Raw genomic sequence first — 72,089 nt, forward strand, 5'->3', positions numbered from 1 at the left:
ACCCGGGTCTGCCTTCCCCTGATTCAGAATCGCCAAACATCACTTTGGTCTGACTGACCCTCTCCCTAGTAATCCGGAGGAAAATTACCCCCCTTTCTTCTAATCCGTGCGCACGAGGTGGCAGAGGGACCCTAGGCGCGAATGTACCCGACCTCCTGGAGCCCTCGCTGGGATCCGGGAGGCAAATGGACCCTCATCGAGACTTCCAGGCAAGCTCGGTCATCTGGTCGCCCCATGGGAAAGCATTGTTCGCGACCAGATGGCCGAAGGGACGTGCGCGACCAGATGGCCGAAGGGACTTGCGCGACCAGATGGCCGAGGGGACAGGCGCGACCAGATGGCCGAGGGGAAAGGGGAAAGGGAAGGGGAAGCCTCCCCGGGCCCTCCGGACCCCGCCCCGGGCACCCTGCCCCGCGGAGCCCGGGGCAGGGGGGGGGCGCCCTCCCCGGGGCCCCCAGGGGCCCGGCCGGAGCTCCTGAACACAGACGAGCGAGGGGAGGCTCCCTGGCCACAACGGAACCCCGTCCCGGGCCTTTGGCAGTGCCGCAGGCTGGGGGACGGGGCCCGGGGTCGAAGACCCCGACCCGGGGCCCGGGTGGGCCCCTGGACCCAGCCGGGGCCCCCGGGACCGCAAGCGCAGGGGCAGCCTCCCCGGGCCCTCTGGACCCCGCCCCGGGCACCCTGCCGTGCGGCACGACCCAGGACAGAGGCCGGGGCGGGGAGGCCGCCCTCCCCGGGGCCCCCAGGGGCCCGGCTGGAGCTCCTGAACCCAGACGAGCGAGGGAAGGCTCCCCGGACGCAACGGAACCCCGTCCCGGGCCTTTGGCAGTGCCGCAGGCCGGGGGACGGGGCCCGGGGCCAGAGACCCCAACCCGGGGCCCAGCCGGGCCCCTGGACCCAGCCGGGGCCCCCGGGACTGCAGGCGCAGGGGGAGCCTCCCCGGGCCCTCCGGACCCTGCCCCGGGCACCCTGCCACACGGCAGGACCCAGGACGGAGCCCGGGGCGGGGAGGCCGCCCTCCCCGGGGCCCCCAGGGGCCCGGCCGGAGCTCCTGAACCCAGACGAGCAAGGGGAGGCTCCCCGGCCACAACGGAACCCCGTCCCGGGCCTTTGGCAGTGCCGCAGGCCGGAGGAGGGTGCCCGGGGCCAGAGACCCCAACCCGGGGCCCGGCCAGGCCCCTGGACACAGCCAGGGCCCCCAGGTCCACAGGCGCAGCAGAAGCCTCCCCGGGCCCTCCGGACCCCATCCCGGGCACCCTGCCACGCGGCAGGACCCAGGACGGAGCCTGGGATGGGCAGGCCGCCCTCCCCGGGGCCCTCAGGGGCCCGGCCGGAGCTCCTGAACCCAGCCGAGCGAGGGGATGCTCCCCGGCCACAACGGAACCCTGTCCCGGGCCTTTGGGAGTGCCGCAGGCCGGGGGACGGGGCCCGGGGCCGGAGCCCCTGACCTGGGGCCCGGCCAGGCCCCTGGACCCAGCCGGGGCTCCAAGGACCACAGGCCCAGGGGAAGCCTCCCTGGACCCCTTGTCCCGGGCACCCTGCCACGCGGCAGCCCAAAGAGTTGCGGGGGCAGCTAGCAGCACAGGCTCACTCTTTGAAGTGTTCACTTATGACAACAGTTACTCCCCTGAGGTTGTTGGTGTGGGGCGGGCCTAGGCAGCTTGATTATAGGTGCATTTGAGTATGCTGCCCAGCTGGAGTTACTCAGTCATCTAGTTGTGGGATTGTTCTGCCCCCTGTAAGTGAAACACAGACGCAGAATGACTCTACGTGCAGTGGATGATGGCGAGAACCCTCCTAGCAGTGTCCGGAAACCTAGAAACCCTGCCAGTGGGTTCAGTGTGATGCAGAATAGGGCTTTTACTAGGTTGCTAATTTCATTAGAGGAGAGATCCTCGCGCCTCGGGATAACAACAGTGCGAGCCTTCAACGGACGGCAAAGCGGGGTATGGGAGGAGGTGTGCACCTAAGGAGCCGCGTGTGAAGAGACCTCTTGCCCGGTGGACGCCCGAACCGCTGCCATGGATGCCAAACAAAACCTGCTGTTGGTCTACCAGGCCGTGCAGGCGCTGTACCATGACCCCAAACCCAGTGGGGGAGCTTCAAAAATCGGTGAGAGCTGGGAGTTGGGACCTGGGTACAAGGGTTTTAAATGAAAGGACACTGTTCTGTAGAGTTTTTACGAGCATGTCACATCCCATATGTTGGCAGATCATTGAGTTAAGTGAGAACCATGTGAAACTGGGCAAGCGATTAGGGGCTGTTTTGGGTGTGAAGTAGCACGCGTCGGCATCTTGGATAGATTTAGTCGGGGGGTTCGGGAAGTTTGTCAGGATAGGCCCTAAAGAGCTAACTCTAGGGAAAATAAAGTTGAGGTCGCAGGCAAGGCACATGGATCAGGAGGCTGCGGCTCTTAAGCCAATCATATTACTTTATTTTAAGATATGGACTTGAATCAGCCAATGAATTAACATCAGTTCTGAAGGGGCAGCAGTCACAAGGCAGTGTAGGAGGAGAGTTGCATCTCTTACAAATAGTTTATTTTTTCCTGTTGTTTCGGTTTTCATAGTTGGTCAGAAAGGCATCTTATAATGCCATTGATAATGGACAAAAATTGACATGATCTAGAAATCGCGTATGATGATTCTTCCTAAAAGACTGCGTGGTTTGAAAATCTTGAGATTCTCTGCATGACTGATTCAGAAATGCCATATTTATTATAGCTTAATTTAGAGTAGTGGTGAACGCGGCAACAAATTAACAGAGACAGCCAAGGTTCAGATCTTAGAGCCAGTGCAAGAGCCGGGCCCTGATAAAATTTGCTATGTTAAATCATATAACAAACACCAGCCAGAAGCCTGACTAAACAGTACTGTGTAAATATTGTGTTGTATTTTCTCCTATAAGTAACTGCAAATTAAATAATTGATCTAACTACACACTTAGTTGAGAAACATAGTTGATTTCTTAGATAACCATTGTTTACATGCAAACACGTTTTAATCGCTGGTCAAAGAATGTTCCACTTCTATCAGTGCATTGTAGGGTTAGAGCTATCATACTAGAAAAGATAAGTGTGAGAAACAATTATCACACAGATCTCTGTAGTAAGTGCATTAACCTACAGGTCTATTCTTGTGCCGAGAATCTGTAGTCATTATCTCTCATATGCATTCCCCATATGCATTCCCCATTGAGCTGTCTTATTGGGATTGGAATTTGTGTCCTTCAGGATACGCTTGACATTTCTGAATAAGGTGCATTCGCTCACCACAGTTTTCTGAGATCACAATTAGGCACTCCTTAAAAAAGTGGCCCGATTTCCCGGATCGTGCCATGTTAAAGAACATTAGATTTTTCAGCACCCAGGCTAATGTGCTGCATAGCTAAATGCATATAAGGTCCCAAAGGCGAGACCGATGGCATTGCAAATGCTTGTTTATGCTACTATGCCATCTGTGACAACTGGTTGCAGATTGTACCAGTTGTACTTTGTCTAATGAAGAAAGAAGAAAAGCTTTCTCATAAAAAATGTTCCTTCTTTGTTAATGGGCCCATTTGATAGCAAGCTTCACCCCGATTAGCATGGCAAGCACAGGCAAATAGCCTGCTATAGATTCGGTCAAATTCTGAATTTGGACTCCCTGGTAGCTGAAAGCAGGAGCAGCCCCTTATACACGTCTTTCCGGCGGATTTCAAGTCACCTATGCCCTAGTGCCTTTTCAAGGAACTAAAAAAACAGCACAAAAACCAATAACAGGCATGTGCCCAAATATCAGCACCCTCTGGGCTCTGAACAAGCTAAAGCAGAAAGAACTGACACACAAAGTACCTTGGAGGGCTTCCCGTCCAGGAGGTCAAACTGTGCATCTAGCACCAAAACCTGCAATCTTATCCGTTTTGTTGTGCACTCCACACAATTTTCTTTGCTTAGATTGTCGCACAAAGCAAAACCAAAGGAAATGATGGACGGAGTGTTGAACATTGCAAGCACTCACCCCCAGTCAACTGATCTGAGTTTAATCCATCACCGTTCTTTAGCCCACTCTGCCACCCCAGTTCAGACATAGCCATATGCAAATCAGTCTGACCCTGTGCCTCATGGGAACAGTCCAGCCCAAACTGCCAAGCCATGTCTTCCCTGGACCGGAAACAAGCTTCCTAAGACCGGTTTCTGGCATTTCAGCCGTCTTCAGCCAGGATTTGCTTGAATCCAGTGGCAAAGTGAGCAAGGGACTCACGTCTGAGCATACCCTGCCAACTTATGGCGAACAAAGCAAAACCAAAGGAAATGATGGACAGAGTGTTCAACATTGCAAGCACTCACCCCCAGTCAACTGATCTGCGTTTAATCCATCACCGTTCTTTAGCCCACTCTGCAACCCCAGTTCAGTCATAGCCATATGCAAATCAGTCTGACCCTGTGCCTCATGGGGACAGTCCAGCCCAAACTGCCAAGCCATGTCTTCCCTGGACCGGAAATCAGCTTCCTAAGACCGGTTTCTGGCATTTCAGCCGTCTTCAGCCAGGCTTGCTTGAATCCAGTGGCAAAGTGAGCAAGGGACTCACGTCTGAGCATACCCTGCCAACTTATGGCGAACAAAGCAAAACCAAAGGAAATGATGGACGGAGTGTTGAACATTGCAAGCACTCACCCCCAGTCAACTGATCTGGGTTTAATCCATCACCGTTCTTTAGCCCACTCTGCCACCCCAGTTCAGACATAGCCATATGCAAATCAGTCTGACCCTGTGCCTCATGGGAACAGTCCAGCCCAAACTGCCAAGCCATGTCTTCCCTGGACCGGAAACAAGCTTCCTAAGACCGGTTCCTGGCATTTCAGCCAATATGCATATGGCCATGTCTAAACTGGGGTGGTGTAGTGGGCAAAAGAACGATGGATTTAACCCAGATCTCTTGACTGGGGGAGAATGTCTGCATTGTCAGCATTCCGTCCATCATTTGTTTGTTGTAACGTTTTTTGCCCTAAGTGGGATGGGTATTCCCAGACGTGGGACCCGTGCTCTCTACGCCACTGGAGTCAAGCTATCATGGCTGATGACGGCTGATAGCCAGAATCTGGTCCTAGGATGCTTGATTCCGGTCCAGGGAAGACATGGCTTGGCAGTTCGGGCTGGACTGTTCCCATGAGGCACAGGGTCAAGACTGATTTGCATATGGCCATGTCTAAACTGGGGTGGTGTAGTGGGCAAAAGAACAATGGATTTAACCCAGATCTCTTGACTGGGGGAGAATGTCTGCATTGTCAGCATTCCGTCCATCATTTGTTTGTTGTAACGCTTTTCGCCCTAAGTGGGATGGGAATTCCCAGACGTGGGACCCGTGCTCACTACGCCACTGGAGTCAAGCTATCCTGGCTGATGACGGCTGATAGCCAGAAAGCGGTCCTAGGATGCTTAATTCCGGTCCAAGGAAGACATGGCTTGGCAGTTCGGGATGGACTGTTCCCATGAGGCACAGGGTCAAGACTGATTTGCATATGGCCATGTCTAAACTGGGGTGGTGTAGTGGGCAAAAGAACAATGGATTTAACCCAGATCTTTTGACTGGGGGAGAATGTCTGCATTGTCAGCATTCCGTCCATCATTTGTTTGTTGTAACGCTTTTCGCCCTAAGTGGGATGGGTATTCCCAGACGTGGGACCCGTGCTCACTACGCCCCTGGAGTCAAGCTATCCTGGCTGATGACGGCTGATAGCCAGAAACCGGTCCTAGGATGCTTGATTCCGGTACAGGGAAGACATGGCTTGGCAGTTCGGGATGGACTGTTCCCATGAGGCACAGGGTCAAGACTGATTTGCATATGGCCATGTCTAAACTGGGGTGGTGTAGTGGGCAAAAGAACGATGGATTTAACCCAGATCTCTTGACTGGGGGAGAATGTCTGCATTGTCAGCATTCCGTCCATCATTTGTTTGTTGTAACGCTTTTCGCCCTAAGTGGGATGGGTATTCCCAGACGTGGGACCCGTGCTCACTACGCCACTGGAGTCAAGCTATCCTGGCTGATGACGGCTGATAGCCAGAAACCGGTCCTAGGATGCTTGATTCAGGTCCAGGAAATACATGGCTTGGCAGTTCGGGCTGGACTGTTCCCATAAGGCACAGGGTCAAGACTGATTTGCATATGGCCATGTCTAAACTGGGGTGGTGTAGTGGGCAAAAGAACGATGGATTTAACCCAGATCTCTTGACCGGGGGAGAATGTCTGAATTGTCAGCATTCCGTCCATCATTTGTTTGTTGTAACGCTTTTCGCCCTAAGTGGGATGGGTATTCCCAGACGAGGGACCCGTGCTCACTACGCCTTTGGAGTCAAGCTATCCTGGCTGATGATGGCGATAGCCAGAAACCGGTCCTAGGATGCTTGATTCCGGTCCAGGGAAGACATGGCTTGGCAGTTCGGGCTGGACTGTTCCCATGAGGCACAGGGTCAAGACTGATTTGCATATGGCCATGTCTCAACTGGGGTGGTGTAGTGGGCAAAAGAACGATGGATTTAACCCAGATCTCTTGACTGGGGGAGAATGTCTGCATTGTCAGCATTCCGTCCATCATTTGTTTGTTGTAACGCTTTTCGCCCTAAGTGTGATGGTTATTCCCAGACGTGGGACCCGTGCTCACTACGCCACTGGAGTCAAGCTATCCTGGCTGATGACGGCTGATAGCCAGAAACCGGTCCTAGGATGCTTGATTTCGGTCCAGGGAAGACATGGCTTGGCAGTTCGGGCTGGACTGTTCTCATGAGGCACAGGGTCAACACTGATTTGCATATGGCCATGTCTAAACTGGGGTGGTGTAGTGGGCAAAAGAACGATGGATTTAACCCAGTTCTCTTGACTGGAGGAGAATGTCTGCATTGTCAGCATTCCGTCCATCATTTGTTTGTTGTAACGCTTTTCGCCCTAAGTGGGATGGGTATTCCCAGACGTGGGACCCGTGCTGACTACGCCACTGGAGTCAAGCTATCCTGGCTGATGACGGCTGATAGCCAGAAACCGGTCCAAGGATGCTTGATTCCGGTCCAGGGAAGACATGGCTTGGCAGTTCGGGCTGGACTGTTCCCATGAGGCACAGGGTCAAGACTGATTTGCATATGGCCATGTCTAAACTGGGGTGGTGTAGTGGGCAAAAGAACAATGGATTTAACCCAGATCTCTTGACTGGGGGAGAATGTCTGCATTGTCAGCATTCCGTCCATCATTTGTTTGTTGTAACGCTTTTCGCCCTAAGTGGGATGGGAATTCCCAGACGTGGGACCCGTGCTCACTACGCCACTGGAGTCAAGCTATCCTGGCTGATGACGGCTGATAGCCAGAAAGCGGTCCTAGGATGCTTAATTCCGGTCCAAGGAAGACATGGCTTGGCAGTTCGGGATGGACTGTTCCCATGAGGCACAGGGTCAAGACTGATTTGCATATGGCCATGTCTAAACTGGGGTGGTGTAGTGGGCAAAAGAACAATGGATTTAACCCAGATCTTTTGACTGGGGGAGAATGTCTGCATTGTCAGCATTCCGTCCATCATTTGTTTGTTGTAACGCTTTTCGCCCTAAGTGGGATGGGTATTCCCAGACGTGGGACCCGTGCTCACTACGCCCCTGGAGTCAAGCTATCCTGGCTGATGACGGCTGATAGCCAGAAACCGGTCCTAGGATGCTTGATTCCGGTACAGGGAAGACATGGCTTGGCAGTTCGGGATGGACTGTTCCCATGAGGCACAGGGTCAAGACTGATTTGCATATGGCCATGTCTAAACTGGGGTGGTGTAGTGGGCAAAAGAACAATGGATTTAACCCAGATCTCTTGACTGGGGGAGAATGTCTGCATTGTCAGCATTCCGTCCATCATTTGTTTGTTGTAACGCTTTTCGCCCTAAGTGGGATGGGTATTCCCAGACGTGGGACCCGTGCTCACTACGCCACTGGAGTCAAGCTATCCTGGCTGATGACGGCTGATAGCCAGAAACCGGTCCTAGGATGCTTGATTCAGGTCCAGGAAATACATGGCTTGGCAGTTCGGGCTGGACTGTTCCCATAAGGCACAGGGTCAAGACTGATTTGCATATGGCCATGTCTAAACTGGGGTGGTGTAGTGGGCAAAAGAACGATGGATTTAACCCAGATCTCTTGACCGGGGGAGAATGTCTGCATTGTCAGCATTCCGTCCATCATTTGTTTGTTGTAACGCTTTTCGCCCTAAGTGGGATGGGTATTCCCAGACGAGGGACCCGTGCTCACTACGCCTTTGGAGTCAAGCTATCCTGGCTGATGATGGCGATAGCCAGAAACCGGTCCTAGGATGCTTGATTCCGGTCCAGGGAAGACATGGCTTGGCAGTTCGGGCTGGACTGTTCCCATGAGGCACAGGGTCAAGACTGATTTGCATATGGCCATGTCTCAACTGGGGTGGTGTAGTGGGCAAAAGAACGATGGATTTAACCCAGATCTCTTGACTGGGGGAGAATGTCTGCATTGTCAGCATTCCGTCCATCATTTGTTTGTTGTAACGCTTTTCGCCCTAAGTGTGATGGTTATTCCCAGACGTGGGACCCGTGCTCACTACGCCACTGGAGTCAAGCTATCCTGGCTGATGACGGCTGATAGCCAGAAACCGGTCCTAGGATGCTTGATTTCGGTCCAGGGAAGACATGGCTTGGCAGTTCGGGCTGGACTGTTCTCATGAGGCACAGGGTCAACACTGATTTGCATATGGCCATGTCTAAACTGGGGTGGTGTAGTGGGCAAAAGAACGATGGATTTAACCCAGTTCTCTTGACTGGAGGAGAATGTCTGCATTGTCAGCATTCCGTCCATCATTTGTTTGTTGTAACGCTTTTCGCCCTAAGTGGGATGGGTATTCCCAGACGTGGGACCCGTGCTGACTACGCCACTGGAGTCAAGCTATCCTGGCTGATGACGGCTGATAGCCAGAAACCGGTCCAAGGATGCTTGATTCCGGTCCAGGGAAGACATGGCTTGGCAGTTCGGGCTGGACTGTTCCCATGAGGCACAGGGTCAAGACTGATTTGCATATGGCCATGTCTAAACTGGGGTGGTGTAGTGGGCAAAAGAACGATGAATTTAACCCAGATCTCTTGACTGGGGGAGAATGTCTGCATTGTCAGCATTCCGTCCATCATTTGTTTGTTATAACGCTTTTCGCCCTAAGTGGGATGGGTATTCCCAGACGTGGGACCCGTGCTCACTACGCCACTGGAGTCAAGCTATCCTGGCTGATGACGGCTGATAGCCAGAAACCGGTCCTAGGATGCTTGATTCCGGTCTAGGGAAGACATGGCTTGGCAGTTCGGGCTGGACTGTTCCCATGAGGCACAGGGTCAAGACTGATTTGCATATGGCCATGTCTAAACTGGGGTGGTGTAGTGGGCAAAAGAACCATGCATTTAACCCAGATCTCTTGACTGAGGGAGAATGTCTACATTGTCAGCATTCCGTCCATCATTTGTTTGTTGTAACGCTTTTCGCCCTAAGTGGGATGGGTATTCCCAGACGTGTGACCCGTGCTCACTAAGCCACTGGAGTCAAGCTATCCTGGCTGATGACGGCTGATAGCCTGAAACCGGTCCTAGGATGCTTGATTACGGTCCAGGGAAGACATGGCTTGGCAGTTCGGGCTGGACTGTTCCCATGAGGCACAGGGTCAAGACTGATTTGCATATGGCCATGTCTAAACTGGGGTGGTGTAGTGGACAAAAGAACGATGGATTTAACCCAGATTTCTTGACTGGGGTAGAATGTCTGCATTGTCAGCATTCCGTCCATCATTTGTTTGTTGTAACGCTTTTCGCCCTAAGTGGGATGGGTATTCCCAGACGTGGGACCCGTGCTGACTACGCCACTGGAGTCAAGCTATCCTGGCTGATGACGGCTGATAGCCAGAAACCGGTCCAAGGATGCTTAATTCCGGTCCAGGGAAGACATGGCTTGGCAGTTCGGGCTGGACTGTTCCCATGAGGCACAGGGTCAAGACTGATTTGCATATGGCCATGTCTAAACTGGGGTGGTGTAGTGGGCAAAAGAACAATGGATTTAACCCAGATCTCTTGACTGGGGGAGAATGTCTGCATTGTCAGCATTCCGTCCATCATTTGTTTGTTGTAACGCTTTTCGCCCTAAGTGGGATGGGTATTCCCAGACGTGGGACCCGTGCTCACTACGCCACTGGAGTCAAGCTATCCTGGCTGATGACGGCTGATAGCCAGAAACCGGTCCTAGGATGCTTGATTCCGGTCCAGGGAAGACATGGCTTGGCAGTTCAGGCTGGACTGTTCCCATGAGGCACAGGGTCAAGACTGATTTGCATATGGCCATGTCTAAACTGGGGTGGTGTAGTGGGCAAAAGAACGATGGATTTAACCCAGATCTCTTGACTGGGGGAGAATGTCTGCATTGTCAGCATTCCGTCCATCATTTGTTTGTTGTAACGCTTTTCGCCCTAAGTGGGATGGGTATTCCCAGACATGGGACCCGTGCTCACTACGCCACTGGAGTCAAGCTATCCTGGCTGATGACGGCTGATAGCCAGAAACCGGTCCTAGGATGCTTGATTCCGGTCTAGGGAAGACATGGCTTGGCAGTTCGGGATGGACTGTTCCCATGAGGTACAGGGTCAAGACTGATTTGCATATGGCCATGTCTAAACTGGGTTGGTGTAGTGGGCAAAAGAACGATGGATTTAACCCAGATCTCTTGACTGAGGGAGAATGTCTACATTGTCAGCATTCCGTCCATCATTTGTTTGTTGTAACGCTTTTCGCCCTAAGTGGGATGGGTATTCCCAGACATGTGACCCGTGCTCACTAAGCCACTGGAGTCAAGCTATCCTGGCTGATGACGGCTGATAGCCAGAAACCGGTCCTAGGAGGCTTGATTCCGGTCCAGGGAAGACATGGCTTGGCAGTTCGGGCTGGACTGTTCCCATGAGGCACAGGGTCAAGACTGTTTTGCATATGGCCATGTCTAAACTGGGGTGGTGTAGTGGGCAAAAGAACGGTGGATTTAACCCAGATCTCTTGACTGGGGGAGAATGTCTGCATTGTCAGCATTCCGTCCATCATTTGTTTGTTGTATCGCTTTTCGCCCTAAGTGGGATGGGTATTCCCAGACGTGGGACCCGTGCTCACTACGCCACTGGAGTCAAGCTATCCTGGCTGATGACGGCTGATAGCCAGAAACCGGTCCTAGGATGCTAGATTCCGGTCTAGGGAAGACATGGCTTGGCAGTTCGGGCTGGACTGTTCCCATGAGGCACAGGGTCAAGACTGATTTGCATATGGCCATGTTTAAACTGGGTTGGTGTAGTGGGCAAAAGAACGATGGATTTAACCCAGATTTCTTGACTGGGGTAGAATGTCTGCATTGTCAGCATTCCGTCCATCATTTGTTTGTTGTAACGCTTTTCCCCCTAAGTGGGATGGGTATTCCCAGACGTGGGACCCGTGCTCACTATGCCACTGGAGTCAAGCTATCCTGGCTGATGATGGCTGATAGCCAGAAACCGGTCCTAGGATGCTTGATTCCGGTCCAGGGAAGACATGGCTTGGCAGTTCGGGCTGGACTGTTCTCATGAGGCACAGGGTCAAGACTGTTTTGCATATGGCCATGTCTAAACTGGGGTGGTGTAGTGGGCAAAAGAACGGTGGATTTAACCCAGATCTCTTGACTGGGGGAGAATGTCTGCATTGTCAGCATTCCGTCCATCATTTGTTTGTTGTAACGCTTTTCGCCCTAAGTGGGATGGGTATTCCCAGACATGGGACCCGTGCTCACTACGCCACTGGAGTCAAGCTATTCTGGCTGATGACGGCTGATAGCCAGAAACCGGTCCTAGGAAGCTTGATTCCGGTCCAGGGAAGACATGGCTTGGCAGTTCGGGCTGGACTGTTCCCATGAGGCACAGAGTCAAGACTGATTTGCATATGGCCATGTCTAAACTGGGGTGGTGTAGTGGGCAAAAGAACGATGGATTTAACCCAGATCTCTTGACTGGGGGAGAATGTCTGCATTGTCAGCATTCCGTCCATCATTTGTTTGTTGTATCGCTTTTCGCCCTAAGTGGGATGGGTATTCCCAGACGTGGGACCCGTGCTCACTACGCCACTGGAGTCAAGCTATCCTGGCTGATGACGGCTGATAGCCAGAAACCGGTCCTAGGATGCTAGATTCCGGTCTAGGGAAGACATGGCTTGGCAGTTCGGGCTGGACTGTTCCCATGAGGCACAGGGTCAAGACTGATTTGCATATGGCCATGTCTAAGCTGGGGTGGTGTAGTGGGCAAAAGAACGATGGATTTAACCCAGATCTCTTGACTGGGGGAGAATGTCTGCATTGTCAGCATTCCGTCCATCATTTGTTTGTTGTAACGCTTTTCGCCCTAAGTGGGATGGGTATTCCCAGACGTGGGACCCGTGCTCACTATGCCACTGGAGTCAAGCTATCCTGGCTGATGACGGCTGATAGCCAGAAACCGGTCCTAGGATGCTTGATTCCGGTCTAGGGAAGACATGGCTTGGCAGTTCGGGCTGGACCGTTCCCATGAGGCACAGGGTCAAGACTGATTTGCATATGGCCATGTCTAAACTGGGGTGGTGTAGTGGGCAAAAGAACGATGGATTTAACCCAGATCTCTTGACTGGGGGAGAATGTCTGCATTGTCAGCATTCCGTCCATCATTTGTTTGTTGTAACGCTTTTCGCCCTAAGTTGGATGGGTATTCCCAGACGTGGGACCCGTGCTCACTACGCCACTGGAGTCAAGCTATCCTGGCTGATGACGGCTGATAGCCAGAAACCGGTCCTAGGATGCTTGATTCCGGTCCAGGGAAGACATGGCTTGGCAGTTCGGGCTGGACTGTTCTCATGAGGCACAGGGTCAAGACTGATTTGCATATGGCCATGTCTAAACTGGGGTGGTGTAGTGGGCAAAAGAACGGTGGATTTAACCCAGATCTCTTGACTGGGGGAGAATGTCTGCATTCTCAGCATTCCGTCCATCATTTGTTTGTTGTAACGCTTTTCGCCCTAAGTGGGATGGGTATTCCCAGACGTGGGACCCGTGCTCACTACGCCACTGGAGTCAAGTTATCCTGGCTGATGACGGCTGATAGCCAGAAACCGGTTCTAGGAAGCTTGATTCCGGTCCAGGGAAGACATGGCTTGGCAGTTCGGGCTTGACTGTTCTCATGAGGCACAGAGTCAAGACTGATTTGCATATGGCCATGTCTAAACTGGGGTGGTGTAGTGGGCAAAAGAATGATGGATTTAACCCAGATCTCTTGACTGGGGGAGAATGTCTGCATTGTCAGCATTCCGTCCATCATTTGTTTGTTGTAACGCTTTTCGCCCTAAGTGGGATGGGTATTCCCAGACGTGGGACCCGTGCTCACTACGCCACTGAAGTCAAGCTATCCTGGCTGATGACGGCTGATAGCCAGAAACCGGTCCTAGGATGCTAGATTCCGGTCTAGGGAAGACATGGCTTGGCAGTTCGGGCTGGACTGTTCCCATGAGGCACAGGGTCAAGACTGATTTGCATATGGCCATGTCTAAACTGGGGTGGTGTAGTGGGCAAAAGAACGATGGATTTAACCCAGATCTCTTGACTGGGGGAGAATGTCTGCATTGTCAGCATTCCGTCCATCATTTGTTTGTTGTAATAGATTGTCGCACAGCACTCAAGTGCTGTCTGCACAAGGGTAGGCTAACAGTAGTTTGGCTAAACATTTTCTGTTTTGATGACGTTTAAGAGTTTTAGGGAAGGCCAAAGGTCCCTGCGTCTACTCTCTTTACTTTAAAGAAGCTTCTCAAAGCAAATTCAACAAGAGTTGTCTAATGCTTAGCCCTCTGTAAAAATGCTTTAAACACTGTGTTAATTCGTGACTGCATACTCATGTCATCAGACTCAAAAAAGCATCAAACCAGTTATGCAGAGTTTTTTATTTTTAAGAGGCTGATTGCAAGGAGCAAAAACATGGACAGATACTAGTTGGGTGTTGCTATAAAGAGGTCAGCTGCAAAGTCTACATATTTCTGGAGATTATTGTGGAAGCGGAGGAATCACATAAAAGTTCTAGTAGGGCAAAAAGTTAGGACAAAAGGAAGAATGATTTATCGGCTTATACTTTAACCCTTTCGCTGCGGCGGGGACTCCTCCGCAGCGCTGGGGTGGGTTTGGGGGCAGCGCGGTGGCGCTGTGCTCATGACGGAGCCACTCTGTCATGAGCCACGTTTGAGCTGTGCTCATGACGGAGTGGTTCCGTCATGACTCCGCCCACTGCGCTAATCGCCCGCACAGGCGGGGAATCAGCGCAGCGTGGGAGGAGCGGCCGCCAACGGCCGCGGCATGACGGAACTACTCCGTCATGAGCACATGGCGACCGTGGCTCATGACGGAGTGGTTCCGTCATGAGCAGGGGAGGGGTTAAGCCTTAATAGAAGGATTGCAATAGTTCAGGTTTAAGGTAATCGTTGCGGATAATATATTGTCAATGTATTGTCATTGCAGATGTTCAGTTAGAGGCAGAACTACTATTCACAATGTCTTTCAAACTGTCGCTTGAAGTCCTAAGTGTTATACCAGGTCACAGGGAAAACACCTGGCTGCCTCCTGGGATATTTAGCGGTGATGCATGTAGAAGTGTCCATCAGAAAGGTCAGGTCTCCCAAAGACCAGTGTAAAATAGCCTGCAGACGAAGATTCACCTCTTTCTCCAGTCCAAAGCCCGTGGTCTGTCATAGGGCTGCACCAATGATGCGCTGGATCAGGTAAGGACCAGCCAGCCATGCTAGATGTGCAAGCACCGCCCTTTCTGCTTCCTGCTTGTGGACGTTCTGTGGTGTAGCGTTCTAGTCGTTAACACCACGTGATATCTGGTGCATGCTGGGAGCGGCGGCGGCCATGTTCTGCGCTGTGGGTACAGCAGTGCAGAAGTGACCCCGGCGCTCTCCCGCGGTTATAAATCAAGAGGACATTACACACCGTGTCTTCCTTCCAGACCTAAACCCAGCACTACAAACTGGCGACGAGGCTGGTTGAATCCTCGCGCACCACTGCGCGACTCGAGCGCTCGCGGTACGACGGTCAGTGGCGCCCGGCGCATCTTCACAGCGGGAGAGTGTGGCAGCGGGTCGGGGGGCATGAGGAGGGCCGCATTGGAAAGCCGGTGCAGCTGAGAAGGAGTCCCAGCCCCCCTGTGCACTAGACAGCGCTGGGTGGATCAACTCCACAGGGGATCACTAGTGCACTGAGGAGCCGGGCACAGCTGCCTGAGCCTGCACGTCTGCACCACGTAGAAGCACCTTAGAACAGAGGAGCAGAGCACAGCTGCCACACCATGCGGGCCCAACCCCCGTGAAAGCACCCTTGACCTGAGGAGCAGAGCACAGCTGCCACAGTCTGCAGGCCTGCACCAAGTGGAAGTGTCCTGGAATTGCGGAGCAGAGCACAGCTGCCAGAGCCCTGCGGGCCTACGCCACGTGCTCCAGCCTAGGGGCACGTCCCAAGTAAGTGCCGGGAGTGCCTGCTTGCTTCCCCAAAGGGGGAACCCTCCCACTGGGACCCCCCTTGCGCTCCTTCACCCTGCTGCCACAAGCAGTCCATGCAGACGTGCCTCAGCAGGACTGTCAGAAGGATTGCACACAGGGTCCATCAGGACTCGTGGTCCGACTGATCACACTCCCAAGATACCTCCACGAGCACTGCGGGAGTAGAAGAGAGGCGTGTGCACACACACTAGCCCACTGAGCACAATGGTCAAGCCTACACGCTGCAACAAGACACGTGCACCGAGCGGTCTCTGCATCCCCGCTCAGCTCGCTGCCACCCAAGTGTTACCAGCCCACACCAGGTGGATTGTGGTCTCATAGCCCAGTCAAGATGTGTGCACAGAAATTTGCACTCACAAATCCAGTCCCCTTTCTGCCAAAACCGGGTGAACCTGCCATGAAATGGGAGGGCTGGAAGGGGTATTTTCTAAATTACTTATCAGCCCTGGCGGACGAAGGAGAGGAAGCATTTTCCAGCAAGCGCAGGAAGAAAATCCTTTTGCACAATCTGGGGCCAGAAGGTCTCAGAGTGTATGAGCACATGGTAAAGAAGACTAGACTCCCCAACGACGATGATGTCTTTCAACATGCATTGGATGACTTGGATAGTCATTACCAACCAGTGGTGTGTACAGCCATAGACCGCTATAATTTCTTCCAACGGAAGCAGACAGACATGGAGTCTGTGGAAGATTACGTGGCAGCGCTTAAAAGGTTGGCAGTCACGTGTAAGTTCGGACACCTCCACGATGACCTGGTACGTGACCAGATAGTAATGCACACTGTCAATACTAACATTCAGGAAAAGCTGTGGGTTAGCGGTGATGCCCCCCTAAATTAGATCATTGCAATGGCCAAGAAAGATGAACTTTCTAAACGGTGTGCGGAGGCTGCGAAAAAGGACTGTACCAGTAAAGCCACAGTGTGCAAGGTGACTAACAGCAAATCCCACGACAGCAAACCTCCACCCAGCAGTGTGACCAAGTTTAACAGGAATCCACTACCCAGAGCAGCTGGAACCCACAAGGCACCCAATGACCACAAGAATACATGTTACAGATGTGGCAGTCATACATACACAGCCAATGACAGACGATATCCAGTCTTTCGTGTAAAATGCTCTTATTGTGGGGTGATGGGTCACTTTGGAAAAGTATGTAGACGCAAACCTAGCAACGCCTCTGTAAAGTGCATCCTGCAGGATTCTGACGTTGAAGGGGTGGAGGGTGAAGCTGATGAGGACTGTGTTCTTTGCATTAATGACCAAGTCTTGGGTTAGGGTATTGATTGTAACAGCACCAAGAAACCCTCTTGCTTACTGTCCATAGGGGGTGTACAAGTATCCATGGTAGCAGACTCAGGGTCACCGTATACCATCATCCAGTGTAGTATCTGGGAGAGGGACTTTGTACACATCTAAGGCACTCACCTACACCCCACAGACATTCACCTCATCACCTTCACGGAAGAGAGAATTCCCATGGTAGGCTTCCGCCCACTAAGTTTTGAGTTCAAGGGTAGGACCTCGGAAGGAAAACTGTACATGGCGGAGAAAGGGCCCTCTGTACTAGGCTGGGCAGACCAAGGGGCATTGGGGATACAACTAAATCCAGGTGGTGCCACACAGGTACTCATGACTGACAACCCACAGGCAAGCGAAGACGAAGCATGGAAAAATTACTTCCCTGCAGTTTTTGGAGGCACCATAGGCAAGCTCACCAAGTTCACACACAGAATTTGCCTTAAGGAAGGAGCCACACCAGTATGCCATAAAGTGAGGAACATTCCATTCAACTGCAGGGAGGCTGTGCAAACGGAACTACAGCGCCTCGAAGAAAACAGGGTGATCGGGCCAGTCGATAGTGCGGAATGGTTGACGCCCTTGGCAGTCGCACGCAAGCCCAACGGGAAAGTGCGCCTCTGCATCGACCTGCGGGAACTCAACAAAAACATCATAGTGGATAAATCCCCACTGCCCAAAATCAATGAAATGTTGGCCCAGACCAAGGGGATCAAATGGTTCTCGACCATCGACCTCACAGCGGCCTACCATCAACTTTTCGCAGCACCCCTCCTGTAGGAAACTCACATCATGCATCACACCGTTCGGCTGCTACAGGTTCCGGCGGATGTCCTTTGGCCTAGCATCGGCCGCAGCGGTGTTTCAGAAGCTGATGCACAAGCTGTTCAAAATTATCAGCGGAGTGCAGTACTTCCAGGATGACATCCTGATCATGGGCAAGACCAAACAAGATCAAGACGCGAAGCTTTCTACAGTATTACGCATCCTGTCACGTAACGGCCTCACCACAGAGTGGAACAAGTGCAAATTTGGCCTCCATGCCATCACCTACTTTGTACATGAGATAAGCGATAAATGCATCTCTCCCAAGAGTGCCAATGTGGAAGCAATCAAGTCAGCACCTACGCCTCAAAACAAGGAAGAAGTACGTTCTTTCTTCGGATTGGCCGAATTCTATAGTAAGTTTGTACAACACTTCGCCACCAAGACACACCATCTACACCAGATCCTCAAAGAAAAGAATACATTCGTATGGTCCAATGAAGCCAATGAAGATTTTTTGAGAGTCAAGAATGACATTTGTAATGCCGCGCCCCTACATAGCTCGACCAATCTGCCCTCTCCATCCTTACCACAGACGCCAGCGACAAAGGACTGGAAGCAGTTCTGTCACAAAGGTCCACGGATGGTGCCATGACTATCATCAGCTTCGCATCTTGTTCTCTGGCCCCCAACGAGGAGAAGTTCAGTGTCGTCGAGAAGGAGATGCTGGCGGCCATCTGGGCGATGGAAAAATTCCGACAGTTCCTCTGGGGTTCCAGGTTACTCCTCAGGACAGACCACAAGCCGCTTGTTAAAGTCCTTACGTCTAGCGGACATGCCAGCGCAACCCCGCGCATAGCAAAAATTACCCTCAGGCTATTGGACTTCGTGTATGATGTTGAATACATACCTGGGAATAAGAACAAAGTGGCTGACTACCTCAGCAGATCGGCAGCGATGGAATGTGCACCCGCGCATACAGAATGGGACGAGTACACGATCGCCTTCACCAATGATCAGGTAGAGGTCATAAGCGCACAGGACTGGAAAGAAGCGTATGACAAAGACACCCTTCTTGAGAACGTGAAAAGATGTGTCACGCAGGGATGGCCAGAGAAGAAGCACTTAGACGCTGACCTCCGGAAATTCTAGGAAGTGCGGGAGGAGTTATCCATTAGCGAAAACGCCGTATTCCTCTTGCGAGGAGACAAAGTGATACCTCCACAACAATTAGTAGAATGCCTGCACACGATCTTGCACGAGGGCCACTTAGGAATCGTGAAGATGAAAAATCGTGTCAAACAATCTTATTGGTGGCCCGCAGTCGACAGCCAAGTAGAGAAGCATGTACGGACTTGCGAGCAATGCAATAATGCGGACAAGGCACAAACTATGTTACGTCCTCCATTGGGGAAGTTCACCACCCCTACCAGCCCATGGGAAGAACTGTTGGTCGACATTCTGGGACCCATCCTCAACACGTGGGGTGTCCCCAAGTACGCCATCATGTTGATAGACCGATACTCCAAGTGGCCAGAAGTAGAACTGTTTGAAAACGTGGACACGGACAGGATTGTAGCTTTCCTCACAGCCACATTCTTGAGAGAGGGCATCCTGAAAATAATTACGAGCGATAATGACCCACAGTTCACCTCCGAGAAATGGACTGCATTCATGAAAAAGAATGGCATTGTGACCAAACACACCCCGGTGTACCATCTTGCCGGAAATGGTCTAGCAGAGAGGTATAACCGGGTGATTATGGGGTCTGTGCAAGCAGCCATCAGCGCGGGAAAGAATTGGGAGACAGAAATTAGACACACCGTATGGGCGTATCGTATAACTCCCACAGCTACAGGTTATAGCCCGTTCAAGGTTCTACGGGGCAGAGACCTGTTCACACGAGACAACACTGCGTGGATGAACCTGACGCTACAAAGTAAGTGGTCCCAGTGGTAGTCCGGAGCAATTTGGAGAAAGCCCAGAAAATTTACACTGAACACTACAATAAGAAACACAGGGTGAGCAACGTCTCGCTAGAAAAGGGGGAATGGGTTCGAGTAAAGCTGGCACAACTGCGAAGAAAAGGCGACAGCAAGTTCAGCGAACATCTACAGGTCAAAGAAGCCTACACGCGGTCAGCCCTATTAAGTGATGGAAAAGTATGGTCCTACAGCAGGATGGCCAAGTGCAATAAAGTGATGGGATGGGGCAAGAGAGATGCTCCACCAAGCACCAGCAACACTAGCTGGGAGTCAGATAATGAGGAGTACGACCCAGAGACAGAGACACAGAGAAGAGGCACAACAAGAGACAACGAAGACATAAGCAGCAACACACAAGAACAGAGGAGCTCAGAAATCACACGACAACACAGGCCACAAGAAGACCAAGGTACAAGCGAACAAGACACATTGCAACAAGCTACCACAGCTCCTAACAGTAACCAGCAAGGTAGTCCAAGGGAATCCAGAGCATACCCGAGAAAGAAGCACACAACACAAGCACTCACTACACACACCCGCATAGGCAGGGCAGTAGTGTTACCCAAACGATACAGAGAATAGGATGTAACTGTGTGGTATGCTGTGTTTGTCTTCCCTTATTGCACCACTTAGTATCAGATGTATTTTAACTTGTTATAGCACTAGTGCCCTGGACACCTTCGGCACAACGCATTGTTACAGTTCTTGTTATGTGTTATTAAAGGAGGGAGATATGTGGTGTAGCGTTCTAGTCGCCAACACCACGTCATGCCTGGTGTATGCTGGGAGCGGCGGCGGCCATGTTCTGCGCTGTGAGTGCGGCAGTGCAGAAGTGACCCCGGCGCTCTCCCGCGTTAATGAATCAAGAGGACATTACACACTGTGGGGCAGATTTATGTGGGACTTGCGCCCCTTTTACGCCGCCGTTGCATCACTTTTGTGACGCAGCGGCGGCGTAAACCCTGAGCCACGTTGCGCCCTATTTACATCGTGACGCATCTATGAAGATGCGTCACGGTATAAAGCCCTGCGCCACACGAAACCTGCGTCAGGTTTCATGTGGGTGTTTCTACGCAGGGGGGGCGTTCCGTCGCAGGAACGCCCCTGAAAAGTGACTCACCTGAAGGGGGCTCGAGTCTGGCTCTTTTTCCAACGCCGTGAGGGCAACGGCAGTCTTCACCCGGACATAGAAGGGCCCCGAACGCAGGGAGAACTCACCTGACAACAGTCTCCCAGGCCTACCGTGAGGGCAACGGCTCTACCAACTACAACTCCCAGGTCCTCCTGAGCGGCGCAGGAGGTGACGTCAGTGGCAGGCATCACCTGCCTACATCTTCGCTGCACGCCTCCCGCAGCGCGGGACGCACCTGAAGGGGGCTCGAGTCTGGCTCTTTTTCCAACGCCGTGAGGGCAACGGCAGTCTTCACCCGGACATAGAAGGGCCCCGAACGCAGGGAGAACTCACCTGATAACAGTCTCCCAGGCCTGCCGTGAGGGCAACGGCTCTACCAACTACAACTCCCAGGTCCTCCTGAGCGGCGCAGCAGGTGACGTCAGTGGCAGGCGTCACCTGCCTACATCTTCGCTGCACGCCTCCCGCAGCGCGGGACGCACCTGAAGGGGGCTCGAGTCTGGCTCTTTTTCCAACGCCGTGAGGGCAACGGCAGTCTTCACCCGGACATAGAAGGGCCCCGAACGCAGGGAGAACTCACCTGACAACAGTCTCCCAGGCCTGCCGTGAGGGCAACGGCTCTACCAACTACAACTCCCAGGTCCTCCAGAGCGGCGCAGCAGGTGACGTCAGTGGCAGGTGTCACCTGCCTACATCTTCGCTGCACGCCTCCCGCAGCGCGGGACGCACCTGAAGGGGGCTCGAGTCTGGCTCTTTTTCCAACGCCGTGAGGGCAACGGCAGTCTTCACCCGGACATAGAAGGGCCCCGAACGCAGGGAGAACTCACCTGACAACAGTCTCCCAGGCCTGCCGTGAGGGCAACGGCTCTACCAACTACAACTCCCAGGTCCTCCTGAGCGGCGCAGCAGGTGACGTCAGTGGCAGGCGTCACCTGCCTACATCTTCGCTGCACGCCTCCGGCAGCGCGGGACGCACCTGAAGGGGGCTCGAGTCTGGCTCTTTTTCCAACGCCGTGAGGGCAACGGCAGTCTTCACCCGGACATAGAAGGGCCCAGAACGCAGGGAGAACTCACCTGACAACAGTCTCCCAGGCCTGCCGTGAGGGCAACGGCTCTACCAACTACAACTCCCAGGTCCTCCTGAGCGGCGCAGCAGGTGACGTCAGTGGCAGGCGTCACCTGCCTACATCTTCGCTGGACGCCTCCCGCAGCGCGGGACGCACCTGAAGGGGGCTCGAGTCTGGCTCTTTTTCCAACGCCGTGAGGGCAACGGCAGTCTTCACCCGGACATAGAAGGGCCCCGAACGCAGGGAGAACTCACCTGACAACAGTCTCCCAGGCCTGCCGTGAGGGCAACGGCTCTACCAACTACAACTCCCAGGTCCTCCTGAGCGGCGCAGCAGGTGACGTCAGTGGCAGGCGTCACCTGCCTACATCTTCACTGCACGCCTCCCGCAGCGCGGGACGCACCTGAAGGGGGCTCGAGTCTGGTGCTTTTTCCAACGCCGTGAGGGCAACGGCAGTCTTCACCCGGACATAGAAGGGCCCCGAACGCAGGGAGAACTCACCTGACAACAGTCTCCCAGGCCTGCCGTGAGGGCAACGGCTCTACCAACTACAACTCCCAGGTCCTCCTGAGCGGCGCAGCAGGTGACGTCAGTGGCAGGCGTCACCTGCCTACATCTTCGCTGGACGCCTCCCGCAGCGCGGGACGCACCTGAAGGGGGCTCGAGTCTGGCTCTTTTTCCAACGCCGTGAGGGCAACGGCAGTCTTCACCCGGACATAGAAGGGCCCCGAACGCAGGGAGAACTCACCTGACAACAGTCTCCCAGGCCTGCCGTGAGGGCAACGGCTCTACCAACTACAACTCCCAGGTCCTCCTGAGCGGCGCAGCAGGTGACGTCAGTGGCAGGCGTCACCTGCCTACATCTTCACTGCACGCCTCCCGCAGCGCGGGACGCACCTGAAGGGGGCTCGAGTCTGGTGCTTTTTCCAACGCCGTGAGGGCAACGGCAGTCTTCACCCGGACATAGAAGGGCCCCGAACGCAGGGAGAACTCACCTGACAACAGTCTCCCAGGCCTGCCGTGAGGGCAACGGCTCTACCAACTACAACTCCCAGGTCCTCCTGAGCGGCGCAGCAGGTGACGTCAGTGGCAGGCGTCACCTGCCTACATCTTCGCTGCACGCCTCCCGCAGCGCGGGACGCGCGAGGGCAGCAACCGGGCGAAGCCCGGGCCAAGGGCGGGCCCGTCCTTGCCCGTCATCGCCAGAAAGAGGCAGGGCTGGGCCATCCCCCTAACTTCGAAACTGTGACTGTGAACAAATGCCAAGTGAAGCCTGCTCATTCTACTGTGAGTAAGCTTTGATTTGAAAGTACTGTGCAAGTAGATCAGACCCAGTAGCAAGTACCCAAGATTTGAGGCTCAGTAATGCTCACTTGGGGCCACGTGGCTGTAGTATGACGCAGTGGTAAGGCGGTTGGACTGATACCATTTAGCCACCGAGGCCTCAACTAAAACAGTTTTGCGCGCGTGGCCGGAGTGACTTGGAAGGGTCAAAGATATTGAGGAAAGGAGCTGGTGATCTCTGGGGGTGCAGAAGACCTATACGGGTGGTACGGGCAATCTGGTGGGGAATTTTGCGGAGTGAGTGGTGGGAGTACAAGCTGTCTGCTTGGTGACCTAAGGATAACTTAGCGGCAGTATGGCAGGCATAGCTAGAACACGCTCAACCAAATCAAAATTAAGGTTACCCACTCAGTTAAAGCCGCCCGCAATGGAAGACGGTATATTGCCCCCACAGGTTCATCCCACGGCAATTGACCGTATGTTGCAAAAAGCTATAGAGGCGGTCTCTAGTGAAATTAAACGCACTGAGAGACGTCTATCTCTCACCCCATTATTAGATACATCGACCCCAATACAAGTGATAACCAGCGATAGTGTGGAATCTCCCCCTCCCCAAACCTTAGAGCTGAGCGCTTTGGCTTTCCCATGTGCCCAGCAGATATCGGAGAGGGATAGGGGGGACCATGCTAGGGGTATACCATCAGAGGCATGCAGGAAACGCAAAGCCGGCCCAACGAAAAGCAGACCAAAGAGACTAAAGAGTGGTAATGCCCCGCTTACAACGAAAACTAAAACTGGGACAGGGAGGGTGGATGAGTCTAAACAATACTCAATCCCACCACTCTGGATGACGCAAATAGTGGCTGACTTACAATCAAAACTGGAAACTTTTATAGTTAGCCAGATCAAACCACTTGCTAGCAGATTGGATAAGATAATTAATGAAATAAAAAGTAGGGACAGGTCATACAAATCAGCATCAGACACCGTTTTAATCCCTAGTGCTAGTGGCCTCAATTGCGCCTCTGCGGATGAGGGACAATCTAGTAACTCAGAGGAGAGACAAGTACAAGCCACACAGACATTAGCACGAGAGGCCCACACAATGCACCAGACCAAGCCCATAAGTCAAAAGGGGAAGGCTCAGCTAAAGGGAGTGCCAGGGCAAGATTTAAATGTTATACCAAGGGACCATTTAAGTCACTTAAACACAGCTCAAATAAATCTTGCAACCCATCAACCAATGAGTGCGTCCAAGCCAGCATCTACAGTTTCCCTCCCAACGATAAATTTACCACCAGAGGCATGTTCACTAGTAGTGATTCTTGCAGGGGTCCCAGAACTTAAAGGCGACCAGAAGGAGTCCCATCAGGAACTGAAAAATAAGGTTATATATTGGTTGAGTTGTCACAAACCCTTGCCACAGGGGAAAGATGGAGAGATCCTTTTAGTTAGAAGGGTGAACTGGATCGGTAACAGGCATAAAGATATTCCAGGAAACTGCATCATTATTAATTTCAGAGACAGCAGCGTAGTTAAATATATTCTTAGAGAGGATACAATAAAACATAGTAGGATCATAAAACCTCTGCCCTTGGACTATTTTTATCCCCGTCAATATGCCCCAAACATGGAAAGACATTATGAGGGTGGTCAAAGGGAGTTAACCCACATAAATCCTCATGTAATTCAGGGACGTCAGGGAGAAAGGCTGGGGTGGTGGGAAGCAGACCTGGCTAGATGGGAAAATAGGTTTATTCCCCTCATGTCCCTAGAGGACAATGACTGACTAACCCGCTCTTTTGCCATAATGTCACACCAATGTTATGAAGGGAAGTTTAATAATCCGGGGGACGAGGTAGACGAACTGAGCATAGTACAGGCTGCTCCCCCTGCAGTTAAGTGCCAAATGAATAACACAGAACAGTTAGTTTTGGCATCGGAAATAAGAGAGGTTGAGCCAGTTGATCAGCCAATTGTCCCCAGCGGTGACACACCATGCCCCAATAGATTGGAAAGTGAGATAGAGGAAGGCGGTACACCTCAGGGTCATGAGGGATTAAGAGAGGAGTCAAGGGCGACAGGAGGTCTAGGTGGGGCACAAGATACCAACCAAAGATCGGGCCAGGTAAGGAAGCTAGAGGGCGGTCTAAATATCATCTCCTGGAACACAGCTGGTTTGGCAAGTAAGTTCCACAACCAGGAGTGGAGGGAATATATCACAAAATTTGAGGTTATAGGCCTCCAGGAAACCTGGGTAACTGAAAATAGCTCCTTTCACATACAGGGTTTTAAATGTTTTTTTATCCCAGCCCTAAAATCCAGTTCTGGCAGAGCCATGGGGGGTCTATCTATATATGTGGATTTAAGGGTGCAAGGCAAATGGACAAATATATCAAGCTCATCCCGCAATGTACAGGCCGTAAGGTTTGAGGGGATGGGACTTGGCTTGATATTATACAACATATATAATTTGGGTGATGGCAGCAAGGAAGATGATATCTTGGGAACATTAGATTCTATATTGAGTAAGGATCACCCACACGCAAATGGAGCAATGCACCCACATCACATAATTATGGGTGATTTAAATACACATTAATGCCCCTTTTTGATTCCAATAAGTTCAGACTGTTTACGCTGACCCTCGCAAAAAGGGCCGCACTTTGCCCACACAACAGAGGGTAGAGAACTGGATAAACTCCTGCTTAGTCATAATATGGAACACACAATGGACATGATGGCTATGGAAAGTGACGGCTCTCTCCCTCCGACCTTTAAAGGGAGAGGGTGTTCGTCAATCATTGACTATTTTCTAGTCTCTAGGTCCCTTAAGCGCTTGATTATAGCGGTTGGAATTGAGTGGAATCCATTCAGTGATCACAACCCTCTAATAATGAAATTGCAGTACCAGGTCTCATCCAGGACACGTATAGCGGGTGGGGGCATAGAGAGGGCGACAGATCAAGGAAGGCGGCTCAAGTGGGTTAAGACTGAGAGCGCAGCATTCTATAGAGCCCTGATTGAGCAAGGGAAACAGCCAATTGAAGAATGTCTTGACCTAGCAACGGATGGACCACAACTATTAAGTGCATTTAGGAGGATCACCAGTTTGGTTGATGGGCTTCTGACAATACGAACTGTAAAAAGAATCCCAAATCAACCAAAATGGTTCGATAGCGATTGCTCATGGGCCCTCAGAGAGATAAAAAGCTGTTTAAAACAGAAGCCCATGAACACAGACAGGGTCACTCAGTGTAGAGCAAAATACAAGGCCCCTGTCAAAAGAAGGAAATTAGTTCTCCACGGGGAAGTGTGGGCCGACTTAAGGGAGGCAGCAGAAAGTAGGGATCTCTCAAAATTTTGGAGCATAATTAATAAACCCTGCTTCCATGATAGTCGCACATTAGAAGTTGGTACAAATATCCTCCCGGAGCAGTGGGTCTCACGCTTTAAGAGCCTGTACAATCATGGGAAGACGATTGTCACCCCCGAGGATGATGTTACTCCGCAGGAACAGTCGGTTGAGTTTACCCTAGCCGAAATATCTAAGGGAATTGAGGGCCTAACAAAAAATAAGGCACCAGGCCCCGACGGGGTCCCCCCTGACCTGTTCATTAGCAATGTGGAGTTATGGGCCCCATTAATGACCAGGGTAATAAATGCAGCAATTTTGTTCGGTCTGCCGCGATCCTGGTCAACTGCCACTATCGTTACTATTTTTAAGAAGGGTAACAGGGACAATCCCCAGTGCTACCGGCCCATCTCCTTGATTGATGTCTCCGCTAAGATCCTGGGAAGGGTAATCCTTAATAGATTAATTGAATGGACCGAGGACAATAATATTGTTTCGGACATTCAATATGGATTTAGATCAGGGAGGTCAACCAGTGATCAATGTTTGAATCTATACATGCTAGTCGCCAAGTATACCATGACAAGTAATGAATCTATCCATTTAGGATTCATGGACTTGGCGGCTGCCTTTGATCACGTAAATAGGGAGAAACTGTGGCAAATGATGAGCCAACTGGGTATTGACCAGGGACTGATTACAATTCTCAGGGAGTTACATAGAGACACTACAGCCAGGGTACGCTACAATACCGAAGGGGGCCTCACTGAAGCTTTTGTGTGCTCTAGTGGGGTAAGACAGGGGTGCATTCTTGCGCCCTTCTTATTTTCCCTTTATATTAATAACCTAGAGCAGACCCTTATTGCTTTAAACACTGATTGCCCGAGAATCGGTATGCGTCAAATTCCAGTTTTGCTTTATGCTGACGACGCAGTTTTGCTAGCACGTACCCCGAAAAGCTTACAGATCTTAATTGATGGTTTTGTGAAGTTCATGGGAACTTTAGATCTCTCTGTAAACTTTGGTAAATCATTTGTGATGACGGCAGGAAAAAAATTGCGGTCTAAATCCACATACAGAATTGGGACTTACACATTGGAAAGTGTGCAACTCTTCTCCTATCTAGGGATATTGTTCGATGAGAGATTAAAATTCACATCCCTGGTAGAAGAGAGATGCGGAAAGCTAATATCCTCAATTGGTGCAGTGACTAGCTATGGGCGAAGATTAGGAAGATGGTCCCCAGAACAAGTAATGCATCTGTATAGTTCCATCTGTTGTTCTAAAGTCCTGTATGGAGCAGAAGTCTGGGGCTTTGTAAATATAAAACAACTACAGCGGGAGGAAAATAAAATTTTTCGGTCCATACTAAAAATCCCCCAGAGTACCCCAGCTGCCATCGCCCACAGAGAGCTAGGGAGGCCATATATTGAAGACATGGTTAAGTACAGACCTATTTTAGCGTGGCTCAATATTTGGATAAACCCAGAAGCCAAGATAAGCAGGCTAATATTGAGTGATTGCCTAGGAAGAGAAAAATGTATGAATATACCCTGGTTTAAGTATGTTAAAGCCTCCTTGGAGAAGTTGGGTCATATAGAATTTTTCACCAATCCATCAGTAATTAGAGCTCAGGATAAACCCATGTTAAAAAGCTTGTTCATGGCCCAAAGAAATACAACTAGAACGATGGAAGAAGGGACCAAAGGGTCAGTGAACTCGCACAGCCTCATTAAGACCACTGTGGGAATGGAACCCTACCTTTACCTAATGTATAATGCACAGGACAGATTTTTAGGTCTCGCCTGAGACAGCGCTTTAGCGCTGCTCTGGCGAGACTTATAGTAAGCGAGTTTTGGAAGTGCAAACAGTGGCTTTTCAGGCCTCCGAATACAGTGCATGTGCCCCAGGCGCGCGCACCATTTGGCAGCCTGAAAAGCACTGCCTGATCACTTGCTTTGATGTCCTCAGTGAGCCGTGCGGACACTGAGGACATCAAAGTGCACACCATTTGCCACCCCCTTGTTTTTTCCTTTGATCCCTATCTTTCCCTTCCTCAATCTCACCCTCTCCCTGCCTTTTACAACTGCGGCCCGCCCCCACTCCCCCACTCCCCCCTCCCACTCCCTCCTCGTTTAATGTCACTGTCATTGTCATCGTATTTTGGAGTGAATTCACAGTTTGAGTCCGCTCGCGCTACGGTGGTTCAGCACATTAGATAGAGGCGAGCAGTTCTGGGCTGCCGGTAAATTGCGTTTGGCTCTAACTAACCAAAACCTTTAAAGTAAACATGTTGTTCCTGACTAGATTTCACATGCTTTACTTAATCTTGCATTACCTATGTGTTTGTTTTTTCAAGGATTTTGTTACTTATTTTTCACGCACCTATCACTCTTGTCTCCCCTCCCTTATAACCTAGTTCCAGGTTCTCCAGCGCCACAACGTCATATAAATGGCAATAGTGCTATGCAAATATAATCACTCCTCTGCAAATGAACAGACTAAAGTAAAAAAACATTAGATTTCAATGCTAAAAACTCTAACTTTCACAAATGTGAGACTGCTGCACGCCGCACACTGCTGCACGCCGCACACTGCTGCACGCCACACACTGCTGCACGCCACACACTGCTGCACGCCACACACTGCTGCACGCCACACACTGCTGCACGCCTCACACTGCTGCACGCCGCACACTGCTGCACGCCTCACACTGCTGCACGCCGCACACTGCTGCACGCCGCACACTGCTGCACGCCACACACTGCTGCACGCCACTGCACGCCACACACTGCTGCACGCCACACACTGCTGCACGCCACACACTGCTGCACGCCACACACTGCTGCACGCCTCACACTGCTGCACGCCGCACACTGCTGCACGCCGCACACTGCTGCACGCCACACACTGCTACATGCCGCACACTGCTGCACGCCACTGCACGCCACACACTGCTGCATGCCACACACTGCTGCACGCCACACACTGCTGCACGCCACACACTGCTGCACGCCTCACACTGCTGCACGCCACACACTGCTGCACGCCTCACACTGCTGCACGCCGCACACTGCTGCACGCCGCACACTGCTGCACGCCACACACTGCTGCATGCCGCACACTGCTGCATGCCACACACTGCTGCACGCCACACACTGCTGCATGCCTCACACTGCTGCACGCCGCACACTGCTGCACGCCACACACTGCTGCACGCCACACACTGCTGCACGCCACACACTGCTGCACGCCTCACGCTGCTGCACGCCTCACGCTGCTGCACGCCGCACACTGCTTGTGAGAAGTTGGCCTGGTATATGATGCTCACTAGTTAAAGTGATCACCTTGTACCATGCCAAGCAACCCTTATGGTGTGGTTGTAAGTCAACCTTTTCGGACTAGCTGCCCTAGTGGTAGCGTAGGCTAAGCAGTCTTTGAGGCTAAACTCGTGAAGCGTGTTAAGCCAGCTGTTTTACCAAATGCAACCCCCTTTTATACCAATGAAAGGACACCACACAGATATATATTCAAAATATATATGTATTTATTTATCAAAGTTACCCCTAGTCTCTTTATGAGCACAGGAGCACAAATCGTCAAACAAGATTATCACAGAATACACAGAAGTTGCACTTTATATGGGTAGGCCCTGGTGGCCACTCAAACCATATACTAAAATAGTGGTATAAGTACCACGAACAGAAAAGGGAAAAGGCCTAGGGCCTCTAGAATCGCTGGGCCTACAAGGAGCTAACGTCAGTTAGTGACCAGGAGGTCCACGGGTGGCGTGTGCAGAGCAAATAGTCACACGCGGGCTCCCATAGGTTTCAATGGGTGCGTAAAAAGTACAAAGTTACTGCAAAAGGAATCTTCCGGATGACCTAGGAACTTAAGATTTGGAACACAGGCACTAGAGATGTATTACTACACATGGGCACCGGAGTACCAGCTTTACCTCACCCACAGGAAGCGGGTGCATAGGTGTAGGAGAGTAGGGTCTGCTATCCTATGGTCACCCCAAATTTTTGCTTTTTGCTTCACTGGTTTTTGACATATTGAGGCTGTGGGCCTGCCAATCAGACCCCCAGCCTGCTGTTCTCTCTACTAAATTAAAACTATGCACCCTAGGTGCATAACCAATTGGAAGTGGATCACCCTGTCAGCCCCTGTACCAGTGTACACTAGGTACCCAGGGCATTGGTGTACCCAAGGCCTGCCAGGGGCTGCAGCATGTATTATGCCACCCCAGGCTTGGCCTAACAATCTGACACAACTGGCTGATCACTCAGCTGGGGTAAGTTGGTGTAATCACCTCTTACTTAGGTGTAGTATACCTATACCTAACCTTAAATGGGACACCTGGTAACCTCTAAGTCACTCCTATGGCAGGCCTTAACAATCCTGAAGGCAGAGTGCTTGGTTCCATGTGAGATGGTGCTCTGGCATGAGCTGAGCCTGTCTGCAGTGGTCGGAACAACTTCCTTCTACTGTTTCCAGATATCGTCATACCATATACTCTTAAGTGCATTATGAACCTCGCGGTTAAATGCTATCTTTGGTTTGGCTTTATCAAAACATGTCGAGTAAGGTGTCATACGAATTGGAATACTAACCCCTCGCCAATTCTGGCGACGGGGTTAGCATTCCACCCTTCTAGAGGGACACGACATGTACAGTACCTGAAACCCGGGTAAAATCAGACATAGCCTCAGCTCCACAAAATGGATGCTGCCACCACAGACACAAGTCTGCCCTCCTGCTGCTGGGAGTCCTTCCAGCTTGGGAGGTGTGGACAAAGGGTTTCCTGCCAGGGGAGGTGCATGCACCACCCCAGACAGGATTTTGTGTATTGGTCAGGTAGGGCTTGAAAGAAACCAGACATGCCTGTGGCTCACAAGGAGCCTCGGTGCATATGCCAGTTCAAACCGGTCCTGGGGCACACCAGTCCCGGGCCTGGGGCGAGCTGGACAAAGGATTGGGGGTGTAACCACCCCCCTTCCTGGTCCCACCCATAGGGAGGGACCTAGCAGGTAGTCCGGCCCCTAGAATCCGAATAAAGGTAGGAGCTGTGTCCTAAGACTTCAGACATCCTGGAATCAACTTGAAACTAAGAAGAAGACGGGAACTTCGACATTCTGCTGCACAGAAGACTGAAGAAAATCTCCCCTGTGGTCAGGGAGTGACCACCTTGCTAACGCAAGCACCATCCAGCGAATCACCGTCTGCTTTGCCGCCGCCTCCCGCCGGAGCCCGAGCCCAGAGACTGACAAGACCTGGACCTCCAGACCTCTCACCGCCCGATCCACAGTCCCTGAAAAGAGGAGACCCGTGGAGGCACCGAGACACGTGGAGCCAGCCATCTTGGAACGACTACGACAAGCTGACCAGTGCAACAACCGAGGCTCCCTCCAAGTTGTGCTTTGGGTCCTGAGAAGCCCAACCCTCGAGCAGCATCTGCACCAAAGGTGAGCCCTCCAGCATCTCCACGATCTGCGTGGGGCCCTTCTGCATTTTGCCACTCGACGCGCCTAACCGGTTGCTGGCCCGCTGGCTAGTGGCCATCTTGGCGACGAAATCTACGACAAACACCGCTGGTCTGGTTGCTCCAGACTGGCCCTTGCTCCCCTCCAAAGGAGCAATCCCTCTGACCTTGCTGGTCAGAACCAACAGCTTAAACTCCTTGCCTACAACAATTGCTTTTGCCAAGGCTTGTTTGCTTCGATCAAGTCGCCGACACCGCCGACAGCGAGAGCCTGCGTGGGACAGCTCGTGACTCGACTCCTGGACGTCGTCGACCTTCAGGGACCACGTGGCTGCAGAGTCAAGCTACACCTTCCTTCCTGTTTGCACCCGACATCGCCTGGTACCCACCTGGTGCCACGCTGGTCACTGGCTAGTGACTGTGAACACTGTCCCCTCTGCTTACAGGTCTTCAACATCTCCGATCCACTCTTGGATCCACTGCATCTCTTCCCGACCGACCGCCTGCAGCATCTTTGTCCCAGGCTCAACGGAACAGATAGAAGAAACCCGACGCACTTTGAGGCCTATGCACCCGCTTCCTGTGGGTGAGGTAAAGCTGGTACTCCGGTGCCCATGTGTAGTAATACATCTCTAGTGCCTGTGTTCCAAATCTTAAGTTCCTAGGTCATCCAGAAGATTCCTTTTGCAGTAACTTTGTACTTTTTACGCACCCATTGAAACCTATGGGAGCACGCGTGTGACTATTTGCTCTGCACACGCCACCCGTGGACCTCCTGGTCACTAACTGACGTTAGCTCCTTGTAGGCCCAGCGATTCTAGAGGCCCTAGGCCTTTTCCCTTTTCTGTTCGTGGTACTTATACCACTATTTTAGTATATGGTTCGAGTGGCCACCAGGGCCTATCCATATAAAGTGCAACTTCTGTGTATTCTGTGATAATCTTGTTTGACGATTTGTGCTCCTGTGCTCATAAAGAGACTAGGGGTTACTTTGAGAAATAAATACATATATATTTTGAATATATATCTGTGTGGTGTCCTTTCATTGGTATAAAAGGGGGTTACTATTGGTAAAACAGCTTGCTTAACACGCATCACGAGTTTAGCCTCAAAGACTGCTTAGCCTACGCTACCACTAGGGCAGCTAGTCCAAAAAGGTTGACTTACAACCACACCATAAGGGTTGCTTGGCATGGTACAAGGTGGTCACTAGAACTAGTGAACAGCATATACCAGGCCAACTTCTCACATTGGTGAGCAGCGGTTGGATTTGAGCTTGCTGTGTTTTACCATTGTAATCTCTTGGTTACCAATTGAAAGATCACATAGGTACCTGTAGGTACATATAAAACAAGATTAAATATACTTAAGTTCTACTGAACTTAGTTGTTGTAGAGCAAAGGGAGTAGCACACCCTGACTACAACTACTAGATAGGTTTAGTAGGTAAACCCAAGTGTAGGTAGATTGCAACACATCCACCCACACTTAAGAGCAATGGCCGGGGCAGAGGGGTCCACTGTACCCATCTCTGTTGAGAGTGACCCCCAGAGGGCACCATCCAGCTTTGCTACCCTTAATCAGAATGAGCTCAGGCATTTGGCAACTCTTAGAGGCCTTAAACAGCCCAAGAACCCAAACTCTGCTGAGCTCAGAGAGCTCTTACAGAATGATGAGAATCAGAGAGCACTCAAGAAAGCTTCCCAGTTAGCCCCCTTAGGGACAGGAACAGGAGGCCCCCCTTCTAAAGATGCCACTGAAGTACCCCTTCCCAATAGTCACCCCTTAGATGGGATGCCTACCACAGAGGATGAGAGTGAAAAGGATACTGACAGTAGTGAGGATGAAGGGAGAACTAGCCCAGTGCCAAGTATTATACTTGGCCCAGCTAAACCAAGGCTATTGGGGACTGACAGTGGGTTCAACCCACTGGATCTCCCCAGTGGACTTAACACAGGGCTTGGAAGGCAAAGGAATCGCTCAGGTGACTCCAATGCTTCCCATGGCTCTAGAGGCTCTCAAGGTCACTCCAGGAGAAGGATGACCACCCCTCAGAGGAGGGAACATGAGGCCAAGATGCAAGAGGCCCAGCTGAGGATCAGGAAGCAGGAGCTAGAAGTAGCCCTGATGGAAGAGAAACTTAGCAAGGCTAGACAGCATAAAGAGAGTGGGTCTATACCCACTGGTGGCAGCATTGTCCCTAAGGACAAAGATAGGGTTTTCGACAATAGAAACCTGTCTAAGGTTGTGCCCCCCTACAAAAGTGGGGATGACATCCACAAGTGGATAACTGCTCTTGAGAGAGCCTGCAAAGTACAGCAGGTTCCTGAAGATCAGTGGGCAGCAATCCTCTGGCTCTCCTTTGAAGGAAGAGGCAGAGACAGACTCCTCACTGTTAGAGAAGAGGATGTCAGAAACTACAGAGTCCTGAAGAGTGTTCTAGTTGATGGGTTAGGCTTAACCACTGAGCAGTACAGGTTAATGTTCAGAGACACCCAAAAGACACAGACTCAGGACTGGTCTGAATACATTGAATGTGCCACTAAGGCTTTGGAGGGTTGGTTGCTGGGAAGTAAGGTATCTGATTTTACAGGATTGTATAATTTGATGATGAGAGAACAGATTTTAAATAACTGTCAAAACCAGCAACTGCATCAACACTTGGTTGACTCTGATCTGACCTCTCCCCAAGAATTGGGAAAGAAGGCAGACAAATGGGTCAGAACCAGGGTTAAGCAAAAGAACCAGAACCAGGGCCAAGGGGGTGATCAGAAGAAAACAGACCAAAAGGGTGGAGATCAGAAACCTAAAGACCAGAAGTCTTCAACAGGGCCCCAAACTACTGCTAAGGAGGGTGGGTCCCAACAGTCCAAGAAGAAGAAAGAAGGTCAGAAGAAACCCTGGTGCAATCATTGTAAAAATACAACTCACTGGACTAGTGATTGCAAAAAGGGTGGAGCCCCCAACACTGTTGCCCCTAAGGCACCTGCTCCCAGTACTACTGTTAGCAGTGTTGGTCCCCAGACAAAGGGTGTAGTGGGAATCACTATGGGAACTGAAGGAGATTCTGACTTAGACAGAACCCTGACACAGGCAGTCTTGATCTGTGATGGGGACATTGATTTGTCCCTGACTGTGAGCCCCAGTAACCTGGGCAAGTACAGACAGACTCCTTTAATTAATGACAAAGTGGCTCAAGCCTACAGGGACACATGTGCCAGTGTCACTATGGTGACACCAGGCTTTGTGGATCCTGGACAGTACATACCAGGTGAGAACTACCTGGTGACCAATGCCAGCAATGCCACTACTTCACACAGTGTGGCAGTTGTTAACTTCTCATGGGGAGGGGTAACTGGCCTCAAAAGGGTTGTGGTTAGTGCAGACCTCCCAGTAGAATGTTTGTTGGGCAATGACCTAGAGAGTTCTCTATGGTCAGAAGTGGAGTACAGGACTCATGCAGAGATGTTAGGTATATCATCACATGTCCTTGCTGTGACGAGGTCACAGGCCAAAAAGTGCCTCACTGAACCACAGGTCTTGGATCCTGGAACAATGGACCAAGCACCTACCAAGAAGAAGAACAGGAGGGTCAAGGCTGTGCCTTCCCCCCTGCCTCAGAGTGATGATCAGCCTTCCCAGGAAGCTGATCTAGAGGACCCTGAAGGAACTGTCCCTGAAGAGCTTGAACCTGATCAGGTTGAGTTTCTGGGGACAGGGGGACCTTCAAGGGCTGACTTGAGGCAGGCTCAGTTATCCTGTCCCTCTCTTGAACCCCTCAGACAGCTGGCTGCTGCTGAGGCTGCTGGGAATGCTCAAGGTACCCATAAAGTGTATTGGGATGAAGGGCTCCTTTATTCAGAGGCTAGAGACCCCAAGCCTGGTGCAACCAGGAGGTTGGTTATACCTCTGCAATTTAGGGGCTTCCTTCTTACCTTGGCCCATGATATTCCTTTAGCAGGACACTTAGGCCAGAACAAGACTTGGGACAGGCTTGTCCCTCACTTTCACTGGCCCCATATGAATGAAGATACAAAGGAGTTTTGTCGCTCCTGTGTTACCTGCCAAGCCAGTGGCAAATCAGGTGGCACAACAAAGGCCCCCCTGATACCACTACCTGTGGTGGGGGTTCCCTTTGAAAGAGTGGGAATAGACATAGTGGGTCCCATGGATCCTCCCACTGCATCTGGGCACAGATTTATACTGGTGGTAGTGGATCATGCCACCAGGTATCCAGAGGCAATTCCCCTTAGGACCACTACAGCTCCTGTTGTGGCCAGGGCCCTGCTGGGAGTATTCTCCAGAGTGGGGTTTCCTAAGGAGGTAGTATCTGACAGAGGTACCAACTTTATGTCAGGATACTTGACAGCTATGTGGAAGGAATGTGGTGTCAACTACAAGTTCACCACCCCTTATCACCCACAATGCAATGGGCTTGTTGAGAGATTCAACAAGACCCTAAAGGGTATGATCAAAGGATTACCTGAAAAGCTCAGGCGAAGATGGGATATCCTTCTACCCTGCCTTCTGTTTGCTTACAGAGAGGTCCCACAAAAAGGAGTTGGCTACAGCCCCTTTGAATTGTTGTTTGGGCACCCTGTGAGAGGCCCACTGTGTTTGGTGAAGGAAGGATGGGAGTTACCTCTCAAAAAGCCTAAGCTAGACATAGTGGACTATGTACTTGGTCTCCGCTCCAGGATGGCTGAGTATATGGAGAAGGCATCTAAAAACCTTGAGGCAAGCCAGGCCTTACAGAAAGCTTGGCATGACCAAAAGGCTGTCTTGGTTGAGTATCAGCCAGGACAGAAGGTATGGGTGTTGGAGCCAGTGGCCCCAGCAGCACTCCAAGACAAATGGTCTGGACCCCATACAATCCTGGAAAAGAAGGGAGAGGTCACCTACTTGGTCGACCTAGGAACTCCCAGGAGTCCCCACAGGGTACTCCATGTTAACAGGCTTAAAGCATATGTTGACAGGGCAGACATGGGCTTGCTCATGGCTACAGATGAGGGACAGGAGGAAGAGAGTGACCCTCTCCCAGACCTGTTGTCTCAGAACCCTGAAGATGGCTCAGTTGAAGGAGTGACCCTTGGAGGCAACCTCACTGCCCATCAGCAGACTGAATGTAGACAGGTTCTACAATCATTTTCACATATGTTTTCCTTGATACCTAGTCAAACTGACTGGTGTACCCATGTTGTGGACACTGGTGACAGTCTGCCTGTAAAGAACAAACTTTACAGACAACCTGACCACGTCAGGGACTGTATAAAGGCTGAGGTACATAAAATGCTGGAATTAGGTGTCATTGAACCCTCAGAGAGCCCCTGGGCTAGCCCAGTGGTTCTGGTCCCCAAACCTCACACCAAAGATGGCAAGAGAGAGATGAGGTTCTGTGTGGACTACAGAGGACTCAATGCTGTCACCAGGACAGATGCACACCCTATTCCAAGGGCAGATGAGCTCATAGACAAACTAGCTTCTGCAAAGTTTTTGAGCACATTTGACTTGACAGCTGGCTATTGGCAAATCAGGTTAGCTGAGGAGTCTAAGGCCAAAACAGCATTCTCAACCCCAGGTGGGCATTATCAGTTTGTGGTGATGCCCTTTGGTCTGAAGAATGCACCTGCCACCTTCCAAAGGCTGGTGAACCAAGTCCTTACTGGGTTGGATGACTTTTGCGCAGCATATCTTGATGACATTGCTGTCTTTAGTTCCACCTGGGAGGATCACCTGATCCACCTGAAGAAGGCTCTTGAGGCTCTGCAAAGGGCAGGCCTCACTATCAAGGCTACTAAGTGCCAGATAGGGCAGAGTAAGGTTGTGTATTTGGGCCACCTTGTAGGTGGGGGCCAAGTTCAACCACTGGAGAGTAAGATACAGTCCATCAAGGATTGGTCCCCTCCAACCACCCAGACTCAAGTTCGAGCTTTCTTGGGCTTGACTGGGTATTACAGGAAGTTTGTTAAGAACTATGGGTCCATTGTGACTCCTCTTAATGATCTGACATCCAAGAAGATGCCCAAAAAGGTTCAGTGGACAGTAAGCTGTCAAAAGGCATTTGATGACCTGAAGGAGGCCATGTGCTCTGCACCTATCCTGAAAAGTCCTGACTACTCCAAAGAGTTTATTGTCCAAACAGATGCTTCTGAGTTGGGTGTGGGAGCTGTGCTGTCACAACTTAATGTAGATGGTCAAGACCAACCCATTGCTTTTATTAGCAGAAGGTTGACCCCCAGAGAGAAGAATTGGTCAGCTATTGAGAGGGAGGCCTTTGCTGTGGTGTGGGCCCTGAAGAAGCTGAGGCCATACTTGTTTGGCACTCACTTCAAGATTCAGACCGACCATAAGCCCCTCTTGTGGCTAAATCAGATGAAGGGTGAAAACCCCAAACTGCTTAGGTGGTCCATTTCCCTACAGGGGATGGACTTTACAGTGGAGCACCGGCCAGGTACTGACCATGGGAATGCAGATGGTCTCTCCAGGTACTTCCACTTAGGACATGAAGACGAGACTGGTCAAGGCTAGTTTAATGTCCCAGCGTTTGGGGGGGGGTTGTGTAGGAGAGTAGGGTCTGCTATCCTATGGTCACCCCAAATTTTTGCTTTTTGCTTCACTGGTTTTTGACATATTGAGGCTGTGGGCCTGCCAATCAGACCCCCAGCCTGCTGTTCTCTCTACTAAATTAAAACTATGCACCCTAGGTGCATAACCAATTGGAAGTGGATCACCCTGTCAGCCCCTGTACCAGTGTACACTAGGTACCCAGGGCATTGGTGTACCCAAGGCCTGCCAGGGGCTGCAGCATGTATTATGCCACCCCAGGCTTGGCCTAACAATCTGACACAACTGGCTGATCACTCAGCTGGGGTAAGTTGGTGTAATCACCTCTTACTTAGGTGTAGTATACCTATACCTAACCTTAAATGGGACACCTGGTAACCTCTAAGTCACTCCTATGGCAGGCCTTAACAATCCTGAAGGCAGAGTGCTTGGTTCCATGTGAGATGGTGCTCTGGCATGAGCTGAGCCTGTCTGCAGTGGTCGGAACAACTTCCTTCTACTGTTTCCAGATATCGTCATACCATATACTCTTAAGTGCATTATGAACCTCGCGGTTAAATGCTATCTTTGGTTTGGCTTTATCAAAACATGTCGAGTAAGGTGTCATACGAATTGGAATACTAACCCCTCGCCAATTCTGGCGACGGGGTTAGCATTCCACCCTTCTAGAGGGACACGACATGTACAGTACCTGAAACCCGGGTAAAATCAGACATAGCCTCAGCTCCACAAAATGGATGCTGCCACCACAGACACAAGTCTGCCCTCCTGCTGCTGGGAGTCCTTCCAGCTTGGGAGGTGTGGACAAAGGGTTTCCTGCCAGGGGAGGTGCATGCACCACCCCAGACAGGATTTTGTGTATTGGTCAGGTAGGGCTTGAAAGAAACCAGACATGCCTGTGGCTCACAAGGAGCCTCGGTGCATATGCCAGTTCAAACCGGTCCTGGGGCACACCAGTCCCGGGCCTGGGGCGAGCTGGACAAAGGATTGGGGGTGTAACCACCCCCCTTCCTGGTCCCACCCATAGGGAGGGACCTAGCAGGTAGTCCGGCCCCTAGAATCCGAATAAAGGTAGGAGCTGTGTCCTAAGACTTCAGACATCCTGGAATCAACTTGAAACTAAGAAGAAGACGGGAACTTCGACATTCTGCTGCACAGAAGACTGAAGAAAATCTCCCCTGTGGTCAGGGAGTGACCACCTTGCTAACGCAAGCACCATCCAGCGAATCACCGTCTGCTTTGCCGCCGCCTCCCGCCGGAGCCCGAGCCCAGAGACTGACAAGACCTGGACCTCCAGACCTCTCACCGCCCGATCCACAGTCCCTGAAAAGAGGAGACCCGTGGAGGCACCGAGACACGTGGAGCCAGCCATCTTGGAACGACTACGACAAGCTGACCAGTGCAACAACCGAGGCTCCCTCCAAGTTGTGCTTTGGGTCCTGAGAAGCCCAACCCTCGAGCAGCATCTGCACCAAAGGTGAGCCCTCCAGCATCTCCACGATCTGCGTGGGGCCCTTCTGCATTTTGCCACTCGACGCGCCTAACCGGTTGCTGGCCCGCTGGCTAGTGGCCATCTTGGCGACGAAATCTACGACAAACACCGCTGGTCTGGTTGCTCCAGACTGGCCCTTGCTCCCCTCCAAAGGAGCAATCCCTCTGACCTTGCTGGTCAGAACCAACAGCTTAAACTCCTTGCCTACAACAATTGCTTTTGCCAAGGCTTGTTTGCTTCGATCAAGTCGCCGACACCGCCGACAGCGAGAGCCTGCGTGGGACAGCTCGTGACTCGACTCCTGGACGTCGTCGACCTTCAGGGACCACGTGGCTGCAGAGTCAAGCTACACCTTCCTTCCTGTTTGCACCCGACATCGCCTGGTACCCACCTGGTGCCACGCTGGTCACTGGCTAGTGACTGTGAACACTGTCCCCTCTGCTTACAGGTCTTCAACATCTCCGATCCACTCTTGGATCCACTGCATCTCTTCCCGACCGACCGCCTGCAGCATCTTTGTCCCAGGCTCAACGGAACAGATAGAAGAAACCCGACGCACTTTGAGGCCTATGCACCCGCTTCCTGTGGGTGAGGTAAAGCTGGTACTCCGGTGCCCATGTGTAGTAATACATCTCTAGTGCCTGTGTTCCAAATCTTAAGTTCCTAGGTCATCCAGAAGATTCCTTTTGCAGTAACTTTGTACTTTTTACGCACCCATTGAAACCTATGGGAGCACGCGTGTGACTATTTGCTCTGCACACGCCACCCGTGGACCTCCTGGTCACTAACTGACGTTAGCTCCTTGTAGGCCCAGCGATTCTAGAGGCCCTAGGCCTTTTCCCTTTTCTGTTCGTGGTACTTATACCACTATTTTAGTATATGGTTCGAGTGGCCACCAGGGCCTATCCATATAAAGTGCAACTTCTGTGTATTCTGTGATAATCTTGTTTGACGATTTGTGCTCCTGTGCTCATAAAGAGACTAGGGGTTACTTTGAGAAATAAATACATATATATTTTGAATATATATCTGTGTGGTGTCCTTTCATTGGTATAAAAGGGGGTTACTATTGGTAAAACAGCTTGCTTAACACGCATCACGAGTTTAGCCTCAAAGACTGCTTAGCCTACGCTACCACTAGGGCAGCTAGTCCAAAAAGGTTGACTTACAACCACACCATAAGGGTTGCTTGGCATGGTACAAGGTGGTCACTAGAACTAGTGAACAGCATATACCAGGCCAACTTCTCACAATAGGCCTCAAAGTGCGTCGGGTTTCTTCTATCTGTTCCGTTGAGCCTGGGACAAAGATGCTGCAGGCGGTCGGTCGGGAAGAGATGCAGTGGATCCAAGAGTGGATCGGAGATGTTGAAGACCTGTAAGCAGAGGGGACAGTGTTCACAGTCACTAGCCAGTGACCAGCGTGGCACCAGGTGGGTACCAGGCGATGTCGGGTGCAAACAGGTGATGAGGGGTAGCTTGTCTCCGCAGCCACGTGGTCCCTGAAGGTCGACGACGTCCAGGAGTCGGCTCACGAGCTGTCCCACGCAGGCTCTCGCTGTCGGCGGTGTCGGCGACTTGATCGAAGCAAACAAGCCTTGGCAAAAGCAATTGCAGGAGGATTCGGAAATCAGCTGTTGGTTCTGACCAGCAAGGTCAGAGGGATTGCTCCTTTGGAGGGGAGCAAGGGCCAGTCTGGAGCAACCAGACCAGCGGTGTTTGTCGTAGATTTCGTCGCCAAGATGGCCACTAGCCAGCGGGCCAGCAACCGGTTAGGCGCGTCGAGTGGCAAAATGCAGAAGGGCCCCACGCAGATCGTGGAGATGCTGGAGGGCTCACCTTTGGTGCAGATGCTGCTCGAGGGTTGGGCTTCTCAGGACCCAAAGCACAACTTGGAGGGGGCCTCGGTTGTTGCACTGGTCAGCTTGTCGTAGTCGTTCCAAGATGGCTGGCTCCACGTGTCTCGGTGCCTCCACGGGTCTCCTCTTTGCAGGGACTGTGGATCGGGCGGTGAGAGGTCTGGAGGTCCAGGTCTCGTCAGTCTCTGGGCTCGGGCTCCGGCGGGAGGCGGCGGCAAAGCAGACGTTGATTCGCTGGATGGTGCTTGCGTTAGCAAGGTGGTCACTCCCTGACCACAGGGGAGATTTTCTTCAGTCTTCTGTGCAGCAGAATGTCGAAGTTCCCGTCTTCTTCTTAGTTTCAAGTTGATTCCAGGATGTCTGAAGTCTTAGGACACAGCTCCTACCTTTATTCGGATTCTAGGGGCCGGACTACCTGCTAGGTCCCTCCCTAGGGGTGGGACCAGGAAGGGGGGTGGTTACACCCCCAATCCTTTGTCCAGCTCGCCCCAGGCCCGGGACTGGTGTGCCCCAGGACCGGTTTGAACTGGCATATGCACCGAGGCTCCTTGTGAGCCACAGGCATGTCTGGTTTCTTTCAAGCCCTACCTGACCAATACACAAAATCCTGTCTGGGGTGGTGCATGCACCTCCCCTGGCAGGAAACCCTTTGTCCACACCTCCCAAGCTGGAAGGACTCCCAGCAGCAGGAGGGCAGACTTGTGTCTGTGGTGGCAGCATCCATTTTGTGGAGCTGAGGCTATGTCTGATTTTACCCGGGTTTCAGGTACTGTACATGTCGTGTCCCTCTAGAAGGGTGGAATGCTAACCCCGTCGCCAGAATTGGCGAGGGGTTAGTATTCCAATTCGTATGACACCTTACTCGACATGTTTTGATAAAGCCAAACCAAAGATAGCATTTAACCGCGAGGTTCATAATGCACTTAAGAGTATATGGTATGACGATATCTGGAAACAGTAGAAGGAAGTTGTTCCGACCACTGCAGACAGGCTCAGCTCATGCCAGAGCACCATCTCACATGGAACCAAGCACTCTGCCTTCAGGATTGTTAAGGCCTGCCATAGGAGTGACTTATAGGTTACCAGGTGTCCCATTTAAGGTTAGGTATAGGTATACTACACCTAAGTAAGAGGTGATTACACCAACTTACCCCAGCTGAGTGATCAGCCAGTTGTGTCAGATTGTTAGGCCAAGCCTGGGGTGGCATAATACATGCTGCAGCCCCTGGCAGGCCTTGGGTACACCAATGCCCTGGGTACCTAGTGTACACTGGTACAGGGGCTGACAGGGTGATCCAACCAATTGGGTATGTACCTAGGGTACATGGAGTCCATTTTACAGAGAGAGCAGATAGCCTGAGAGCCTGAATGGCAGGATCTCAGGCCAACTAAGTCGAAAAACCAGCTAGACACTAGGCAAAAATTTGGGGGTAACCATAGTCAGATATCCACCTTCCTACACAACCCCCCCCCAAACGAAGGGAGATAAGGCTGACCTTGACCAGGTAAGCCTATATTGCCCAAGTGGCCATATAAGGAGGAACCAGCACTGGCATGGTTACCCCCTGTCTCATGGTCCACTAAGCAATCCCTCACCCTAAGGGTATCAGAGGGTCTCCACCATAGGGAATCTCTACCTGTGGTGTGTCTTGGCAAAGTAAAAGGCTGGTGTTGAGATGGAGTACTGAAGTGAGTGTCCTCAAAGTGAGGCCTCAGCTTCCTCCAATCATCCTCCACCATGGATGCCTTTCTTTCTTTAACTGAGTTGCACTGTGCTCTCAGGGTCAGCCTCTGGCTACCTAAAGCTGGAGGCTGGGTCCCTTTTGTGGGCTTACTGGAGGGACAGGTCAGGTTTGGGGCCCTAAGGTCCCATGTTTGCCTGTGCCCAACAGAATCCCCCTGGGGGAGGTCCCTAACTACCTGTAAAGGAGATCCCTCAGGAATGTTTTTACCCATCACCTGACTAGGGCTACTAGCCAGGCAATCCTCATTCTTTTGATGGGGGGGTTCTTGTGGACAGGGGCCCTCTGGGGGTCCACTGGCCTCCCTGACCTCTGCAGCCCTGGGCTGACTGAGGCAGGGTAGAGAGAGGCAGGCTACCTGCACCAGACTGGATCCCACCTTGGAAGGGGCCACTGACATCAGAGGCTCTGCCAGGCCAGGCCTGGCTACCTCTGGGGCAGTTCCTTCACAAGGGGTGAGGTCAGATCCCTGAGGAGGCTGACCTTTTCCTAATGTCTGGGGAGAGGGAGACTTTTCTTCCTCCCCACTACTCTCAGTTTGTGTGGAGTGATCCATTGTTTCAGGCTTCACTACACCTATGTCAGTCTGAGTATAGGCTGAGACCATTACAGCCTTGCCAACCTTTTCAGGGGGGCACTCAGTTTGTGTTTGAGCTGTGACTGTCACAGCTCTGCCAGTCCCTACAGGGAAGTCTGTCTGTGCCTGGGCTGTGGCTACCACTGCCCTTCCAACCTTTTCAGGGAGGAAATCTATTTGGACAGGGGTTGTGAATGGCACAACCCCCCTACCCTTTTGTGAAAGGCCTACCATTTTAGAATGGGTGTCTTGTTCAACTCCAGCCCAAGCTGAGAGTTCTAAGTCATTCCCCAGTAAGCAGTCTACAGGCAAGGTTGGGGACACTGCTACCCTTTTAGGGCCAGTGACCCCTCCCCAGCTGAGACATACCTCTGCCATGGGATGACTGTTCTGTTTGCCATCAATGTTAGTCACCTGGTAGGAGAAACCGGGCAAAAGCTGCTCAGAGGGAACTAGCCAATGGGCCACCATTGTGATGCTAGCCCCAGTGTCTCTGTAGGCCTCAGCTTTTGTACCATTGATGTAGGGCTCCTGTCTGTACCTACCCAAAGTGTTGGGACAGGCAGTGAAGTTGGCAAACCCCATGCCACCATCACAGACAAGAGTGGTTGCTGTAGGGGAATTGGCTAAGCCAGGGTCCCCCTGTGTTCCCCAAGTAAACCCACCCAGATTTCTGGGGGCACTCCCACCACCTGGGGGATTACTGCTGACAGTAATAGGTGGTGTGACAGGAGTAATTGGAGGAACAGTTTTGTTTTTAGCCCTTGGGCAACCGCTGTCAGTTTTCCAATGCCCAGGAGTTTTACACTCATGGCAGTAGGGCTTTTTAGCTGTGGTAGAGGAGGGAGCTTGGGACCCACCACCCTGTGTGGAGTTTTGGGGCCCTGAGGAAGGTTTCTCTTTTTCTTTATCCCCACCCTTCTCTTGAGGCTTGGTGGTATCTTTCTTTTGGTCACCACCCTGGTTTTTAGGCCTGATCCTGGTCCTGACCCATTTATCTGCCCTCTTTCCCAATTCTTGGGGAGAGGTCAAATCTGAGTCTACCAGGTGTTGATGGAGAAGCTGGTTTTGACAATTACTTAAAATCTGCTCTCTCATCATCAAATTGTACAATCCTGTATAATCAGACACCTTACTTCCCAGCAACCAACCCTCCAAAGCCTTAGTGGCACATTCCACATATTCAGACCAGTCCTGAGTCTGTGTCTTCTGGGTGTCTCTGAACATTAACCTGTACTGTTCAGTGGTTAAGCCTAACCCATCAACTAGGACACTCTTCAGGACTCTGTAATTTCTGACATCCTCTTCTCTAACAGTGAGGAGTCTATCTCTGCCTCTCCCCTCAAAGGAGAGCCATAAGATTGCTGCCCACTGGTCTTCAGGAACCTGCTGCACTTTGCAGGCTCTCTCAAGAGCAGTCATCCATTTGTGGATGTCATCCCCACTTTTGTAGGGGGGCACAATCTTGGACAGGTTCCTATTGTCAAAGACCCTATCTTTGTCCCTAGGGACATTGCTGCCACCAGTGGGTATAGACCCACTCTCTCTATGCTGCCTAGCCTTGCTCAGTTTTTCTTCCATCAGGGCTACTTCTAGCTCCTGCTTCCTGATCCTCAGCTGGGCTTCCTGCATTCTGGCCTCATGTTCCCTCCTCTGAGGGGTGGTCAGTCTCCTTCTGGAGTGACCTTGAGAGCCTCTAGAGCCATGGGAAGCATTGGAGTCACCTGAGCGATTCCTTTGCCTTCCAAGTCCTGTGTTAAGTCCACTGGGGAGATCCAATGGGGTGAACCCACTGTCAGTCCCCAATAGCCTTAGTTTAGCTGGGCCAAGTATAACACTTGGCACTGGGCTAGTTCTCCCTTCATCCCCACTCACATCTGTATCCCCATCACTTTCTTCCTCTGTGGTAGGCATCCCATCTAAGGGGTGACTATTGAAAGGGGGTACCTCTGTGGCATCTTCAGAAGGGGGGCCTCCTGTTCCTGACCCTAAGGGGGCTAACTGGGAAGCTTTCCTGAGTTCTCTCTGATTCTCATCATTTTGTAAGAGTTCTCTGAGCTCAGCAGAGGTAGGGTTCTTGGGCTGTTTAAGGCCTCTAAGAGTTGCCAAATGCCTGAGCTCATTCTGGTTAAGGGTAGCAAAGCTGGATGTTGCCCTCTGGGGGTCACTCTCAACAGAGATGGGTACAGTGGACCCCTCTGCCCCGGCCATTGCTCTTAAGTGTGGGTGGATGTGTTGCAATCTACCTACACTTGTGTTTACCTACTAAACCTATCTAGTAGTTGTAGTCAGGGTGTGCTACTCCCTTTGCTCTACAACAACTAAGTTCAGTAGAACTTATGTATATCTAATCTTGTTTTATATGTACCTACAGGTAACTATGTGATCTTTCAATTGGTAACCAAGAGATTACAATGGTAAAACACAGCAAGCTCAAATCCCACCGCTGCTCACCAATGTGAGAAGTTGGCCTGGTATATGATGCTCACTAGTTAAAGTGATCACCTTGTACCATGCCAAGCAACCCTTATGGTGTGGTTGTAAGTCAACCTTTTCGGACTAGCTGCCCTAGTGGTAGCGTAGGCTAAGCAGTCTTTGAGGCTAAACTCGTGAAGCGTGTTAAGCCAGCTGTTTTACCAAATGCAACCCCCTTTTATACCAATGAAAGGACACCACACAGATATATATTCAAAATATATATGTATTTATTTATCAAAGTTACCCCTAGTCTCTTTATGAGCACAGGAGCACAAATCGTCAAACAAGATTATCACAGAATACACAGAAGTTGCACTTTATATGGGTAGGCCCTGGTGGCCACTCAAACCATATACTAAAATAGTGGTATAAGTACCACGAACAGAAAAGGGAAAAGGCCTAGGGCCTCTAGAATCGCTGGGCCTACAAGGAGCTAACGTCAGTTAGTGACCAGGAGGTCCACGGGTGGCGTGTGCAGAGCAAATAGTCACACGCGGGCTCCCATAGGTTTCAATGGGTGCGTAAAAAGTACAAAGTTACTGCAAAAGGAATCTTCCGGATGACCTAGGAACTTAAGATTTGGAACACAGGCACTAGAGATGTATTACTACACATGGGCACCGGAGTACCAGCTTTACCTCACCCACAGGAAGCGGGTGCATAGGCCTCAAAGTGCGTCGGGTTTCTTCTATCTGTTCCGTTGAGCCTGGGACAAAGATGCTGCAGGCGGTCGGTCGGGAAGAGATGCAGTGGATCCAAGAGTGGATCGGAGATGTTGAAGACCTGTAAGCAGAGGGGACAGTGTTCACAGTCACTAGCCAGTGACCAGCGTGGCACCAGGTGGGTACCAGGCGATGTCGGGTGCAAACAGGTGATGAGGGGTAGCTTGTCTCCGCAGCCACGTGGTCCCTGAAGGTCGACGACGTCCAGGAGTCGGCTCACGAGCTGTCCCACGCAGGCTCTCGCTGTCGGCGGTGTCGGCGACTTGATCGAAGCAAACAAGCCTTGGCAAAAGCAATTGCAGGAGGATTCGGAAATCAGCTGTTGGTTCTGACCAGCAAGGTCAGAGGGATTGCTCCTTTGGAGGGGAGCAAGGGCCAGTCTGGAGCAACCAGACCAGCGGTGTTTGTCGTAGATTTCGTCGCCAAGATGGCCACTAGCCAGCGGGCCAGCAACCGGTTAGGCGCGTCGAGTGGCAAAATGCAGAAGGGCCCCACGCAGATCGTGGAGATGCTGGAGGGCTCACCTTTGGTGCAGATGCTGCTCGAGGGTTGGGCTTCTCAGGACCCAAAGCACAACTTGGAGGGGGCCTCGGTTGTTGCACTGGTCAGCTTGTCGTAGTCGTTCCAAGATGGCTGGCTCCACGTGTCTCGGTGCCTCCACGGGTCTCCTCTTTGCAGGGACTGTGGATCGGGCGGTGAGAGGTCTGGAGGTCCAGGTCTCGTCAGTCTCTGGGCTCGGGCTCCGGCGGGAGGCGGCGGCAAAGCAGACGTTGATTCGCTGGATGGTGCTTGCGTTAGCAAGGTGGTCACTCCCTGACCACAGGGGAGATTTTCTTCAGTCTTCTGTGCAGCAGAATGTCGAAGTTCCCGTCTTCTTCTTAGTTTCAAGTTGATTCCAGGATGTCTGAAGTCTTAGGACACAGCTCCTACCTTTATTCGGATTCTAGGGGCCGGACTACCTGCTAGGTCCCTCCCTAGGGGTGGGACCAGGAAGGGGGGTGGTTACACCCCCAATCCTTTGTCCAGCTCGCCCCAGGCCCGGGACTGGTGTGCCCCAGGACCGGTTTGAACTGGCATATGCACCGAGGCTCCTTGTGAGCCACAGGCATGTCTGGTTTCTTTCAAGCCCTACCTGACCAATACACAAAATCCTGTCTGGGGTGGTGCATGCACCTCCCCTGGCAGGAAACCCTTTGTCCACACCTCCCAAGCTGGAAGGACTCCCAGCAGCAGGAGGGCAGACTTGTGTCTGTGGTGGCAGCATCCATTTTGTGGAGCTGAGGCTATGTCTGATTTTACCCGGGTTTCAGGTACTGTACATGTCGTGTCCCTCTAGAAGGGTGGAATGCTAACCCCGTCGCCAGAATTGGCGAGGGGTTAGTATTCCAATTCGTATGACACCTTACTCGACATGTTTTGATAAAGCCAAACCAAAGATAGCATTTAACCGCGAGGTTCATAATGCACTTAAGAGTATATGGTATGACGATATCTGGAAACAGTAGAAGGAAGTTGTTCCGACCACTGCAGACAGGCTCAGCTCATGCCAGAGCACCATCTCACTTGGAACCAAGCACTCTGCCTTCAGGATTGTTAAGGCCTGCCATAGGAGTGACTTATAGGTTACCAGGTGTCCCATTTAAGGTTAGGTATAGGTATACTACACCTAAGTAAGAGGTGATTACACCAACTTACCCCAGCTGAGTGATCAGCCAGTTGTGTCAGATTGTTAGGCCAAGCCTGGGGTGGCATAATACATGCTGCAGCCCCTGGCAGGCCTTGGGTACACCAATGCCCTGGGTACCTAGTGTACACTGGTACAGGGGCTGACAGGGTGATCCAACCAATTGGGTATGTACCTAGGGTACATGGAGTCCATTTTACAGAGAGAGCAGATAGCCTGAGAGCCTGAATGGCAGGATCTCAGGCCAACTAAGTCGAAAAACCAGCTAGACACTAGGCAAAAATTTGGGGGTAACCATAGTCAGATATCCACCTTCCTACACAGCTGCACGCCTCACACTGCTGCACGCCGCACACTGCTGCACGCCGCACACTGCTGCACGCCGCACACTGCTGCACGCCACACACTGCTGCACGCCACTGCACGCCACACACTGCTGCACGCCACACACTGCTGCATGCCACACACTGCTGCACGCCGCACACTGCTGCACGCCACACACTGCTGCACGCCACACACTGCTGCACGCCACACACTGCTGCACGCCACACACTGCTGCATGCCTCACACTGCTGCACGCCGCACACTGCTGCATGCCGCACACTGCTGCACGCCGCACACTGCTGCACGCCACACACTGCTGCATGCCGCACACTGCTGCACGCCACTGCACGCCACACACTGCTGCATGCCACACACTGCTGCACGCCACACACTGCTGCACGCCTCACACTGCTGCACGCCGCACACTGCTGCACGCCGCACACTGCTGCACGCCGCACACTGCTGCACACCACACACTGCTGCACGCCACACACTGCTGCACGCCACACACTGCTGCACGCCTCACGCTGCTGCACGCCTCACACTGCTGCACGCCGCACACTGCTGCACGCCTCACACTGCTGCACGCCGCACACTGCTGCACGCCGCACACTGCTGCACGCCACACACTGCTGCACGCCACACACTGCTGCACGCCGCACACTGCTGCACGCCACACACTGCTGCACGCCACACACTGCTGCACGCCACTGCACGCCACACACTGCTGCACGCCACACACTGCTGCATGCCACACACTGCTGCACGCCGCACACTGCTGCACGCCACACACTGCTGCACGCCACACACTGCTGCACGCCACACACTGCTGCACGCCACACACTGCTGCACGCCTCACACTGCTGCACGCCGCACACTGCTGCACGCCGCACACTGCTGCACGCCGCACACTGCTGCACGCCACACACTGCTGCATGCCGCACACTGCTGCACGCCACTGCACGCCACACACTGCTGCATGCCACACACTGCTGCACGCCACACACTGCTGCACGCCTCACACTGCTGCACGCCGCACACTGCTGCACGCCGCACACTGCTGCACGCCGCACACTGCTGCACACCACACACTGCTGCACGCCACACACTGCTGCACGCCACACACTGCTGCACGCCTCACGCTGCTGCACGCCTCACACTGCTGCACGCCACACACTGCTGCACGCCTCACACTGCTGCACGCCGCACACTGCTGCACGCCGCACACTGCTGCACGCCACACACTGCTGCACGCCACACACTGCTGCACGCCACTGCACGCCACACACTGCTGCACGCCACACACTGCTGCATGCCACACACTGCTGCACGCCGCACACTGCTGCACGCCACACACTGCTGCACGCCGCACACTGCTGCACGCCACACACTGCTGCACGCCTCACACTGCTGCACGCCGCACACTGCTGCACGCCGCACACTGCTGCACGCCGCACACTGCTGCACGCCGCACACTGCTGCATGCCGCACACTGCTGCACGCCACTGCACGCCACACACTGCTGCACGCCACACACTGCTGCACGCCACACACTGCTGCACGCCTCACACTGCTGCACGCCGCACACTGCTGCACGCCGCACACTGCTGCACGCCACACACTGCTGCATGCCACACACTGCTGCATGCCGCACACTGCTGCATGCCGCACACTGCTGCACGCCACTGCACGCCACACACTGCTGCACGCCACACACTGCAGCACGCCTCACACTGCTGCACGCCTCACACTGCTGCACGCCGCACACTGCTGCACGCCACACACTGCTGCACGCCACACACTGCTGCACGCCACACACTACTGCACGCCACTGCACGCCACACACTGCTGCACGCCACACACTGCTGCACGCCACACACTGCTGCAAGCCGCACACTGCTGCATGCCACACACTGCTGCACGCCACACACTGCTGCACGCCGCACACTGCTGCACGCCACACACTGCTGCACGCCACACACTGCTGCACGCCACACACTGCTGCACGCCACTGCACGCCACACACTGCTGCACGCCACACACTGCTGCACGCCACACACTGCTGCACGCCGCACACTGCTGCACGCCACACACTGCTGCATGCCACACACTGCTGCATGCCGCACACTGCTGCACGCCACACACTGCTGCACGCCGCACACTGCTGCACGCCGCACACTGCTGCACGCCGCACACTGCTGACGCCGCACACTGCTGCACGCCACACACTGCTGCACGCCACACACTGCTGCATGCCGCACACTGCTGCACGCCACTGCACGCCACACACTGCTGCACGCCACACACTGCTGCACGCCACACACTGCTGCACGCCTCACACTGCTGCACGCCGCACACTGCTGCACGCCACACACTGCTGCACGCCACACACTGCTGCACGCCACACACTGCTGCACGCCACTGCACGCCACACACTGCTGCACGCCACACACTGCTGCACGCCACACACTGCTGCACGCCGCACACTGCTGCACGCCACACACTGCTGCACGCCACACACTGCTGCATGCCGCACACTGCTGCACGCCACACACTGCTGCACGCCGCACACTGCTGCACGCCGCACACTGCTGCACGCCTCACACTGCTGCACGCCGCACACTGCTGCACGCCGCACACTGCTGCACGCCGCACACTGCTGCACGCCACACACTGCTGCACGCCGCACACTGCTGCATGCCGCACACTGCTGCACGCCACTGCACGCCACACACTGCTGCACGCCACACACTGCTGCACGCCTCACACTGCTGCACGCCGCACACTGCTGCACGCCGCACACTGCTGCACGCCGCACACTGCTGCACGCCACACACTGCTACATGCCGCACACTGCTGCATGCCGCACACTGCTGCACGCCACTGCACGCCACACACTGCTGCACACCACACACTGCTGCACGCCACACACTGCTGCACGCCTCACACTGCTGCACGCCGCACACTGCTGCACGCCGCACACTGCTGCATGCCGCTGCACGCCACACACTGCTGCACGCCTCACACTGCTGCACGCCGCACACTGCTGCACGCCGCACACTGCTGCATGCCGCTGCACGCCGCACACTGCTGCACACCGCACACTGCTGCACGCCACACACTGCTGCACACCACACACTGCTGCACGCCACACACTGCTGCATGCCGCTGCACGCCGCACACTGCTGCACGCCGCACACTGCTGCACGCCACACACTGCTGCACACCACACACTGCTGCACGCCACACACTGCTGAACGGCGCACACTGCTGCACGCCACACACTGCTGCACGCCACACACTGCTGCATGCTGCACGCTGCTGCACGCCATACACTGCTGCACGCCACACACTGCTGCATGCCACACACTGCTGCACGCCGCACACTGCTGCACGCCGCACACTGCTGCATGCCGCTGCACGCCACACACTGCTGCACGCCGCACACTGCTGCACGCCGCACACTGCTGCACGCCACACACTGCTGCACGCCGCACACTGCTGCATGCCACACACTGCTGCACGCCACACACTGCTGCATGCCGCACACTGCTGCACGCCGCTGCATGCCACACACTGCTGCACACCACACACTGCTGCACGCCACACACTGCTGCACGCCGCACACTGCTGCACGCCGCACACTGCTGCACGCCACACACTGCTGCATGCCACACACTGCTGCACGCCACACACTGCTGCACGCCACACACTGCTGCACGCCGCACACTGCTGCACGCCGCACACTGCTGCACGCCGCACACTGCTGACGCCGCACACTGCTGCACGCCACACACTGCTGCACGCCACACACTGCTGCATGCCGCACACTGCTGCACGCCACTGCACGCCACACACTGCTGCACGCCACACACTGCTGCACGCCACACACTGCTGCAAGCCTCACACTGCTGCACGCCGCACACTACTGCACGCCACACACTGCTGCACGCCACACACTGCTGCACGCCACACACTGCTGCACGCCACTGCACGCCACACACTGCTGCACGCCACACAGTGCTGCACGCCACACACTGCTGCATGCCGCACACTGCTGCACGCCACACACTGCTGCACGCCACACACTGCTGCATGCCGCACACTGCTGCACGCCACACACTGCTGCACGCCGCACACTGCTGCACGCCGCACACTGCTGCACGCCTCACACTGCTGCACGCCGCACACTGCTGCACGCCGCACACTGCTGCACGCCGCACACTGCTGCACGCCACACACTGCTGCACGCCGCACACTGCTGCATGCCGCACACTGCTGCACGCCACTGCACGCCACACACTGCTGCACGCCACACACTGCTGCACGCCTCACACTGCTGCACGCCGCACACTGCTGCACGCCGCACACTGCTGCACGCCGCACACTGCTGCACGCCACACACTGCTACATGCCGCACACTGCTGCATGCCGCACACTGCTGCACGCCACTGCACGCCACACACTGCTGCACACCACACACTGCTGCACGCCACACACTGCTGCACGCCTCACACTGCTGCACGCCGCACACTGCTGCACGCCACACACTGCTGCACGCCACACACTGCTGCACGCCACACACTGCTGCACGCCACTGCACGCCACACACTGCTGCACGCCACACACTGCTGCACGCCACACACTGCTGCACGCCGCACACTGCTGCACGCCACACACTGCTGCATGCCACACACTGCTGCATGCCGCACACTGCTGCACGCCACACACTGCTGCACGCCGCACACTGCTGCACGCCGCACACTGCTGCACGCCGCACACTGCTGACGCCGCACACTGCTGCACGCCACACACTGCTGCACGCCACACACTGCTGCATGCCGCACACTGCTGCACGCCACTGCACGCCACACACTGCTGCACGCCACACACTGCTGCACGCCACACACTGCTGCACGCCTCACACTGCTGCACGCCGCACACTGCTGCACGCCACGCACTGCTGCACGCCACACACTGCTGCACGCCACACACTGCTGCACGCCACTGCACGCCACACACTGCTGCACGCCACACACTGCTGCACGCCACACACTGCTGCACGCCGCACACTGCTGCACGCCACACACTGCTGCACGCCACACACTGCTGCATGCCGCACACTGCTGCACGCCACACACTGCTGCACGCCGCACACTGCTGCACGCCGCACACTGCTGCACGCCTCACACTGCTGCACGCCGCACACTGCTGCACGCCGCACACTGCTGCACGCCGCACACTGCTGCACGCCACACACTGCTGCACGCCGCACACTGCTGCATGCCGCACACTGCTGCACGCCACTGCACGCCACACACTGCTGCACGCCACACACTGCTGCACGCCTCACACTGCTGCACGCCGCACACTGCTGCACGCCGCACACTGCTGCACGCCGCACACTGCTGCACGCCACACACTGCTACATGCCGCACACTGCTGCATGCCGCACACTGCTGCACGCCACTGCACGCCACACACTGCTGCACACCACACACTGCTGCACGCCACACACTGCTGCACGCCTCACACTGCTGCACGCCGCACACTGCTGCACGCCGCACACTGCTGCATGCCGCTGCACGCCACACACTGCTGCACGCCACACACTGCTGCACGCCACACACTGCTGCACGCCTCACACTGCTGCACGCCGCACACTGCTGCACGCCGCACACTGCTGCATGCCGCTGCACGCCGCACACTGCTGCACACCGCACACTGCTGCACGCCACACACTGCTGCACACCACACACTGCTGCACGCCACACACTGCTGCATGCCGCTGCACGCCGCACACTGCTGCACGCCGCACACTGCTGCACGCCACACACTGCTGCACACCACACACTGCTGCACGCCACACACTGCTGAACGGCGCACACTGCTGCACGCCACACACTGCTGCACGCCACACACTGCTGCATGCTGCACGCTGCTGCACGCCATACACTGCTGCACGCCACACACTGCTGCATGCCACACACTGCTGCACGCCGCACACTGCTGCACGCCGCACACTGCTGCATGCCGCTGCACGCCACACACTGCTGCACGCCGCACACTGCTGCACGCCGCACACTGCTGCACGCCACACACTGCTGCACGCCGCACACTGCTGCATGCCACACACTGCTGCACGCCACACACTGCTGCATGCCGCACACTGCTGCACGCCGCTGCATGCCACACACTGCTGCACACCACACACTGCTGCACGCCACACACTGCTGCACGCCGCACACTGCTGCACGCCGCACACTGCTGCACGCCACACACTGCTGCATGCCACACACTGCTGCACGCCACACACTGCTGCACGCCACACACTGCTGCACGCCGCACACTGCTGCACGCCGCACACTGCTGCACGCCGCACACTGCTGACGCCGCACACTGCTGCACGCCACACACTGCTGCACGCCACACACTGCTGCATGCCGCACACTGCTGCACGCCACTGCACGCCACACACTGCTGCACGCCACACACTGCTGCACGCCACACACTGCTGCACGCCTCACACTGCTGCACGCCGCACACTGCTGCACGCCACACACTGCTGCACGCCACACACTGCTGCACGCCACACACTGCTGCACGCCACTGCACGCCACACACTGCTGCACGCCACACAGTGCTGCACGCCACACACTGCTGCACGCCGCACACTGCTGCACGCCACACACTGCTGCACGCCACACACTGCTGCACGCCGCACACTGCTGCACGCCACACACTGCTGCACGCCGCACACTGCTGCACGCCGCACACTGCTGCACGCCTCACACTGCTGCACGCCGCACACTGCTGCACGCCGCACACTGCTGCACGCCGCACACTGCTGCACGCCACACACTGCTGCACGCCGCACACTGCTGCATGCCGCACACTGCTGCACGCCACTGCACGCCACACACTGCTGCACGCCACACACTGCTGCACGCCTCACACTGCTGCACGCCGCACACTGCTGCACGCCGCACACTGCTGCACGCCGCACACTGCTGCACGCCACACACTGCTACATGCCGCACACTGCTGCATGCCGCACACTGCTGCACGCCACTGCACGCCACACACTGCTGCACACCACACACTGCTGCACGCCACACACTGCTGCACGCCTCACACTGCTGCACGCCGCACACTGCTGCACGCCGCACACTGCTGCATGCCGCTGCACGCCACACACTGCTGCACGCCACACACTGCTGCACGCCACACACTGCTGCACGCCTCACACTGCTGCACGCCGCACACTGCTGCACGCCGCACACTGCTGCATGCCGCTGCACGCCGCACACTGCTGCACACCGCACACTCCTGCACGCCACACACTGCTGCACACCACACACTGCTGCACGCCACACACTGCTGCATGCCGCTGCAAGCCGCACACTGCTGCACGCCGCACACTGCTGCACGCCACACACTGCTGCACACCACACACTGCTGCACGCCACACACTGCTGAACGGCGCACACTGCTGCACGCCACACACTGCTGCACGCCACACACTGCTGCATGCTGCACGCTGCTGCACGCCATACACTGCTGCACGCCACACACTGCTGCATGCCACACACTGCTGCACGCCGCACACTGCTGCACGCCGCACACTGCTGCATGCCGCTGCACGCCACACACTGCTGCACGCCGCACACTGCTGCACGCCGCACACTGCTGCACGCCACACACTGCTGCACGCCGCACACTGCTGCATGCCACACACTGCTGCACGCCACACACTGCTGCATGCCGCACACTGCTGCACGCTGCTGCACGCCACACACTGCTGCACACCACACACTGCTGCACGCCACACACTGCTGCACGCCGCACACTGCTGCACGCCGCACACTGCTGCACGCCGCACACTGCTGCACGCCACACACTGCTGCACGCCACACACTGCTGCACGCCGCACACTGCTGCACGCCGCTGCACGCCACACACTGCTGCACGCCACACACTGCTGCACGCCACACACTGCTGCACGCCTAACACTGCTGCACGCCGCACACTGCTGCACGCCGCACACTGCTGCATGCCGCTGCACGCCGCACACTGCTGCACGCCGCACACTGCTGCATGCCACACACTGCTGCACGCCACACAGTGCTGCATGCCACACACTGCTGCATGCCGCTGCACGCCGCACACTGCTGCACGCCGCACACTGCTGCACGCCACACACTGCTGCACACCACACACTGCTGCACGCCACACACTGCTGAACAGCGCACAATGCTACATGAAACACTGCTGCACGCCACACACTGCTGCACTCCACACACTGCTGCACGCTGCACACTGCTGCACGCCGCACACTACCGCACGCCGCACACTGCTGCACGCCGCACACTACCGCACGCCGCACAATGCTGCGCACACTGCTGCATTACACACTGCTACACGAAACACTGCTGCATGCCACACTGCTGCACGCCCCACACTGCTGCACGCCGCACACTGCTGCACGCCGCACACTGCTGCACGCCACACACTGCTGCACGCCGCTGCACGCCACACACTGCTGCACGCCACACACTGCTGCACACCACACACTGCTGCATGCCGCACACTGCTGCATGCCGCACACTGCTGCACGCCACACACTGCTGCATGCCACACACTGCTGCACTCCACACACTGCTGCACGCTGCACACTGCTGCACGCCGCACACTACCGCACGCCGCACACTGCTGCACGCCGCACACTACCGCACGCCGCACAATGCTGCGCACACTGCTGCATTACACACTGCTACACGAAACACTGCTGCATGCCACACTGCTGCACGCCCCACACTGCTGCACGCCGCACACTGCTGCACGCCGCACACTGCTGCACGCCACACACTGCTGCACGCCGCTGCACGCCGCACACTGCTGACGCCGCACACTGCTGCACGCCACACACTGCTGCACGCCACACACTGCTGCATGCCGCACACTGCTGCACGCCACTGCACGCCACACACTGCTGCACGCCACACACTGCTGCACGCCACACACTGCTGCACGCCTCACACTGCTGCACGCCGCACACTGCTGCACGCCACACACTGCTGCACGCCACACACTGCTGCACGCCACACACTGCTGCACGCCACTGCACGCCACACACTGCTGCACGCCACACAGTGCTGCACGCCACACACTGCTGCACGCCGCACACTGCTGCACGCCACACACTGCTGCACGCCACACACTGCTGCACGCCGCACACTGCTGCACGCCACACACTGCTGCACGCCGCACACTGCTGCACGCCGCACACTGCTGCACGCCTCACACTGCTGCACGCCGCACACTGCTGCACGCCGCACACTGCTGCACGCCGCACACTGCTGCACGCCACACACTGCTGCACGCCGCACACTGCTGCATGCCGCACACTGCTGCACGCCACTGCACGCCACACACTGCTGCACGCCACACACTGCTGCACGCCTCACACTGCTGCACGCCGCACACTGCTGCACGCCGCACACTGCTGCACGCCGCACACTGCTGCACGCCACACACTGCTACATGCCGCACACTGCTGCATGCCGCACACTGCTGCACGCCACTGCATGCCACACACTGCTGCACACCACACACTGCTGCACGCCACACACTGCTGCACGCCTCACACTGCTGCACGCCGCACACTGCTGCACGCCGCACACTGCTGCATGCCGCTGCACGCCACACACTGCTGCACGCCACACACTGCTGCACGCCACACACTGCTGCACGCCTCACACTGCTGCACGCCGCACACTGCTGCACGCCGCACACTGCTGCATGCCGCTGCACGCCGCACACTGCTGCACACCGCACACTCCTGCACGCCACACACTGCTGCACACCACACACTGCTGCACGCCACACACTGCTGCATGCCGCTGCAAGCCGCACACTGCTGCACGCCGCACACTGCTGCACGCCACACACTGCTGCACACCACACACTGCTGCACGCCACACACTGCTGAACGGCGCACACTGCTGCACGCCACACACTGCTGCACGCCACACACTGCTGCATGCTGCACGCTGCTGCACGCCATACACTGCTGCACGCCACACACTGCTGCATGCCACACACTGCTGCACGCCGCACACTGCTGCACGCCGCACACTGCTGCATGCCGCTGCACGCCACACACTGCTGCACGCCGCACACTGCTGCACGCCGCACACTGCTGCACGCCACACACTGCTGCACGCCGCACACTGCTGCATGCCACACACTGCTGCACGCCACACACTGCTGCATGCCGCACACTGCTGCACGCTGCTGCACGCCACACACTGCTGCACACCACACACTGCTGCACGCCACACACTGCTGCACGCCGCACACTGCTGCACGCCGCACACTGCTGCACGCCGCACACTGCTGCACGCCACACACTGCTGCACGCCACACACTGCTGCACGCCGCACACTGCTGCACGCCGCTGCACGCCACACACTGCTGCACGCCACACACTGCTGCACGCCACACACTGCTGCACGCCTAACACTGCTGCACGCCGCACACTGCTGCACGCCGCACACTGCTGCATGCCGCTGCACGCCGCACACTGCTGCACGCCGCACACTGCTGCATGCCACACACTGCTGCACGCCACACAGTGCTGCATGCCACACACTGCTGCATGCCGCTGCACGCCGCACACTGCTGCACGCCGCACACTGCTGCACGCCACACACTGCTGCACACCACACACTGCTGCACGCCACACACTGCTGAACAGCGCACAATGCTACATGAAACACTGCTGCACGCCACACACTGCTGCACTCCACACACTGCTGCACGCTGCACACTGCTGCACGCCGCACACTACCGCACGCCGCACACTGCTGCACGCCGCACACTACCGCACGCCGCACAATGCTGCGCACACTGCTGCATTACACACTGCTACACGAAACACTGCTACATGCCACACTGCTGCACGCCCCACACTGCTGCACGCCGCACACTGCTGCACGCCGCACACTGCTGCACGCCACACACTGCTGCACGCCGCTGCACGCCACACACTGCTGCACGCCACACACTGCTGCACACCACACACTGCTGCATGCCGCACACTGCTGCATGCCGCACACTGCTGCACGCCACACACTGCTGCATGCCTCACACTGCTGCATGCCTCACACTGCTGCATGCCACACACTGCTGCACGCCGCACACTGCTGCACGCCACACACTGCTGCATGCCGCTGCACGCCGCACACTGCTGCACACCGCACACTGCTGCACACCGCACACTGCTGCACGCTGCACAATGCTGCACGCCGCACAATGCTGCACGCCACACAATGCCGCACACTGCTGCACGCCACACACTGCTGCACACTGCTGCATTACTCACTGCTGCATGCTGCACGACACTGCTGCACGCAGCACACTGCTGCATGCCGTACACTGCTGCATGCCGCACACCGCTGCAAGCCGCTGCACGCCACACGCTGCTGCACGCCACACGCTGCTGCACGCCACACGCTGCTGCACGCCGCACACTGCTGCACGCCGCACACTGCTGCACTCCACACACTGCTTTTATGCGAGTTTATGCTACTGACATTGTAAATGACAATGCCTTTTATTTGTTTTAAAACCAAAGCATAAATAAAAGGCATTGTAATTTTACAATGCCAATAGCTCAAACTCTTATAAATGCGAGACCTATTGCATTGCAAATGCTTGTTAATATCTCGTTTTAGGCTCAATCTTTTACCTTATTTATTAGCTGATCCAAATGGCTATATTGTTCCGATTGAGCAGAAGGGTGCCTGCGGCTGCGACAATTTGTCTCCGCAGGACACCCTTCATTTTGTATTTTTCTGTTCTTATTATCTCATACCCAGGAGAAGTTTTTTAATTAATATTTTGTAAAAGGCTAATTTGACCCAGGCTAAATCAGCATTACTCTTTTTACAAAGGGCAGCTGACCCATTGACTCTGTGTTGCATTCTGAATTTCATTAAAGTTGCACTGAGATTAAGATTAACTAAAGGACAGGCTTAAACTGTGTCCGTCAAGAAGTTGTGTATCTGTTATGTGACACGCCTGCCCCTTTCTCCTTCTTTTCATCAAATGTTCTTAGGATATTGATTTAATTGTTTTTTTAAATTCTGTATTGTGTATATATGCTCTTTTATGGTGTTTTTAACATCCGAATAAAGAACTATTGATTGATTGATTGACTCAGTGAAATCTATAAGATTTCACTGAGTCACTTTTCCAACACTGATGCGTCAAATCCCTGCGCCTGCTTGAACCAGGCATAAGGCTTGACGCACCACGTTACAGATAGGGCAGGTTGGAACAGTGCTGCAGTTGCGTCGCGCTTGCGACACAACTTCAGCACTGCGCAAACCTTACGCCGGCACATGCCTCACGCATCTGCTTGTCCTTGGGCCAGGATGCACCGCATTGTAAATGCGGCGCATCTGCGGTGGAGCAAGGGAAAACTTGCGTGACGCATCTTCCCTGGCGCATCCATGCTGGTTTGCAGGGACGCGCCAGGGAACATAAATCTGCCCCAGTGTCTGTGTCTTCCTTCCAGACCTAAACCCAGCACTACACGTTCCAGAACAGTACGCTGCCTAAACTTAAGTGCAGCTTCTTTGACATCCCACGGCTTGCTATTGTTGCTAAAGCCAGATTCCTAAACTTGATTACGCTTTTGTGTAAAATCTTCTGTATTTGTTTCATACTTACCGACCTGTTGTGTTTTGGGTGCTAGGCCCACATGCTGAGGAATAAGATACAGTGACACAGCAGTTATGTTACTGGTAACTGGCCACGAGCACGTGCAACTGCACCCTTTTATTTGCAGCAGGCCAAAACACAACGCACAACTCACCCACGTTTCTAGCATATGACATTGATTTCACTCATACTCATCCGCCCAAAAAGCAACCAGGTAATGGAACAAATCATAGGCCATATTCCAGTTTGGTTCGGACACCATTCACTGCTGTTTTCATGATCTGTTAAGAGAAGGTTAATTGTTTCCAAATCACCACTAATCTTTTTGCGTTTTGTGTACAGGGTACATATAGTCTGCTTGACCTAGGGCAATTCAAAGACTAACGCCCTAACAATGCACCCCAGGACTCCACAGTGCTGTACAAAAGAATTGTTTTGGTTATGCAACATCTAACTCCCCACCTGTTTGCTTTCCTTTGATGTACATTTTTGTTTTATTCTGCCCTCTGCTGGTCAAAAGAGATACAATCAAATAAGCACGAATTAATCAAGACGTAAAATCACATTCACGCCTTCAAAACAACTCTCAATTTCTTTAACCCTTGTTTGCACCAAATAGCATTTTCAGATACGTAGCATATGTATTAGTTGTCAAATAAACCACTGCAGCCCTCTTTGCTTACTGGAAGCAAATTTAAAGGAGTTGTGCAGCAACACTCAGTGCTTACTCCCAGGTTAAACAGGATGACTTTAGAAGCAATCCTAGAGTCATTGGACGATCATCCAAATACATTAGAAGTAATTTTCATGACATCAGACATCAGCAAGCTCCTGGGGTCATCAGCGAAGCTTAGAAACGTGTACTTGATGAGTTGAGGATGACATGAAAATGAGCACCTGATGACTTCACAAGATTCAGTTCTTCCTGATGATTTCAGGATGACATGAAAATGAGTATTCGATGACTTTAAAAGATAAGTTGCTCTTGATGATTTGAGAATGATTAGCTGATTACTTCAAGAGCATGTCCGCTGTTTTGGTTTCAGTTTTGTCTGAAAAGTAAACTGCAGAATGATTTCATAGTTGTGCGCTGCTTCCTTCACAATTATCATGCTAAGTATTAAATTAGCATTCTTTTATATGCAAATACGTATGGCATGTGCTTCAAAGAACAGTGTATACAGTAAGTCATTGGCTGATATATATTGTTTTTATTTTAACATTTTAATTTCTAATAATTGATACAAACAAATATCTTGTTTAAAAATGCTCTAAAAATTATATTAATGATAAAGAAATTGGAGCGCGTCAGGCAATGCAGCTGAAATTACGAGGCAAAGGAGTATTAATGCAGCAGGACAGACAAATATGCTGGAGGGAAATTCCACTTTTGCAAACTGAGATTGCAAATTATGCAGCACATTCTGAGTTATTTTGCTAGACTGTTCCATATTGAAGTGATTTGCAACTCTGGATTTCTTTGTAACTTCACCAAATGTGATGCTGGAAGGTAAAAACAATAGTATCTTCAGCAGCCCTTTCCGCAAGCAAGAAACTATTCTTTTTTTTTTTCCCTCATTCGCCATTAGATAATTCAGAGCTATTGAATTCACTCCTGTGGCCTCCCTCTCCAATAGCACCAACTGGAGAACTCGGTATCTAGACGGAAATGCTTTACACAAAACCTCTCTTGTTCTAAATCCTGAGCCCCCAACAGAACTTCAGAGATAAAGTACACCAAGTGTAAAGGCTTAATCATTGGACTGATTTCCCTATTAATCAAGAGTGCCCAGCCATTCCTCACATGGACCCCAAAAGTCTATTCTATTGTCCCTATTGTTTATATATTTTTTTAATTTAATTCTATCCAACTTCATTGTATATTTGATGGAAATAACCCAGTCTAAAAAAGTGGGGGAAGTATCCTTTATCCACTTTTTGCAAATTTCTCTTCTTGCAATCAAAATCAAATATAAACACAACTTATTTTCCGACCTGGAAAGCAACTTATTATCTGGTAACAAGCCAAAGGAAACTAAAAGTGTGCTTACCTGGATATTTAGACCAAAAATATCTTCCATACCTTTATTTATCGCAGCCCAGAAATGCCAAAGCTTGGGACAATTAAAAAACATATGAGCATCATCCGCTTCGACAAGAAGGCACTTTGGGCACTTAGGCGCTGGACCCTTTGAGAACTTTGCGAGCTTAAGGGGGACCAATACACCCTGTGAACACAAAAAATATGATTCCTTCTTAAATTTGCAGGCTGTACTGCAGTTTATAAGATGTCATGAGATACTTGCCATATATCTTCAAGCTGACTGCCGGGCAATCTCTCTCCCCACAGCTCCGTCAACAACTTAAATTCTCCTTCCTCCAGGTCCAGCATTAACCAATAAAAAGTCGTTATCTCCTTCTTTTCAATTTTTCTCCAAAGTACATTTTCTAATTCATTGGACAAGCCCATCTCAATCCCGATATTTTTATGCCAGCTTTTTACTTGCCAGTACTTAAATTTAGAGAGCCTGTTGTTTGTAAGTGAATTTAGCTCATCCCAAGATAGCAGAGATTCTTCCGATATTATTTGTTCCCATCGCAGAATACCCACGTCTATCAAATGAATTGACAGGGAGTCTCTAGTCCATCCTAGCGATCCTGGAGCATTCCAGATAGGAGCAAGACCACTAAAATAACAAATCTTCAAAGTTTTTCTAATCTTGGCCCAAGAACCAGCAAAACCGCATAGTATTTTTAAGCAAACTTTTTTGAAAAATCTCGGATCTCCATATTTGTATAGAAAGCCTTGACTCCCATTCTCAACATCCAAAAGCATCGCCTTAAATATCACTCCCACGTCCGAACCATCTGGTATGTCCCAGAGGATTTTTCCTGCCCTCAGTGAATATGTCCATGCATATAAAACTAAATCAGGTAGGCATAACACCCCCCCCCCCCCCTGTTTTTTTGCATAGCTTCTTCCACGATATTCTAACAGCTTTGGAGACCCAGATAAAGGTATTTAATTTTGACTGAAGAGACCTCAAACTTTTTTCATTAAATACCAAAGGGATATTTTGTGGTATAAAAATTAACTTAGGCAACAGCATCATTTTTATTAAATTCACTCTATCAATCAGAGTCAAAGGTAGATAGACCCAACCCATTAAAGAGTTTTGTATTTCCTTTATGATCTTTTGAAGATTTAATTCTGTGATCTCATCAATATTTTGAGTAATCAGTATTACCAAATACCTAATCATCTTTTTTGTTGGATAAGCACAGATGCCCGGATTCCATGCCATACATTCAGTTTTAGTAGCATTAATTTCATATCCAGAAACACTACCAAACCTCTTCGCTTCTTCATATATCAATGGAATTGAGACATTTGGATCCGATGTGTAAACCAATAAATCATCCGCGTATAACGCCACCTTCTTTTCCCAATCCTTAAATTTAAAAGATTGTATTCCTGAATGCTGTCTGATCTTTTCAGCCAAAGGCTCAATATATAAGTTAAAAAGCATCGGGGATAGAGGACATCCCTGCCTAGTGCCTCCCTGGATTTTGACAGGAGCAGATAGGTTACCATTCACTAAGATTTTCGCTATGGGGGCTTGATATATCAAAGAAACTGATCTACAGAAGTTGTTTCCTAAATTATATTCTTTTAGTATGTACTTTGAATAGGCCCAGTTTACTCTATCGAAAGCCTTCGTGGCATCTATCGTTATTATGGCTAATGGGAGTTTGTAACTAATAATAACAAGATTGGGGAGTGTAGAGGGGGGGCCTGTGTAGGCGTAGAGGTGGATACGTCCTCCACTCAGAGTTAATTATTAAACAAAAGGATCCACCTCTGGAGAGAGAGGTACAAAAAGACTGGGTACAGTGGGGTAATGATAGGCGCATGTCCCAATATGGTTGGGCACACACAGTGTTGTTTAAATATCCCTCACACTCCAAGAATGGCCCATGGTGTCATGCTTCATCATAGGGGTCTTCCCGCCCCGCTGCGGGACGGGGCGTGCTACGACCTACAACTACGCGGGAGCACTAATGATAAAGTGCTATGTGTGATGCAAAGGGAGGGTCTGATGTAATTGTAAGTATGTGTTATTAAAAAGCACCTGGCCCCTTAAGACAGAAAAAACTTTAATATGTCCTGGGAGGCTGGTACTACTAAAAAAGAGGTGCGGAGTTTGCCTACATAATGTGTGGTTACTCCTCGTGAGTCAACATGTTTCGATGCCGAGCATCTTCATCAGGACAGGAAAAGATCCCTCCAGATTAGAAAGCATGTGCTTAATCATATAACTATAAATAAAAGTGAAAAATGCAGTAAATGATGCACTTATATACAATACCTAATCGTATGTATGCGTATCTGCAAAAAAAAGAATAAAAAGGAAAAAGGACATATTCAGTGTCCCTGGAAACAGAGCGTAGTACCTCTAAATACAAATGATGCGCCACAATGTGACCAAAGACGTGAACATTTAGCTATAAATCTAGCTTTAGCAGGAAAAAGGTGCAGTGACCTGTAAAGAAAAGGACAGTACAAGACACTACAAACAGAAAACACACACTCTATAAAATATCGTGAAATACTAGTGATCCAGATGGACAATGCAGTAAAAAAGCCCAAATGCATACTTATGTGTATGTGAGGATATTGCCTCATGAACCTGGAACGGGTGGAGTCGTCATGGAGCCTCAATTCTAGTGGGGAAAAGGAGGAGGTACAGGATAAGGCTATTACCTTAAGTGCGTGGCTCGGGTGCTGAACGAGGTCGGCATCCAGGAACGGCTGTGCCGTACTTACGTGCCCTGACTGGAAACTCTACTCAAAGTCTGTCCATCCCGCGGTTCCGCTGTGATATGGGACCATGGCGGGTGTCTGCTTATAAACCACCCGGTAATCGCCTAAATGCGAGTCAGCTTGTAGCGTCGGGGGCATGTAGGTACACTTCCGGGTTGTATCAGAAGGGGAGACTGGACTGCGGTCTCATCGTAAAATGACCCGGAAGTGAGGAAAGGCAAGGGTTCCCTTCCTAGATCTTGCAAAGGGGGAGTGACGGAAAAAGACAAAACTAAATATCTTTATTTAATACCCCTAAGGAAAGCGCCTTCGGAGCCATAACAAACCGGAATGCCTCTGTAAAGGCGGGGATGTCTCCGTGTTGGAACAGCATAAAGAGAAAGCCCGCTATTGATTTAACACGCGAGCATATGATCGAACAAAAGGGAATTACGATAAAAAAAGGGAATTACAATAAAAAGGGGGGGGATTAACACCAGCGTGAATGTGCCATGTGAAAAGAGAACGGACAAATTGGAAAGGCTATACACAATAATGGCGCTGGAGGCTCCAAACTTGTTATGTCACCTGAGGTTATATGGGGCCTCCTGTGGGGGTATCCTGCTATGGTAGGAGTAAAAATTATTACACAAATTTATGTGTACCACCATAAGGAAGTGAAAAATCGCCTTTGCAAAAGTTATGGGCAAGCAAAGGTGCAATTGTATGGAAATATTATTTTACACAAATTGATGTATAACACCAAAAAGGAAGTGAAAACATCACTTTAGCACATGTTAATCAATTATTTACGGGCAAACCAGGTACTAGGTCAGTTGTGCCCAAGGTATGTCATCATTTTTTAGGGATGCGTCATGGACAACCACGGGGAAGAAATCGGAGGGGCAACCAGGTCCATTGGAACAACGGCCAAGAGGATCTGACCAGGGTATCCACACGGAGCATGACAGCGGCATCGAACCAACCGTCAACCAGCCGAAAGGACAACTAGTTGTCAATCTTTCAGAGATTACATAGACACACCCCCAGGTGGCGGCTCTAGAAAAGGGCTTGGGTTTTGTCCCCACAAACAGGGTAGATAAATTCAAACTCTGTTTAGAAGTCAAAGAGTTTATACGTAAGCTCAAATTAAGAACTTTCTTTGCCGACAAAATCACGACTAATAGCCAGCCTTCTGATACTGGTTTGAGACCTAAGTCTACCTTTAGTCCTTTGGACTCCACTATACCCATAGAACTATTAACTTTTGAAAAGGCTGTGATGGAAGATCTCAATAAGACACTACAGAAAGACAACCAAATTTTTCAGAACACGACTAGATCTGAAAAGGAAGCCTTACAGCAGCTGGCCAACAATACTGATATCACCATTAAACCGGCAGATAAGGGTGGAGCTACAGTCATCCAGACAACTACCAACTATGACACCGAATGTAGGAGACTTCTAGGGGACCAGAGGAATTATGAAATCCTCTCCGATGACCCTACAGAAGCCATTCGGATACGAATAACGGGAATGGTTGAAGAAGCCATTACACACGATTGGATCTCTAAAAAAGAGGCCGATTTTCTCATTCAAAAATCCCCCCGAACACCCTATTTTTACACCATCCCCAAAATTCACAAAAACCTTGAACACCCTCCAGGACGTCCAATTGTATCTGGGATTGGCTCAATTCTTGAGCCCCTATCCAAATTTTCGGACGCTTTTCTTCGCCCTTTAGTCCAGGCCACTGACACCTATTTGAAGGACACTAAAGCAGTCTTACAACTTCTTGAAGGTCTCACTTTTGACCCCACACAACATCTACTGCTCGGATTAGACGTGGAGAGCCTGTACACCAGCCTCGCACATGATGAGACCCTGGATATTATAGAAGAGGTCCTTTTCTCTACCACCTGGAATTACCATACTCCCAGGAATTTGGTTATGGAATGCATCACCTTAGCCCTTAAGAAGAATTTTTTCTTATACCAGGATGTTCACTACCTACAGAAACACGGTACCAGCATGGGGAGTACCTTTGCGCCAAGCCTAGCGGGCCTGTATGTCCATCATCTGGAATCACAGAAAATACTCCTAGAGCGCAACCCATTTTTCAATAACATTGTTCTTTGGAAACGTTACATAGATGATGTTTTTGTGATTTGGAAAGTGGATTCGGATTCAGTAACCACTTTCATGACATGGCTCAATGAACAGAACGCTTTCCTCAAATTCACCCACACATTTTCTAATAACAACCTGGTGTTTCTTGATTTGAACATCTATGCTGAAGAAGGAAGATTAAAATCCAGAACGCACTTTAAGCCCACGGCGAAAAACTGCCTGTTGCTCTATGATAGCTTCCACCCCAGACACCTTCGGGACAATCTCCCCTATGGTCAGTTCCTCTGTTTACGGAGAAACTGCCCAGAATTGACGGATTTCAGAGCCCAAGCTAAAGATCTGGAGAAGAGGCTATTAGATCGGAACTACCCGGAACGAATAGTCAAAAGAGGACTCAAACGTGCCAGGAACAACAACAGAGACGCTCTCCTGGAAAATCAAACACTAAAAGAACAAGAAACCAGACCTATCTGTGTAACCACTTTCAATACTCACTCCAACCAAGTGTCCAAAATTATCAATAAGAACTGGAAAATTTTGAACTGTGGAGGTCTGGACCTACCTAAACCGATGTTCTCCCACAAAAGAGGCCGTAATCTGAGGGACATCTTTGTCCACACCAGACCACGTCTCCGACCAACCCGACAAGACACTAGTAGTATGTTACCACCCATTAAAGGTCATCCTCCATGCGGCATGTGCAGTACTTGCTCACTCACTAAAAAGAGTACCCAGATCACTTTTACCAATGGTACGTCATGGGAGCAAAGAAAATGTACTAATTGCAACAGCAAGAATGTGGTGTATCTTATTACCTGCCCATGCGATATGGAGTATGTTGGTATGACCACAAGACAAATAAAGGTGCGGATTGGGGAACACAAGAGCAATATCCGCTGCAAAAAAATCACAACCAAAATGGCAACTCATTTTTTGACCATGAATCATGGCGTGGATGACTTAAAGTGGACCATTATAGAACAACTAAACACTGATCTTGAACTCTTTGAAAAAGAGCAACGATGGGTGTTCCGCCTGGGCACACACGTGACAGGCCTCAATGATGACATACCTTGGGCACAACTGACCTAGTACCTGGTTTGCCCATAATTAATTGATTAACATGTGCTAAAGTGATGTTTTCACTTCCTTTTTGGTGTTATACATCAATTTGTGTAAAAAAAAAATTCCATACAATTGCACCTTTGCTTGCCCATAACTTTTGCAAAGGCGATTTTTCACTTCCTTATGGTGGTACACATAAATTTGTGTAATCATTTTTACTCCTACCATAGCAGGATACCCCCACAGGAGGCCCTATATAACCTCAGGTGACATAACAAGTTTGGAGCCTCCAGCGCCATTATTGTGTATAGCCTTTCCAATTTGTCCGTTCTCTTTTCACATGGCACATTCACGCTGGTGTTAATCCCCCCCCCTTTTTATTGTAATTCCCTTTTTTTATCGTAATTCCCTTTTGTTCGATCATATGCTCGCGTGTTAAATCAATAGCGGGCTTTCTCTTTATGCTGTTCCAACACGGAGACATCCCCGCCTTTACAGAGGCATTCCGGTTTGTTATGGCTCCGAGGGCGCTTTCCTTAAGGGTATTAAATAAAGATATTTAGTTTTGTCTTTTCCCGTCACTCCCCCTTTGCAAGATCTAGGAAGGGAACCCTTGCCTTTCCTCACTTCCGGGTCATTTTACGATGAGACCGCAGTCCAGTCTCCCCTTCTGATACAACCCGGAAGTGTACCTACATGCCCCCGACGCTACAAGCTGGCTCGCATTTAGGTGATTACGGGTGGTTTATAAGCAGACACCCGCCATGGTCCCATATCATAGCGGAACCACGGGATGGACAGACTTTGAGTAGAGTTTCCAGTCAGGGCACGTAAGTACGGCACAGCCGTTCCTGGATGCCGACCTCGTTCAGCACTCGAGCCACGCACGTAAGGTAATAGCCTTATCCTGTACCTCCTCCTTTTCCCCACTAGAATTGAGGCTCCATGACGACTCCACCCGTTCCAGGTTCATGAGGCAATATCCTCACATACACATAAGTATGCATTTGGGCTTTTTTACCGCATTGTCCATCTGGACCACTAGTATTTCACGATATTTTATAGAGTGTGTATTTTCTGTTTGTAGTGTCTTGTACTGTCCTTTTCTTTACAGGTCACTGCACCTTTTTCCTACTAAAGCTAGATTTATAGCTAAATGTTCACGTCTTTGGTCACATTGTGGCGCATCATTTGTATTTACAGGTACTACGCTCTGTTTCCAGGGACACTGAATATGTCCTTTTTCCTTTTTATTCCTTTTTTTGCAGATACGCATACAAACGATTAGGTATTGTATATAAGTGCATCATTTACTGCATTTTTCACTTTTATTTATAGTTATACGATTAAGCACATGCTTTCTAATCTGGAGGGATCTTTTCCTGTCCTGATGAAGATGCTCAGCATCGAAACATGTTGACTCACGAGGAGTAACCACACATTACGTAGGCAAACTCCGCACCTCTTTTTTAGTAGTACCAGCCTCCCAGGACATATTAAAGTTTTTTCTGTCTTAAGGGGCCAGGTGCTTTTTAATAACACATACTTACAATTACATCAGACCCTCCCTTTGCATCACACATAGCACTTTATCATTAGTGCTCCCGCGTAGTCGTAGGTCGTAGCACGCCCCGTCCCGCAGCGGGGCGGGAAGACCCCCTATGATGAAGCATGACACCATGGGCCATTCTTGGTGTGTGAGGGGTATTTCAACAACACTGTGTGTGCCCAACCATATTGGGACACGCGCCTACCATTACCCCAGTATACCCAGTCTTTTTGTACCTCTCTCTCCAGAGGTGGATCCTTTTGTTTAATAATTAATGGGAGTTTGTATACAGTAGCTATATTAATTGCCCCTATGAGATTGTAGGTGAGCTCCATTATTCCTCTTCCTCTAACAAATCCCTTTTGGTCTCTGTGAAGAAGACACTCTGATGCCCCATTCAACCTCTCTGCCAATAGT

This window comes from Triturus cristatus, chromosome 7, assembly GCF_964204655.1.
Source record: "Triturus cristatus chromosome 7, aTriCri1.1, whole genome shotgun sequence".
NCBI classification, from domain to species: Eukaryota; Metazoa; Chordata; class Amphibia; order Caudata; family Salamandridae; genus Triturus; species Triturus cristatus.